The following is a 53,967-nucleotide window of genomic DNA, read 5'->3' on the forward strand; positions in this document are numbered from 1 at the left end:
CCGTGGGCGAGCCTAAAGCTTCTCTCTACTCGGCGTTCCTCTGGGTGAAGGCGTGGTAAGCGAAAGCGGAGAGGAAACAAGCGACGTCGCGAGGCGGGGCCTCCGGGGCACCCAATCCCCTTCTTTCCCCGCCCCTTCCCCGCCCCCTCAACTGATTTCGACCAACGGAACGCCGCGAAGGGCGGTACCTGTCACGGCTGGCGTTCTGGGTGAGATTTTGCCCCCACCTTTTTTCCCCTCCCTCCCTTCTTCTTTTTTTTTAATCCCCTTTCTCTTTTTTTGTGAATGAAAAAAGGAGGTCGCGAGCGGTCCCTGGGACTGCAGCGCTAGGCGTCTTGGTGGCCGCGCCTTCGGAGCGGGCCTAGGCGCGTAGCACCGGCGGCCTCGCCCCTCTCGCCCACTCCTGCTCGCCGCCTCCGGCCTCCGCAGCCAGAGAGGACCGTTGGGCGGCGGCGCGGCCCAGCCGCGGAGGTCTGAGCGGCCTCCCGCTGCCCGGCTCCGGCGCGCCTCCGTGACATTGGGCGCCGGGAGATGCTGATCCGGAAGAGGCAGTGGCCGCAGTGCCGCGCTCGCGGCCGCTCCCGGCCCGCCGTCCGGCCTGGGCTGCTCTGTCAGAGTTTCTGATGTAACGCGACCCGGGCCCGGAGCCTGAGCGGCGGCAGCGGCAGCAGCAGCAGCAGCGCGGCGGCACCGGTATCGTCCTAACTTGCACCCGCGGAGTGACCCCAGCCATTTCACTAAAATGAGCGTGCTTAGCAGGAAGAGATGTGTTCCTTACACTAGAAATCACCCCGTCACATGTAGCGGTGTAAGTAAATGATTAATTTCTATTATGGCCGGGTTGCGAGCAGCCTCTGGAAACGCGCCTCTTCCCGGTTCTGCGTCCTCCCGGGGGCCGTGTCTGCGCCCGTCCTGATTTCCCTCGGGCGTCCTCTCGTCCCTGGACTAGAGCTTCGGCTGCTGGGGTCTTAGCGGGCGGGGGACTAACCTTTTCTGGGTTTATCTAGGGAAAGGAAAAGGAAAAGAACTTGATTGCCGTGGCGTGCAGTGGCCTTCCCCTTCCCCCATTTAAATAAAAAAATTTATTTTGTATGTGTGTGCAGAACAGCATGTCAAGAGAAAAGGTCCAGAGTAGTGGAAATATTTCCGTTAAAAATATTTAATGGAATGTGGGGTTTTTGTTTGTTTCTGCCATTCTGGATATGTTGCTTTCAACCCGTTCCATTGCAGTCTGTGCATCTGAGTTCTGGCAAACTAAGGGGAGAAATCCTTAAGGTTGGTTGTTGATGTTTGAAGAGGCTTATTCTGTGTTTAGGCTTGCATTTTTGTTTAACATGACTATTCAGCATCTTTTTGGGCCTTGATGCCCATCGGATCTGTGGAGGGATTCATCTCTCTGCTCCCCCCCAACCCCAGTGTTACAGTGTCAGCGACCCAGTGGGAGCCTCCTTTAATTGGAAGGGTCTTCTCTTCCTCATCCTGCCAATCCTGCTTGATCTTTACCTTCATTTTCAAGACATTCTTCCCTTTTGTATTTTGTAAGATGCAGGATGTGGGATATTGGTTGCTAGGAGACAAAGCAGGCTCCCAGGGAGATTCTGTTGTTTCCTTGACAACCAGACTAGGGCAGCTACAGATGAGCAAGCCTCCTATCGGCTGTGGGAGGGAAATGGGGGGCTTTTCTGGGCTTTGCAAAGAGTGTGTGTAGGGGTATGGAGGTGGGTCTGGGAGCCTATAAGGGTTGTAGCTAATTTGAGCATACGCCTTTTGTTCTGACCTGGCCTGAGTACAAAGACCTGGGACGCTGGTGGGCAGGAGGCTGTCTTTAGAGAAGGGGACAGGGATTGCGGGATGGAGTGTGAAGGGAGCATCTCGGTGACTCTGGAATCATTGAGGAAGAGGAGTGGCCTGGGGGTCTTGATAGCCAGTGCAAGGTGGCAAGGAAACCATAGTGTATGGAAGTTAATCAGGAGGCTCAGAAGGAATGGGGATGAGGCAACTGTGTGGAAAAGTCTAGAGTCATTGAAGGTGAGAGTGCCAGAAGGAAAGGGGAAGTTGAGAGGCTTATTGAGGGGGTTGTGCCATTGTATACCAGCACCATTACTGTGAAGTAGCAATATTCTAGAGCAAAAATTACATTACTGTTGACAATGGCATCATATCTCCAGGACAGGATCCTTCTAAAAACAGGCCTGATTAGACTAAGAGTTCTGCTTGCTTAATTGGGCCAGTGTGTATCTTAAAAGAGAGGTATAATTACACATAGAGATATGTAATCTGGCATTATATAATACCATGTTACATAAGAAGGCAAATACCTCCTTTTGGCCCAGGCTGTCTTGGCACAGATTCATCAAGATTCAAGATTTGCTTCTGATGCCCTCATACCCATTTTCCAGAAGGGTAGACCATGGCACAGAGAAATGAAGTGATTTGCCTTTTCCCAGGTTAGACGGTGAATGAAGTTTGCCAGTCAGGCAGTTGGGATGGGGGTGGAGTGGGTGAGAATGATCAAAATTGGGAGGAAGTCAAAGGACAAGTAAGAGAAGACTGTAGGGGAGCTGGGGAAATGGATGGGGAGGGGCCGCTCAGCCAGAGGAACACCCAACAGGTCTGCTGTCCAAACTCCCAGCGGAGTGTCACTCTTCTGCTTGTTGGTTGGCTGTCCCCTGCTTAAACCTAGAGGTGCATAGGGTGTGCACTGAGTGTTTGAATTGTAGACTCAGCAATCTTGGACCAGCACTGAACCACTCTGCTGGTGTTCTGACATCCTCCTCACCATCCAGCTGCTCCTGGGAGTGAGAGCTGACGTGTCGCCTCAATTTCTCATCCCCTCTTCTGTCTACACAGCTCCATGGTGCTAGGACCTCAATTTAAGAAAGAAGCTCTGTTGGCTAGTAGGTTTCTTTCTTTCTCCTACATCTGTGTATATTTGTACTGGGGATTCTATCTGTTTTGTTCCTTAACTAATAAAACAGAAATCACAACTCAGATGCCTCCCAGTGCCAACACATCCTTCCCGCTGTCTGCCTTGAGACGAGGAACTGTCAGAGTGGGGCTCCCGCTCTTCATCAGGAGAGTGAACTTGGGGGAGGCAAGATGGTGGGCAGAATAATGGTTGCTTGCTGGAGAGGGTGAGAAGGGGCAGAGGAAGGAGAAGGAATGAGGCAGACGATTGCACTGGAAACTAGGGAGGGACCCGCACAGAGACCCCTGGTTGTTTAGATCCTGTAAAATTCCAAGAAAGAGGAGGCGGGTGTCTCATTGGAAAGTCCTTGCTGTACTTTTTGCCAAGGTGGCTGAGATGCAGATGCATCCACTTGAGCAAAATCCCAGTTGCCATCGTTGGATATTTCAGGTCTGCATTCCTGCATGCTGGCATCTAGTTACAGCCCTGCAGGAGCTGAGCTCCTCTGTTGCTGCTGGTGGCCAGGCTCTTGGGCTGGATGGCTCAGCAGTGAGAGCTCCTGGGAAGCCTCCAGGACTCCTCTGGGCTCAGCCTTCCTTGGCCTAGGAAGGAGTCCTTCAAATTGCTCCAACCCCCAGCTGACTTCAGGCACTCAGGGAATGTGAGCAGGGGCAGGTCAGTGACCCTGGTGAAACCAAGCTTGCTAATAATGCCTGCACTACCCCTACCTTCTCTCTTCAACCCTTCCAGAGGGGAGTGGATGCCAACTGTGAGGCTGTCAGCAAAAACCCCGAAAAGCCCAGGGCCCCCTCCTGGAGATAGCTTTTTAAACACTGACATGACATTTTGACTACAGAAGGACCTTCTGTTTGTTTGTTTGAGCCATCCCTCTCTGTGGGTGGATGAGCCGCTTCTCTACCTAACACAGAAGGAAACTGAGGCAAACATTTGTTCAGAAATTCAGGCCCGAGTTTCTGACTCTCTGCTTTCCCATTACCAGTGCAGCCAGTTTAATGAGCATCCTTCCAGGAGTGCTGGTGTCTGGGGGCTTCCAGCTTGAGACTCCTCCTCCCTAGGAAGGAGAAATGTGGAAGGGAGTGTATCTCATTTTCCCTGAAACTGGATGCAGGATACTTGGAGGGCAGGCCTGCGTAGGGGATGGGAAGGCTCACTAGCCATGGGATGTATTGTCCCAGATTTCCCATGTGGCTCAGTGGTAAAAAATCCACCTGTCAGTGCAGGAGACGTGAGTTGGATCCCTGGGTCAGGAAGATCCCCTGCAACCCACTCCAGTATTCTTGCCTGGAGATGGACTACAGTCCATGGGGTCGCAAAGAATTGGACACGACTGAGTGACTGAGTGTGTGCACACACACGTATTGTCCCAGGCCACTGCTTACCCCCACTACCACCATCTCAATACTGAGTGAGCCCCTTAGGCAATGGGACGATCCCACAAGAGGAGAGGAGAGGCCTGTGGACTGCTCAGGTGCACCCAGAAGCTGCCTCAGCTTGGAGAATCTGGGACAAAAAACTTCAGCATCTCTGTAATGGGGCTGGGGTTGAAGGATAGCCACAGGCAGGCTGGAGTTTGGAAACTGACAGCCAGAGAAGCAGAGAGGCAAAGGTGGCGGCCAGGAGGGCCACTGCCCAGTCTGACAAGTCCATTAAATCTTAATTTAATTTTTTCATTTAAATTTTAAGTTTTAATTTAATTTCATCTTAATTTTCTCAGCGGCCCTGCCCTCAGGCATGCTGGGAAGAAGGGGTGGGGACCTGGCGCTGACTCCCTCCTCTCACTGTTTGTTCTGCTCTCACAGCCCTGCGGGCTGGAGGAGGAGAGCAGATGATAAATGAGCTTCCTAGGCAGACACCTCTCTTCCCAGGAGAGTGGGGACCAGCCCCCGAGCAGACTCCGCCTTGGGATCTCTCTCTGGCATTCCCCAACCAGAAGCCCTGCTGCTGGAGGATGGAGACAACAGGAGGAAGACCAGAGATTCACCCAGTGGAGCTGTGCCTCTCAGCCTGAAGGGACTCCTGTCTCCTCGGGCCCCTGTGGAGCCTGTGCCCGGAAAGCTACCCACTCCCTTGTCCTTCTCTGCTCAGATGCTCAGAGAGGCCACAGCCCCGGCAGAGAAGAGCTGCTGGCCCTGGCCCTCAGGGGCTGGTGTGCGAAGTTGTCTTGACTGCTTCTCTTTTCTCCCTCAGGTCCCAATTAATGGATTCTGACATGGATTATGAAAGACCAAACGTAGAGACCATCAAGTGCGTGGTGGTGGGGGACAACGCTGTGGGCAAGACCAGGCTTATCTGTGCCCGGGCCTGCAATGCCACCCTCACCCAGTACCAGTTGCTTGCCACCCACGTGCCCACGGTTTGGGCCATTGACCAGTATCGGGTATGCCAAGAGGTAAGGTTGCAAATCTATGGCCTCACGTATCTGGGCTTCTTCCCCAGGGATCTCTCCAGAGGGGGCCTATGCTGAGCTCACGGAAGCCCTTTAAAGGTTGAGTAGGGGCAGCTGAAGAGCACAGATCCCTGTGAGAGGCCTGAGGGGAGCCCACCCCAGGGGAGGGGTCCCCAGCCCTTTTTGTTTGTCTGAGCAGAAGCCTGGGGCATCTTGTGTAACATAGCCCCCAGTAATGGGAAGCTCTGGAGCTGGGAAAGGGGTGGTGCTTTGGAGAGATGAGAGCTGCTGGGAGAAAAGGAATTGCTAGCTAATGATACCAGAAGACCCAAGGCTGGGAAACATCTGATTGGCAGGTACAGCTGGGAACAAGGACGGGCTCCTTGGGAGATCGCATCACTCCCATGACTATCTGCTCTCTGGAGTCTCTTCTGTCCTGGCCAGCTCTTGTTAGGGGACTCAGGTGTTCTAGGACACACAGAGGGAGACACTAGTTGTCCCTCCAGCCCCAATGCTGTGGCACCCAGGAGTGAGCTGACCCCACCCCGAGCTGGCATGCAGGGCCCCCAGGAACCATTGTCTTTGCTTTCCTCCTCTCTCCCTGTCCCACCCCGTCTCCTCCCCACCCCCTGCCAGGTGCTAGAACGTTCCCGAGACGTGGTAGATGATGTGAGCGTTTCTCTCCGCCTGTGGGACACCTTCGGAGACCACCACAAAGACCGTCGCTTTGCTTATGGGAGGTAGGGAAGGCCCCTGCTGCCTGCAGGGAGCCAAGTGGATGGGGTTTTTCCCTGAGGTATGAGGACATTCTGTGAAACTGAGTAGAAGGAGTTTCACTCTGTGAAACTGGGAGGAAGGAATGGAGAAAACTGCCCTGGGAGACCCTTGATGGGAAGGAAGCCCGGGCTGGGCAGGGAGCCGGCTTTGCAGTTGGGAGGCCTAATTTCAGTTCTCCCCTGTTAACCAGTAACGCTGGGACTTTGAGCAATTAGGAAGGCCATTCTGAGATGAGTTTTTTTCAGATGAGATGGTAAAAGTGGTCATGTCTAAATCACAAGAGAGCTGTGAGGTCAACCCAAGAGTCTTCGAAAGCTCTCAAGTGCTAACTTGGGGGTACAGAAATAGGAGGTGCTATGATTAAATGTTTTGGGTAAGATCATGTGAGCCGATATGACAGTCGTGGGACTGCAGTGTAGGGGTGCCGTTGGGTATGTGTCCTCCCTTGTTCCAGCAGCAGGGAACATCACTAGCTTTTACTGCCTATAACCTCACTCTCTCCCAACCCCAGATCTGATGTGGTGGTTCTGTGCTTCTCCATTGCCAACCCCAACTCCCTCCACCATGTCAAGACCATGTGGTACCCAGAAATCAAGCACTTCTGCCCCCGAGCACCTGTCATCTTGGTGGGCTGCCAGCTGGACCTGCGTTACGCCGACCTGGATGCTGTCAATAGGGCCAGGAGACCCTTGGCTAGGTAGGGAGTCCTGGTGCCTAGGGAAGGGAAGGTGGCAGATGGGGAAGGGGAAGAAGGGGTGGGGGGAAGTTGTGTCTCTCAACTCCCTGCTCAGCCCTGAGAGAATGCACAGAGCCTCACTTCTTTCCCTCCATTTGAACCAGACTCACATAGGGGGCCAGTAAGAATAGTCATTCTTTTATCCATCCATCCAGCCATACATTACACACTGAGTGGGCAATACTGGGCTAAGCATCATGAGGAGAGAAGGAGAAGGAGAGGTCATCTTTGTATGAAAGGAGCTTATAATCTTGCTGGGAGATGAACTGGATAGGTGAATATGTTAAAAACCAGCATGCTAATTGCCAGAGAGGTAGTCGGCCCTCCCACTGCTTTGAGCCGGGGAGATCACCCAGGCCTACCATAGATAATGGAGGGCTTCCTGGAAGAAGAAGGGATTAGATGTGAGCCTTGAAAGAATGGTAGGATCTGGCCAGACAGAGGAGAAAGGGAGTGGAAATGAGCAGGGCAGGAACGGGGCTTAGCCCCAGATCCTCAGCGGGGACTCCCCCAGTCAGGTGAAAAACACACAGGATCGGGGGAATGCATCTCCCTGCCCCCCGCCCTTCCACCACTGACATGAATTTGGCTTCCCTTCTTGAACGTGCCAGGCCCATCAAGCCCAATGAGATCCTTCCCCCGGAGAAGGGCCGAGAGGTGGCCAAGGAGCTGGGTATCCCCTACTACGAGACGAGCGTGGTGGCGCAGTTCGGTATTAAGGATGTCTTCGACAACGCCATCCGGGCAGCGCTCATCTCCCGCCGGCACCTGCAGTTCTGGAAGTCCCACCTCCGCAATGTGCAGCGGCCCCTACTGCAGGCGCCTTTCCTGCCCCCCAAGCCGCCGCCCCCGCTCATTGTGGTGCCCGACCCCCCCTCCAGCAACGAGGAGTGCCCTGCCCACCTCCTGGAGGACCCGCTGTGTGCAGACGTCATCCTTGTGCTTCAGGAGCGGGTGCGCATCTTCGCCCACAAGATCTACCTCTCCACGTCCTCCTCCAAGTTCTACGACCTGTTCCTCATGGACCTGAGTGAGGGGGAGCTGGGGGGACCCTCGGGGTCAGGGGGCCCCCGCTCAGAGGACCACCGGGGTCACCCTGATCAACACCACCACCATCACCACCACCACCACCACCACGGCCGGGACTTCCTGCTCCGGGCAGCCAGCTTTGACGTGTGTGAGAGCGTGGAGGAGGGTGGGGGCTCTGGGCCTGTTGGGCTCCGGGCATCCACCAGCGATGGGATCTTACGAGGCAATGGGACAGGGTACTTGCCTGGGCGGGGTCGAGTGCTGTCTTCCTGGAGCCGAGCTTTTGTGAGCATCCAGGAAGAGATGACAGAAGACCCACTGACTTACAAATCCCGGCTGATGGTGGTGGTGAAAATGGACAACTCCATCCAGCCAGGGCCCTTCCGGGCTGTTCTCAAGTACCTGTACACAGGGGAGCTGGACGAGAATGAGCGAGACCTCATGCACATCGCCCACATCGCTGAGCTGCTTGAGGTCTTTGATCTGCGCATGATGGTGGCCAACATTCTCAACAACGAGGCCTTCATGAACCAGGAGATCACCAAGGCCTTCCATGTCCGCCGGACCAATCGGGTTAAGGAGTGCTTGGCCAAAGGCACCTTCTCAGGTATGAAACAGGCTTAGGAGCTGGTGTCCCAAAGGCAGGGGAGTTCCCTCCAGGAGCCTTCTGCAGAATCTGGGTCGGTCTGAGAAGCATTCTGAGTCATCTCAGCCACCGATGTCCTGGAGATACTGTGGCTCTGCTCCTAAAACCTAGAGCCCCCAGCCTGAGATTGTGGTCATGTGGTGCTCACAGACTGTGGCTTCAGGAGGAAGCAGTCATCTGGGAGCAGTGTCGACCCGTGGGTTGGTTGTCCCATATTCTTTCACCCCATCCTCACGTGATGCATCTTCTCTCACCCAACAGATGTGACCTTCATTCTGGATGATGGCACCATCAGTGCCCACAAGCCCCTGTTGATTTCTAGCTGTGACTGGATGGCTGCCATGTTTGGGGGGCCATTTGTGGAGAGTTCCACCAGGGAGGTAAGGCCAGGATGGAAACGGCTGGGAGGGAGAAAGGTTTACTCCCTTTCCATCCGAGGCATCTGTCTCTTCACGGTACTTCCTTCAGCCTTGACTCTGTCCAAACCACCAAGTGATGGGCCCAAGAGACATTTATGAGATGGCTCCTATAGCCAAGGACTTTGCAATATACCAAGATGGGGAATTATGGTCACGTCCTAGCTCTATAGTTTAGAAAAAACTTTTTCCTTAAAGCAGTAAGAACAGATTTTTATTCAGAAACTATTGCAATAGGGGAAAAGAGATCTCAGTATAGAACTGGTTTTAATTCTTAATTGAGCATGATCAAGTGGGGTTTATAGTCAAGGTGTAGGGTGGGAGTCAGTGGGTAGAAAATTACTAAGAGTAAACATCAGGAGTCAGTGGGAGTTCTAGCCAAATCAAGACTGGAGTTCAAGTCTGACCACCTTTCTACCCTTCTCTGAACTGTGACACTGACTGTCCATCCCTCAGCCTTGTAGTTCACAGTGTTCTCCTTTGTGAATCTGCTTAAAGTTCCAAGGGTCCACACCAAGTTTCTCTAGCTGATCTGAGGTTTCCCTTGAGTATGGGGATGAGGTCTTTTATTTCTGCTGAGTACCCTTCTCAGCTCTGGGCCCTTAGTCAGTGCTCAGCAAACACTTGAATGAAAAGCTGAACAAAGAATGTTAGAGCATAGCATCCTCTAACCCAGAGAAGGGATTTCCTAAGATTTCTGGGTCAGGAAGATCCTTTGGAGGAGAGAAGGGCACCCTTTTCCAGTATTCTTCCCTGGAGAATCCCATGGACAGAGGAGCCTGGCTGGCTACAGTCCGTAGGGTCGCACAGAGTCGGACACGACTTAAGCGACTTAGCACACACTGGAAAGGGAGTCCTTCTGGGAGGTGAAGAGGAGAGTTTGAGATTTGAGTTGCCTCTGCTCCCTGAAGCATGAGTGGGTTGAGATGTGCAGAGTGTGAGATGGGAACTCCCCAGAGCCACAGAAGCAGCTGTAAAGTTCCAGCCAATTCCCAGTGCAGCCTAGAGAGGCTGGCGGCTGATGAGAAAGCAGTTTTTGTGTTGGTCTTGCTCTGGAGAGATCCCAGAGGCCCAAAGCTGTAGCTTCGAGCAGCCCAGAGAGACCAGCTGGTGTTTGCTCCGTTCATCCACATCCCACTTGGCACTGCTCCCTGAAGGATAGAGTGGGGCCGGGTGCAGGTGACCGGAAGGACTCCTTCATGCTTCCTCCAAACCAGAAGGATGCTAATGCGAGTCCAGGTCCTTGTAAAAGCTGTTGGAGCCCTGCTCACAGGTGCTCAGCGGATGGGTTCATTGCAGGCTGTTGGTGTGGGAGATTAGCCTTTGGGGAAGGAGGGGTTCTGAGCAGGTCCAGGGACTGCAGAGGGGTGGCGGCCTGTCTATGGGAGACCAACTGTCCAGGCCAGAGCCTTCTGAGTTCTTCAGAACTGCTGCTCTTTCCCGAAAGCTGGACCTTGCTGCAGCCTGCTCCATTCCTTCCCACCCGCAGGTGGTATTTCCTTACACGAGCAAGAGCTGCATGCGGGCCGTGCTGGAGTACCTGTACACTGGCATGTTCACCTCCAGCCCCGACCTGGACGACATGAAACTCATCATCCTGGCCAACCGCCTCTGCCTGCCGCACTTGGTCGCCCTCACAGGTAGCTAAGCCCAGGGGAGGGTCCTCCAGGGAGGAGGAGGAGTCAGGGGACCCCCTGGGAGACGTGATTTCTTCTCTCACCTGTCTCCTCCTAGGGGACAGGCCGCCAGCACCAAGGGGATACGTTTACATAGCGTGAGATACGTCGGTGCGTATTGGGGTTGCGGTGAGGACGTGGATGTAAAGAAATGTGTGAGAGGGATGCTTGGTGGGGTCACCTTATAGGTCTCTCTAGAGGTTATTGCGGCGCAGCAAGTGGGCACCAGTAGATGCCAGGGCTCGAGGTTCTCAGCTTGGCCACACTCAGGCAAGCTGAAGAAGTCAGAAAGAACAGAACACCGTTCCTCCTTCCTGCCCTAGCATCCCCCCCTTCCTCTCCTTTTCCCCTTTCTCATTTCCTTCTTCTCTTCCACCTTCGCTTTCTCTTTCTTCTTCTAGAAACACAGTAAACATTGACTTAATTGTTGGTCACTCCTAATTCTTTGATTCCTGGAAGATCCTACGAGCTAGAGGTCAGGTTTCAGGATGGACCAACCCCAGAGGCTTGGGTGGAGCAGGAACTGGGGCAGGAGGGAGACCAAGGAGCAGCGCTTGGGGTCCCAGGGCAGGAGGAGAGATGGTGTAGTGCAGATGAGAAGTCGTCTGGAGCCCGTCGTGCCCGCCGACAGGTGGCGCTCCTGAGCTGGAGTCAGCATGTGCGTTCCGTTGATGTTGGTGTTGGTGTTGGTACCTGTACTGGCATTGATGTCCAGATTAATGTCCTTGGGTGGGTTGGCGGCAGAGAGCAAGGCCTCAGATACTGAGTTGAGGTTCAGGAAAGGACCTGGTGTTAGAGATGCTGTGGCCCTCGGCAGATGATCAAGATTGGGACTTGCTATGAGGGAAGCAGTGATCCTATGATGAGAAATGAGTTGAAAGGTGGCGCTTGGTCCCTGGAAGAGGTGGAAATGATTGACCAGAATCAAATGTTAAGAGCTGAGCGTGCAGAGGCAGGCCAGGGGACACTGAGGGCTTTAGGGCAGAGAGTAAGAGGCTTCTAAAGATTTCAACTGCAGAATTCCCTGGTGGTCTGGTGGTTAAGTCTGTGCTTCCACTGCAGGGGCCAGGGTTCAATCCCTGGTCAGGGAACTAAGATCGCTGAGAGGTGGGACCAGTAAATAAATAAATGATAAATAAGACCACAGCTGCAACAATTTGAAAAGTGGTGCAGCATTCCCAGAACACAGAAAACAGTCCAAACTCTTAGACTAAATAACTTTTGAAAGACTTGCTACAAAGAAATGGCCCAAATGAAAAAAAAAATGTATTCAGGTGTTTCTCTAAGTTTGTTTCATGATAGCAAGCAATCAGAAACAAGTCAAACAGGCACCCTGGTTAAGCACGGGTGGATGGGTTTTGCAAGGTAGCCATTAAAAATGTTACCTCTCACTGCTGCATAGAAAGGCTTATAGAATATAACACTGAATGGCCTTTCCTGTGAAATGCTTCATAATTGCTAAAAAACACATTTAAAAAATATGTTTCTATGTACCTTGTTAAGGAGCAGTGGAAAATGCCAAGTGTTGTATAATAAGTGACATGTTTTGTGATATAAGCTTACTATGAAGTTATTAATTTAAGCTTAATTTTAAAAATGTTAAATATTGCACAAAAACATGTAATATGTGTTCTTCTTAATAAATTATTGCAAACCAAAGTGGCCCTTGCTCGCCACACCAGAGCCCCTAGTCTGTCCCTCTCAACAAAAGGCTCTCCCGACCCCAAAAGTAACCATTCTGCCTATTGCTCTAAGATTTTATGATCGCTCTTCCTTACTCTTCCTCATAGTTTTATCATCCAAGTGTTCATCCTGAAACACTATAGCATGATTTTATTTTTTATAAATCTTTTAAGGTTTTTGTAATCTGTAAGTACCTTGTCTGTTAAAAACAAAAACAAAACTTTCCCTTGTGATATGTTGGAACAACCCTCTGATCTAGGGAACCTAGATTTTTCTACTGATTGCCTTTCTGTAGTATAACATATTTTCTTCCTATCAACTGTCCTTCAGGTCTAGAGGCGAGATTAGATCCAGTCTTCTTTTGGTGAGACTACATTTTGTAGGTTGTTTCTGCTTTTCATCAAGAAGCATAGATCATCTGCTTTTCTCTCTTTTTGTGGTGTTAGCAGCCATTGAGTTTTATTGCCATTCATTTATTAAGTGTTGTGAAATGGTAATATTCCAGTTCGGTCTATTTTTTTTTTTTAATCTGTTGGAATACTTTCAAAAGGAGAGAAACTTTCCCTCACCTATGGTTTGTTTTCCCAGTGGAATAGTTCATGTAGGAAAGGCAGGTGAATATGTGGTATTTTAATTTACCAGTTGTTTTCCTTTCTCGTATATTTAGGTACTTATTTGGCTGCAGTGGAGTCTTAGTGGTGGCATGAAGGCTCTTTTGTTGCAGCATGTGGGATCTAGCTCCCTTCCCAGGGGTTGGTCCTGGGTCCCCTGCATTGGAAGTGTAGAGTTTTAGCCACTGGACCACCAGGGAAGTCCCAATTTACCAGGTTTCAAGATACACATTTGTTTCCTATCATCCTTTGAGAGTGACCAGTTGATTTTTTGTTATTAATATTACATGTGATTATGAATTTTTGGACTTGAACATACTCTATTGGTTTTTAGTTCAGTTCAGTTGCTCAGTCGTGTTCGACTCTTTGCGACCCCATGGACTGCAGCATGCCAGGCATCCCTGTCCATCACCAACTCCTAGAGCTTACTCAAACTCATGTCCATCGCGTCAGTGATGCCATCCACCCACCTCAACCTCTGTTGTCCCCTTCTCCTCCTGCCTTCAATCTTTCCCAGCATCAGGATCTTTTCAAATGAGTTGGCTCTTCACATCAAGGGGCCAAAGTATTGGAGTCTCAGGTTCAGCATCCATCCTTCCAAAGAATATTCAGAACTTATTTCCTTTAAGATTGACTGGTTTGATCTCCTTGCAGTCCAAGGGACTCTCAAGAGTCTTCAACACCATAGTTCAAAAGCGTCAATTCTTTAGCACTCAGCCTTCTTTATAGTTCAACTCTCACATCCATACATGACTACTGGAAAAACCATAGCTTTGACTAGATGGACCTTTGTTGGTAACGTAATGTCTCTGCTTTTTAATATGCTGTCTAGGTTGGTCATAGCTTTTCTTCCAAGGAGCAAGCATCTTTTAATTTCACAGCATCAGTCACCATCTGCAGTGATTTTGGAGCCCCCCAAAATAAAGTCTCTCAGTATTTCCATTGTTTCCCCATCTGTTTGCCATGAAGTGATGGGACCAGATGCCACGATCTTAGTTTTCGGAATGTTGAGTTTTAAGCCAACTTGTTCACTCTCCTCTTTCACTTTCATCAAGAGGTTCTTTAGTTCTTCTTCACTTTCTGCCATAATGGTGGTGCCATCTGCATATCTGAGGTTATTGATGTTTCTCCCGGCAATCTTGATTCCAGCTATCGGTTTTAAATGATTGCAATTAGCTTTATGGAAACTCAGATACTCTACTGTTCCTTTAACCTGTAGAAGTCTCTTCAAGTTGGCTGCGGAGTCTCTAGAGGAGCTTTCTGATGCTCTGGAATGACAAGATGTGCCCGGTTCATCATGTACACTTCTTGCCCCATACCTGGAATCAGCCATTTCTCTGAGAAGTCTTGGCTTCCTGTAGATGGAAATGGGATTTCAAGGCCACAGTATTTGCATTAGCAATGCTTTTGCTATTGGGATGGCTGTTGTTTCTAGGTCTTTTTCCATGAACTCAGCTGAGACATATTACTTTTAGAGATAAAATACTTTATCAGTTTATACTGATACAGTTAAAATTCAGAACTAAAAGTATTTACTTCTTCCCTAGAAAGGTCTTAACATGAAATGCAAAGTTAGTACACAATTTGTTACAAAATTTAAGTTAATATGAACGACTTGATTTAATCCTTAGTTCTAATCCATAGTTCTCAGCAAATTTGAGATTTAATACCCTCTCCCATCAGTATCAATGGCTGATTCTCAGGGGTGGGGACTTTCACCCCACCTGTGTAACTCCTTGCTGCAACATATGTAGCTTAAAAAACTTCATAGGTTATTCTAGTCTCCTCCTTCCTGGTTTCCTCACTGGTGGGAGCAGACTTAAATCTCCTGTGGCCTTTCCTGGTCTGTTGGGACTTGCCCCGGAGCTCTCTTTGCCCTGCTGTGGGCCCCTGCTGGGGTCAGGGAGGGGATGAACAAGAGCCTGTCCACTCCTGTGGTTCTTCAGCCCATTCCTGGCTGTGTGTGTCACAGAGCAGTACACAGTGACTGGGCTGATGGAAGCAACTCAGATGATGGTGGACATCGATGGGGACGTCCTTGTGTTCCTGGAACTGGCTCAGGTAGGATGACAGGGAAGGAGTCTCTCCAACATTCTCAGCTCTGGGCTCTGCCTGTTGGCAGCAAATGGGGAGGGTTCGGGAGGTGGTGGGTAGGAAGGAAACCCACTGACAGACTTGGTTCCCCCAGTGGGCAGACCCATCTTATCCTCCAGGCCAGAGGATTCACCTCAACATGCCAAGAGGAGAGGCTGGCTGTGGCAGGAAGGGGCGGAGACTTCAGGCCACCGTTGGGCAGGGGAGGGAAGCCCAGAGCCCTGTACAGACGTGGTTCCTGCCTGCTGAGGTCATTTAAGGCACACTGGGGACTCTCCATCTAAGATGAACTTCCTACCTGCATTTTCCCAAGTGATAGTGTTAGTTGCTCAGTCATGTCTGGCTCTGAGTGACTCCATGCACTTTAGCCTGCCAGGCTCCTCTGTCTATGGGATTCTCCAGGCAAGAATACTGAAGTGGGTTGCCATTTCCTCCTCAAGGGGATCCTGCTGACCCAGGGATCAAACCCAGGTGTCCTGCATTGCGGGCAGATTCTTTACTGTCTGAGCCACCCAAAACAGGCAAGCAAAATCTCCCCTACCAGCCCTCAGGGTGCCAGAAATTCTAAAGATTAGTTTATGAAGTTAAAATATGCCTGGGAGGTCAGCTCTCTAAGCCCGCTTGTCAGCAGCTTAGTGCAGGCTGCTCAGGTCCAGCATGGAGGATGAGGGGTCATTCTGAGGAGGGCAGACCCAGTAAGAGGCTACCTCATAGGATTGTGGGTTTCTGGGGCTGTTGGGGGCAGGTCACAGGTGAGGTGGGGATGGTGCCAAGGAGCAAATGCACGTCATTCCGTCATGGTTTTGTGTGGCCTTGCCTCTCGAGGTGGGTTCTTTGTGACTCAGGGCCTTTGCCCAGCTGCAGCAAAGCTCTGGCTCTGAAGGCAAAAGTAGACATCTGTGTGCAGACCTTGGCCCAGGGGTCCCAGCACAGACATGCTCCTGTCTGTTCCCAGTTCCACTGTGCGTACCAGTTGGCTGACTGGTGTCTTCACCACATCTGCACCAACTACAACAATGTGTGTCGCAAGTTCCCCCGAGACATGAAGGCCATGTCCCCAGGTGAGCATCCCCAGCGGCATTTGTCGCCTCCCTCTCCTTGGGTCCAAGCCTCTGACCTGACCCCAGGGCGCCCAGAGGCTGCCAAAGACCCCTGTGGGTGGGGAGTAGCCTGCAAACATGCACCCAGCCCAGCGGAGGGGGTCCTGGAAAAGGCGCTGGTGTGGAGGGCGGCCCCCCCACCCCGGCCCGCCAGAGAGCAAGGGCAATTCATTCTGCCCCTCTGAGATTCTGCTTTTCACAGGTACAGACTAGAGGTGGTATTTTTTTAGATGTTTGTGGACCAAACTCCACAATAAGAAATACATTTTTGTTTGTTAATTTTTATAGTGTTGGTTGGTTTCTGACAAACAACAATACAAATCAGCCATAATTATACATATATCCCCTCCCTCTTGAGCCTCCCTCCCATCCCATCCATCTAGGTTATCAAGAATTACATTTTATCTTGTGACCTAGTCCACATATTGAAAAAGTTATCAATTGTTTTTAATACTGTTCATGACTCATGACATTAAGTTCATAACCTAGGAACGGGCACAAGTCACAGCTTGGACAACACAGATCTGGGTATCCTCTGGGGTCCCTGCCGCTTGGTCTCTGCTTAATTGATGTCTCAGGTCCGGGGGCCTGACAGGAGTCCAGGGATCCGGGACCCATGGGATCCAGGGAGAGGTGTGGCTGGCCTCCCCCGCGTGGCCTTCACGGGGCACCGTCTGCGTTGCTGTGACCCTCCTCCCGCCAGTGCTCCACCAGTTCTCCCACTCCTGCTCTCTCCTCGTCACCCTTCTAGCATTTTCTTTCCAAAGCACAGCTCCAACTGCCTCACTGCCCTGGTCCCAAACTTCCGTGGAGCCCACGCACCTTCTAGAACAAGTCCAAAGCCCTCAGCCTAGCCTTCCCTCCCATCTGACCTCCTGCCAGCCCCACCCCCCGCACCTCCCCTCTCAGAACCTCAGCTCTGCCAGCTGCATCTGCTGTCCCCCCAGCCAGGCCGAGCATCTTCTTGCCCACAGCTCTTCTCGCCATTTCTCCCTCATCCCTTGTTGCAGCCTGCTTTATTCTCCGAGCCTTGATAGTATCTTCCCTCTGACTTGAAGAAAAACGCAAGTGGAAATGCCTTTCCCTAGTGTGGACCGTCGGCTCCACTCCCTGGGCAGCTGACTCTCTTTGGGGGCTCAGTGAAGGCAGGGCTTCCGCTTCTGGTCCCCAGGGGTTGGCATGTGGGCCTAGGAGGACCAGAGGCGTGTTCCAGGGCAGCGGGGCAGGGGTGGGAGTCCCTCTGCCCCTCCTCCTGCATCTTCCTCACCCAGCCCTACTGCCGTTCTGCCCCAGAAAACCAGCAGTATTTCGAGAAACACCGGTGGCCACCCGTCTGGTACCTGAAGGAGGAAGACCACTACCAGAGGGCCCGGAAGGAGCGCGAGAAGGAGGACTATCTGCACCTGAAGCGGCAGCCCAAGCGGCGCTGGCTGTTCTGGAATAGTCCGTCCTCGGCGTCCTCTTCGGCCGCCTCCTCGGCGTCCCCATCCTCCTCCTCGGCTGTGGTCTGAGATGCTGCCACCCTCTTCTGACCCTGCTGCTGTTGTCCCCACTTGTCTTTGCCCCTCTGCTCCTCCGCATCGCCCCCTCCACCTCCCAGGGACAGAGGACTCGCATAACCAGGACCCTTTGGGTGGAGCTGCTCTCACCAGCCAACATAGGTCGGCACAGAGAGGAGGGAGCCTGGCCTCATGGACCAGAGCAGTGGCCCTGTGCAGAGGTCCTGATTCCACGGCCGGCCGGGAGACAACTCCTGGGAGGCGGGCATCGGGGAGAGAGCTGAGGACCGTGACATCTTGTCTGTGGGTCGGAGAACCCTAACATCAAAGGGGAAACTCTCCTGCTGGGAAGATGTGTGTCCTGGTCTGCGCAAGCAGCCCCCTCCCAGGGAGCAGCAGTGGGCAGGGAGGGTCCTACCTCTGTTGGCCCCACGTCTCCATCTATGGACTTGAAGGGTTACAGAGGCTTTGTGGGCCTTTCCACGTGGAGCCTACTCAAATCCTCACTGGAAAAGTCAGGGTAGAAATTAAGCCTTCAGAGCCCAACTCCAGGCTTCCACCCCTGTGGTGCAGCTGCCAGAAGCCGCCTCTGTCAGCATTGCTTCCGGGGCTGTGGGCAACCAGGCCTGAGAAGGCGGCAGAGGTTTTTCAGAGCTGCAGCCCTGGAAGCAGTGCTTCTTGGTGCAATGAGAAACTTCTCTTTCCCCTGATCCTTTACCGCTCAGGTTTGGAGATGGAAACCCAAGGAAACACTGGAACAGGGGGAGAGAGAGTAGAGGGTGATGGGACCAGAGTACAGCAATCCCATGCTCCTTTGGGCTCCTCCCCCCGCTGCTGGCAGCACAGCTTCTTATGGGGAGAGGGTAAATTTTGCAAAAAAATGCAGACAGTAATGAACAAAATCACCACCGACAAAAACATTGTGGCCTCTATCTCCTCAAAGGAAGAAAAGCAGAAAAAGACCCTGGATGGCTCTCATTTTTATAAAGCCAAGCATGGGTCCCATGTGGATGAGGCAATGGTCAAGGTGGTAGAATTGACTCCAATGCTTTTCAGGAAAGCAGTGTCACTGGCTGTGACCGAGGACGTCCTGGCCCCACTGACTGACTCTGGAGGGCACAGTGCACGCCTTCAGCATGCTGGGGATGAGGTTGCAGAGGTGGGGAGGGTGGGCTTGGGAATTACCATGGTGTTGGACCCATCATGAGAATCAGACTGTTCTCAACTTCAGCAGGTAACTCCATAGGATATGACCGTGTTGAAGGGGTGGGATGTGGTAGGGGTCAAAGGTGAGGAAAAGGGGCACTGACATGGAGAATAGGAGTCCTTGTCAAGAAGGATCGTAATGAAGCACGTGACCTTACTCAGTGCTGGTTGGTGATAACGGGGAAGAATGGGGGAATTGAACAGGAGCAAAACCAAGGTCAGTCCAGAGAAGAGGAGGGAGGAGCCTGGAGGATGGTGGAGGATTAAGACAGAATCTTTCAGCCCCGTGGGGGAAAGCTGGGCCACAACTGACCCTCTCCCCTTTTCTAAATCTGATTTGTATCTCACTCCACACACCCTTCTTAGATTCAGAACACAGGGTCCCTCTGATGAAGGTGGAGCCAGAGAGACTGAGCTCCTGTCCTCAGCACTCAGGACTCATCTCATCTAAGAAAGATGCTTTAGGAAGAGGGACTGGGTTTTGGTCCCAGGGCCCGGTGTGGGGGGCTCCACCCCCAATAATCTGGCATAGAGCAAACCCCGCACAAATGGAACCTCTGCATCCATTTTGTGATGCCAAGACCTAGAGATTTGAGGTCAAGGCCTTGTCAAGAGAAGGAGCAGGAGGTGGCAGGTCAAGTGCATCTTGAGTGGCTGTGAGCCATGGTGTCCCAGCCCTAGACTTCAAGGCCATGGCTGCCTCCCTTCCAAGTCCTCCAATGGCAGGCTTGGAAACCGGACATGTGCTGCCCTCTACTGGCTGGTCAGCTCACTTCTGCTGAGCTCAGGGTGAGGTTGAGGTGAAGGGGAGCCTCCGAGGTGGGGTGTGCTGCTCTGCACCAGCACCTTCACTCTGGGAAGGGCATAGGAGGGGCCATGGGGGCCTCCCAAGTATTCTAGGGGGATGGGAGAGCCAGGACGTGAAATCCAAAGGCAGGGGAATTAGGTCTCCATGAGGTTGCAGGCCTGAGTCATCTGGCCCATTGATGAGGATGCAGAAAGGCCAGCAGCGACAGAAAAGGAGGGTGGCTCAGAGGTGGCAGGAGGCTCACATTTGAGAGGCCACAGAAGGATCCCAGCAAGCAGGGTCTCACCACCCCTTCCCAATAGCTCTGTCAGAGAGCCAGTCCATACCTCCAGGGAGCCCAGCAAGCCCAGGTGGGTCTTAGATATCACCTGGGGAGGCTGTGGGGGACCTGGGCCAGCCCAGTCAGGGAGGAGAGGGATGGAGGAGGGGCTGAATTCCAGTCCCCCAGGAACCTGGTGCCCAGAAATTGAGTCAGAGCAGGAGACACATTCACGCAGGGCAAGCTTGAGCCTGAGGCATAAAAGCGAGAAGGAAGGAGTGGGTCACACAGCAAGAACACACACTCCTGCACCCGTGTCACTCAGAACTACTCTAGAAGAGAATGGGAGGATGGGGGAGAAAAACACACACATGCCTCTTTTTATATAAAATTGCATATTTAATTTGGTCATGAATTCATAAACACATGAGTATTTTGTACCTAATGGCCTTTCTTGTACTGTTTGATGTTTCCAACTCTTCTAAGGTGAGAACTTCCAATGGAGAGAAGAGTGAAAAGATAAACAACCACTAGTGAAACACTTAATCAAGTGCCTATCGTGGGTCAGGTGCTCTTTGGATTGGACATAAAACAAGGCAACTTCATGCTCTCATCAAGCTTACCTTAAATAAACATGATGAACACTGACAAGGCTAATACTTTAGGTGGGCACTAAGGAAGTCCTCTGAGGGAGGGATAAGTGACCTGACACTTGACTGACAAGAATTCATTTCTTCCTCTGAAGATGAAGGCAGACTGTCCTCCACAAAAGGAACAGCAACAGCAAGAAACACGTGACTTCCGGGGAGCAGAGGGGCAGTAGGGCAGGACCTCTGAAAGGGAAGAGGAGAGGGCTATCGCACAAGGCCACTGAGGTAGGACCCCCACCACACTCCCCTGGAGCACCATACCCTGAAGGTCCCTAAATACTCAGCCAGTTCTAGTTTGGGTCCAGCATTGGGCACACAAAGTTTTGAACTGAAAAAGATACACTGAGGAGTACTGCTTTCATAACATCCTCCTGCCATGACTGGAATACTGCAGAGGCAGGCGTGGTGGATGGAGGGCTGAGGGGCCTACAAAGTATTTCTTAAAGTAAGAAGTGATCTGCCCTCCCTGGACTGAGGGTGCTGCGGTACATCTTCCACACGAAGAGTGGTCAAGCAAGGAAACCTCCCACTAAGAACTGGGAAGGGCAAATGGAGGAGGAGCCAGAGAAGGGGAGGAGACACCAGGAGAGGCTCCCTTGCCTGTCGTCATTCTGAAAACAAGGTCACAATACAGACTGGGCAAGACGGCAGAGCAGAAAGACCCTGAGCCTGGGTCCTCTCTCGGGCAGCCCAAATTACAGCTATCTGCAGAACAAGCACTGATAAAAAAGACAGGACCCCAGCAGCATAGGTCTTCTACAACTACAGACAGAAAGCAGGAACCACGCTGAGATGGCTGGAGTGGGCAGACTCACAGTCTCATCAAGTACCATACTCCTGGGTGGACCACCCACAAAGTAGAGGATTATATTGCAGGGCTTTTCCACAGGAGAGTTCTGACCCCCGAGTTGGGCTTTCCAGCCCAGGGATCCTGCATCAGCAAGATGAACCCCCAGAGCGTTTGGCTTTGAAGGCAAGCAGGGCCCTAATGTTGCATGTCCCACAGGACTGGAGCAAACAGAGGCTTCAGTCTTAAAGAGCACACACGTACACTGGGAGCCAGGGCAAAAGTGGTCACTTGATGGAAACCTGGGTTAGAGGGGCCTGCTGGTCTGAAAGAGCGTCCCAGAGAGGCAGCGGGTGGGTGCGGCTCAGGCTGTGGGTATAGACACTGGTAACAGCTACACTTTTCACACTGTCCATGGGATTCTCACGGCAAGAATACTGGAGTGGGTTGCCATTTCCTTTTCCAGTGAACCATGTTTTGTCAGAACTCTTCACCATGACCCACCCATCTTGGGTGGCACTGCACAGCATAGCTCATAGCTTCATTGAATTATGCGAGCCCCTTTGCCACGACAAGACTGTGATCCGTACCGGGGATTGACAGAGGGGCCTGGCAGGCTACTCTATGGGGTCACAAAGAGCTGGACACAACTTAGCGACTGAACAATAACAGCCATACTTGGAAGCTTCTACTGGTGAACACGGGTGCTGACAGGCACTACTGTGGGATCTGCCCTCTAGTTCATTAGCCCCAGTAGCTAATGAGTTGGGTGGGGTTCATCAGCCCCACCCAACAGCCTGTAGGCACCAGGGCTGGGATGGTGTTGTTATTGTTGTTCAGTCGCCAAGTCATGTCTAATGCTTGGCAGCATTCAAACGGACTGCAGCATGCCAGGCTTCCCTGTCCTTCACTATCTCCCAGAATTTGTTCAAGCGCATGTCCATTGAGTCAGCGATGCCATCCAACCATTTCACTCTTTGTTGGCCCCTTCTCCTTCTGCACTCAATCTTTCTTGCATCAGGGTCTTTCCAGTAAGTCACCTCTTTGCATCAGGTGGCCAAAGTATTGGAGCTTCAGCTTCAGCATCAGCCCTCCAATGAATATTCAGGATTCATTTACTTTAGGGGTAACTGGTTTGATCTTCTTGCTGTCCAAGGGACTCTCAAGAGCCTTCTCCAGCACCACAGTTCAAAAGCATCAGTTCTCAGCCTTTTGGGTCCAACTCTCACATCTGTTCATGACTACTGGAAAAATTATAGCTTTGACTATACAGACCTTTGTCAGAAAGTAATGTCTCTGCTTTTTAACACACTGTCTAGGTTTGTCACAGCTTTTCTTCCAAAAAGCAAGTGTCTTTTAATTTCATGATTGCAATCACTGGCCACAGTGCTGGGATGCTTCAGCCCAAACAACTAACAGCCCCACCCATCATCAGACAGCTGAGTAAAGATGTCCTGAGCCCACGGCCACCTCTAGGCATGCCTCTAGACATGGCACTGCCCACCAGTGGGCCAAGACCCAGCTTTCCCCGCCAGTGGGCAGGTAAGGGCCCTGCACTCCAGGAAACCTTCGCTGGCCTCTGGACAGCCGAACCCACCAGGGGGCAGAATGCAAGAAAACCACAGTCCTGCAATCTGTGGATGCAACCTGTACACAGCAGGTGACACCCTGTCCTAGGACCAACTGGGCCCATCCCTGCCTATTAGCAGGTGAATACAAGCTTCAGGACATACCAGATTCAATCCCCAACTGTGTCAGGAACTACCCCCCTAGCCGACCCTGCACCAGTGATCTGACACCAACTTGGTATACCTGGGCCCTGTGGCCAGACTCCAGGGCATGGCTCTGCCTGCCAGTCATCTGGCACTAACCCCAGGACCTGGCTTCACCCACCAGTGGGTGGGCAACAGCCCTGGAGTTTTCTGGACCCTGGCCATGCCCACCAGTGAGCCAGCACTAGCTCCAGGTCCCATGGGGTTCTACAGTCAGCTTCCTTGTGACCAGGTACCACTAATGAACAGCTGGCAGCCTCCACACAAGGTAGGCCCTAGCAACCAGGCCTATGACACTGCCTACATAGTCCACCCCCAACAATAGAGGGAACACCCCCTAGAGCAGGGGTCCCCAACCTCCAGGATCTAATGCCTGATGATCTGAGGTGGAGCTGATGTAATAATAGCCAAAATAAAATGCATAGAATTGCCAATAAGATATTGAATAGAAGTAGTAAACCAAGGCATCCTGGTCTTATTCTTGATTTTACAGGAAAAGCTTTTTGTCTCACTACTGGATAAACTCTTTGAAAAAGCCTTTTGATTTTGTGTGTGTGTGTGTGATGATTACATTGTCCTTCTAAAACCCAGGAACAATATGAAGCAAAATGAAGAGGCCAAGACTCAGAGAAACGTGGCTCAGTATTTTAAGAAGTATGAAGATACATTTGGTCCCTCAGAGGATTTACAGAACAAAGAATTTTGACCACAGCTTAGTTTGCCACTTCAAGCAGAGCTGTATTGGAGAAGCCTAGAAGTTTTAAAAGCAGATAAGTTTTCTGGACTCTTGGAATATCTTGCCAAAACTTTGAGATCAGCTTCAAGAAGTCTTATAATAAGAAGGAATGACTTGTCAATATTACAACACTTGTTTCCTAGCTTCCCTTTTATTCTGGTGAGAAAACCAATAACCAAGTCAAGATTCCAAAGTAATGGAAAAGTATATTTAGTCACTGGAAACTTCTTTCAGGGGCAATATAAGCATATGTATCATACAAAGCAACCAATTGTCTATTCCTTTCTTGGGAAAGGTAATAATATGAACAGACTTGTTCACGAAGGAAAAATCGATCAAAGTTTTTAAAAGACAGCTGATAGTAATTCCTTGGGGCAGAGTGGAGATGCACAGGAGGGAAAAGCCCAAGAACTTTTGCTTTGGTTAAAGGGAAGAGTTGAAAATAATTCTTTGTGCAAGGATATAGATCAGTGAAAAAAATTACAATACCCATCATACCTGCTTTTTGGGATCAGCTTAGAAGTGGTAGAAGCATAGAAAAAATAATCTTTTTATAATACCTGGGGTTTTCCATTGGAGACCCACAGGCTTTTGACAAGTTATGTGAAAGTCTAATCTTCTCCCTCCAGTTATGTGGACACAATAGCACTTAATGTTTTTTAGACCCAAGATCTAGACTTTAATTGGACAGATTTATACATACAGCCTCTGACTTCTTGGCCCTGTATGTGCAATATATATATTTCTTCTCAAGCATGCTGTGAGTCCCATATGGACTGTGGTGAAAAAGGAAGGAATGAGAGATGTGGAAGCTATCAAATATCTTCCTTGGTTTGGACAACATCACTGAAGGCAAACTAAGGGGGAGTTACGGATGGAATTGAGCTTGCCTGGTGGCTCAGACGGTAAAGAATTGGCCTGCAGGGCAGGGGACCTGGGTTTGATCCCTGGGTCAGGAAGATCCCCTGGAGGAGGAAATGGCAACCCATTCCAGTATTCATGACTGGGAAATCCCATGGACAGAGGAGCCTGGTGGGCTACAGTCCATGGGGTCACAAAGAGTTCGACATGAATTAGTGACTTAAACGACAAGTCTTCATATCCAGACACCTTGACAAGCCCACATTGTACATGAAAAGGCAAGGCACAAGAATCCTTCCTGTGAAGTGAATGGAAATTAAAACCACAATACTGTGGTGCCCCATTTTTACTTCTTAGACTAGCATAGAATTTAAGTTCAATGTGGCGAGGGTATAGAGAAACAAGGAAACTTGTTTACTCTTCAGTCCAGTTCAGTTGCTCACTCGTGTCCAACTCTTTGCGACCCCAGGAACTGCAGCACCCCAGGCTTCTCTGTCCATCACCAACTCCCAGAGTTCACTCAAACTCATGTTCATTGAGTCAGTGATGCCATCCAACCATCTCATCCTCTGTCATCCTTTCTCCTCCTGCCCTCAATCTTTCCCAGCATCAGGGTCTTTTCAAATGAGTCAGCTCTTTGCATCAGGTGGCCGAAGTACTGGAGCTTCAGCGTCAGTCCTTCCAATGAACACTCAGGACTGATCTCCTTTAGGATGAACTGGTTAGATCTCCTTGCAGTCCAAGGGACTCTCAAGAATCTTCACCGACAGCACAGTTTAAAACATCAAATCTTCAGTGCTCAGCTTTCTTTATAGTCCAACTTTCACATCCAAACATGACTACTGGAAAACCATAGCCTTAACTTGATGGACCTTTGTGGACAAAGCAATGTCTATGCTTTTTAATATGCTGTCTAGTTTGGTCATAACTTTCCTTCCAAAGAGTAAGTGTGTTTTAATTTTCATGGCTGCATCACCATCTGCAGTGATTTTGGAGTCCAAAAAAATTAAATCTTTCACTGTTTCCCCATCTATTTGCCGTGAAGTGATGGGACCAGATGCCATGATCTTAGTTTTCTGAATGTTTACTCTTAGCATGAGTTAAAATGGTCCAGCCTTTTTTTTGAGGGCTCTGTCATTATCTGAGCAAAAGTATAAAATTCTCTAACCCACTGACACAACAATTTCACTTCTAAGGATTTACCCAATAGACAATACACACACATGTATGACTCATACAAGTATATGCTACCCACTCCAGTATTCTTGCCTAGGGAATCTCATGGACAGAGCAGCTTGGTGGGCTACAGTCCATGGGGTCACAAAGAGTTGGACATGACTGAGCAACTAACACACACACATACACACACACACAACATACACACACACAACCGCTATTCTCTCCCCTACTCACTTGACGAAAGCATGTATTGTTGTTGCTGTTGTTTAGTTGCTCAGCCGTGGGCAACTCTTTGTGACCCCATGTCCTGCAGCACACCAGGCTTCTCTGTCCTTCACTATCTCCTGGAGTTTCCTCAGACTCTTGCCCATTGTGTCGATGATGTCATCCAACCGTGTATTACCTTCTATTTTATTTTCGTTTTGTAGACTGCTTGTATTCTGACCAGACAATCCTGTTAATATAATAGCTTTCTTATTCTCCCTTCCCATTTTTTACTTCAGACGTCTTTTTCTTTTCCATACCGTGTCTTACATATGTTGTCTAACACAGAGTTTGTTCGGTGGTCATGGATCTTGATTTTATGGAAACATTTTTCATTTCCTGGGTCTATTTAAGCTTCCCATATGGCTACTATTGGGCTTCCCGGGCTGAGTCAGCTGGGGGCCGTGTCTGCCCTGCAGAGAGGACAGTAAACTGGAGCAGGTGTGCTGTGTCTGCAGGGAAGCGGGTGTGCGTTTCCCAGGCTGGGTAACTTGAGATGTCTGCCTTTACTCTTTTGAGGTATCAGCTGGGGTCGTGTTCCACTGTAAATCCACCCCGTCCCCCTTGTGCCCAGATTGGACTCAGCCCAGAATAACAGGGCTTGTCACACTCTTAGGCCAGCACCTGCTTGAGAGAGGGGCGCCCCCCACGACCAGAGTGTCATCCCTGCTTCCTGCAGCGCTCTGCCTGGTGCTGACTGTCTAATAACAAATAGAGTCTCATCAGTGTAGGACCAAGGCCAATCTAGGGGAGAAAGCTGTTTTGATCAGAAAGTTGGGAGAATCGCTAAGCTTTCACTCTGGCCATATTTTTGGAACAGTTCTCTCCGACTTAGTGGTGAAGAGTCACGCTGGGGGATCCTTTGGGCATGCTGCTGACTCTGTGTTCCCTTGTTGATGTTTTCTGGGTGAGACCCCTGAAGCTGCAGATGGGTGGTCTCAGCCACAGGTTTTTGGAGGCCACGGTGCTCTGGATCGGCTGTTAACTGTGAGCTGTGGACTGCTCGGTCAGCACGTGGCCTTGAGAGGTCACCAGACCCACTTCCCTGACTGGGGGGTGATGAGGCGGTGGCGGGCCCCACTGCACACCTCGGGGGCTGGATGTGTGGCAGGTATTGACACTGACCGTGCCGTGTGCCTCAAGCATGCCATCTGTGTTCCAGTTTGTGCCCTGATTCCTGGGTCGCGTGCTTTGCAGTGTCCCCCCTGAAGAGGGTGATCACTGCCAGCAGTCTTCCTGGAAGTGGGCTTAGGAGTCGTTGGCAGGCTGCTGGCTCTGTGGTTCTGGCTGGGGGCTGGCCTCCTGTTTCTTCAAGCCCAGGCACCTCAGAAGGCCCCCTATGGCTGGGGTTCTTGGGAGACTTCCGGGGAGCCTGGTGTGGAGAGGGTTCAGAAACACCCGACTGGGGGGCCCTGGTGTTGCGATGCCCCCTGGAGTTACCTCCCTCTGGGCCGGCTTCCACATTGAGTGATCTTGTTTGCATCACCCACACTAATCAGAAGTGCAGGCTGCCTCAGGGTCAGGGCGGCGGGGGGGCGCCCAATGTGGCAATGCTGGTGGGTGTCTGATGCTTCACTTTTGCCCCTGTTCCATCAGCTGTCGGCCACAAGTATCAGTCAAAGCTCTCCAAGCACTGCTTGCAGGTTGACTCTGTCTGGGGGTTTGGAGGCAAGTTTGCTGTCCAGGGGGACAGAGTGGGCCAGGAGAGTGAAGTGTTGTGAGCACACAAGAATTGGGGTAGTGGTTTCTCCTTAAGGGTGAGGAAGGGGGCTCCTGGGCGCTGGCCACATGCAAGGGCTTCATTACCAAATAGGTGTCATGTGTGCCTGTCTCTGGCATGTGTGTGAAGCTCCCATGAGATGGTTTTAAGACATCAGGAGAGGGCAGTGCTGGAACACACCCCTGCTTCAAGCTACCTTGGCATTTTCGCCAACCACATAATCCCACCATGGAATTATCCATGACATGGCTTCTGTCTACATGGCGTAGCCTGTGTTGAGCTTGCCACCAAACCCTATAGGATGGATGTCAGGCAGCTTCTGGGGTCTTCTCCGTCAGAGGTCCGTAGAAGAGCCTTGGTCAGAGACCTGCTTCTCAGGGACAACACCAGTCTCAAAAACCCAGACTCACTCTTTATCAAGCAAAGAGTTGGCATACATTTTAAGTAGGGTATCCAGTAAACTGAGAGGTCTATTCAGATGCTTATATCTTTCCTTTTCTCCTTTGCTTTTAGCTTCTCTTCTTTTCACAGCTATTTGTAAGGCCTCCCAGACAGCCATTTTGCTTTTTTGTATTTTTTTTCCATGGCGTGGTCTTGATCCCTGTCTCCTGTACAATGTCACAAACCTCATTCCATACTTCATCAGGCACTCTATCTATCAGATCTAGGCCCTTAAATCTATTTCTCACTTCCACTATATAATCATAAGGGATTTGATTTAGGTCATCCTGAATGGTCTAGCGATTTTCCCTACTTTCTTCCATTTAAGTCGGAATTTGGTAATAAGGAGTTCATGATCTGAGCCACAGTCAGCTCCTGGTCTTGTTTTTGTTGACTGTATAGAGCTTCTCCATCTTTGCCTGCAAAGAATATAATCAATCTGATTTTGGTGTTGACCATCTGGTGATGTCCATGTGTAGAGTCTTCTCTTGTGTTGTTGGAAGAGGGTGTTTGCTATGACCAGTGCATTTTCTTGGCAAAACTCTATTAGTCTTTGCCTTGCTTCATTCCGCATTCCAAGGCCAAATTTGCCTGTTACTCCAGGTGTTTCTTGACTTCCTACTTTTGCATTCCAGTCCCCTATAATGAAAAGGACATCTTTTTTGGGTGTTAGTTCTAAAAGGTCTTGTAGGTCTTCATAGAACTGTTCAACTTCAGCTTCTTCAGCATTACTGGTTGGGGCATAGACTTGGATAACTGTGATATTGAATGGTTTGCCTTGGAGATGAACAGAGATCATTCTGTGGTTTTTGAGATTGCATCCAAGTACTGCATTTCGGACTCTTTTGTTGACCATGATGGCTACTCCATTTCTTCTGAGGGATTCCTGCCCGCAGTAGTAGATATAATGGTCATCTGAGTTCAATTCACCCATTCCAGTCCATTTTAGTTCGCTGATTCCTGGAATGTCAACGTTCACCCTTGCCATCTCTTGTTTGACCACTTCCAATTTGCCTTGATTCATGGACCTGACATTCCAGGTTCCTATGCAATATTGCTCTTTACAGCATCGGATCTTGCTTCTATCACCAGTCACATCTGCAACTGGGTATTGTTTTTGCTTTCTTTCTGGAGTTATTTCTCCACTGATCTCCAGTAGCATATTGGGCACCTAATGACCTGGGGAGTTCCTCTTTTGGTATCCTATCATTTTGCCTTTTCCTACTGTTCATGGGGTTCTCAAGGCAAGCATACTGAAGTGGCTTGCCATTCCCTTCTCCAGTGGACCACATTCTGTCAGACCTCTCCACCATGACCCACCCGTCTTGGGTTGCCCCGCAGGCATGGCTTGGTTTCATTGATACCAAGGGAACATTTCATGCAAAGATGGGCTCGATAAAGGACAGAAATGGTATGGACCTAACAGAGGCAGAAGCTATCATGAAGAGGTGGCAAGAATACACAGAAGAACTGTAGAAAAAAAGATCTTCACGACCCAGATAATCATGATGATGTGATCACTAATCTAGAGCCAGACATCTTGGAATGTGAGGTCAAGCGGGCCTTAGAAAACATCACTATGAACAAAGCTAGTGGAGGTGATGGAATTCCAGTGGAGCTATTTCAAATCCTGAAAGATGATGCTGTGAAAGTGCTGCACTCAATATGCCAGCAAATTTGGAAAACTCAGCAGTGGCCACAGGACTGGAAAAGGTCAGTTTTCATTCCAATTCCAAAGAAAGGCAATGCCAAAGAATGCTCAAACTACCACACAATTGCACTCATCTCACATGCTAGTAAAGTAATGCTCAAAATTCTCCAAGCCAGACTTCAGCAATACGTGAACCGTGAACTCCCTGATGTTCAAGCTGGTTTTAGAAAAGGCAGAGGAACCAGAGATCAAATTGCCAACATCCACTAGATCATGGAAAAAGGCAAGAGAGTTCCAGAAAAACATCTATTTCTGCTTTATTGACTATGCCAAAGCCTTTGACTGTGTGGATCACAATAAACTGTGGAAAATTCTGAAAGAGATGGAAATACCAGACCACCTAACCTGCCTCTTGAGAAATCTATATGCAGGTCAGGAAGCAACAGTTAGAACTGGACATGGAACAACAGACTGGTTCCAAATAGGAAAAGGAGTACATCAAGGCTGTGTATTGTCATCCTCCTTATTTAACTTCTATGCAGAGTACATCATGAGAAACATTGGACTGGAAGAAACACAAGCTGGAATCAAGATTGCCCGGAGAAATATCAATAACCTCAGATATGCAGATGACACCACCCTTATGGCAGAAAGTGAAGAGAAGCTAAAAAGCCTCTTGATGAAAGTGAAAGAGGAGAGCGAAGAAGTTGGCTTAAAGCTCAACATTTAGAAAACAAAGATCATGGCATCCAGTCCCATCACTTCATGGGAAATAGAAGGGGAAACAATAGAAACAGTGTCAGACTTTCTTTTTGGGGCTCCAAAATCACTGCAGATGGTGACTGCAGCCATGAAATTAAAAGACGCTTACTCCTTGGAAGAAAAGTTATGACCAACCTGGATAGAATATTCAAAAGCAGAGACCTTACTTTGCCGACTAAGATCTGTCTAGTCAAGGCAATGGTTTTTCCAGTGGTCATGTATGGATGTGAGAGTTGGACTTTGAATAAGGCTGAGCGCCGAAGAATCAATGCTTTTGAACTGTGGTGTTGCAGAAGACTCGAGAGTCCCTTGGACTGCAAGGAGATGCAACCAGTCCATTCTGAAGGAGATCAGCCCTGGGATTTCTTGGAAGGAATGATACTAAAGCCTGAAGCTCCAGTACATTGGCCACCTCATGCTAAGAGTTGACTCATTGGAAAAGACTCTGATGCTGGGAGGGATTGGGGGCAGGAGGAGAAGGGGACGACCCAGGATGAGATGGCTGGATGGCATCACGGACTCGATGGCCGTGAGTCTGAGTGAACTCCGGGAGATGGTGATGGACAGGGAGGCCTGGTGTGCTGCGATTCATGGGGTCGCAAAGAGTCAGGACACGACTGAGCGACTGAACTGAACCTGATCTGAAGAGGTCTATGCTTGTGGTGTCTTAGAGTGGAGAAAACTGTGCCAGAACTTTGAGTCCATGAAAGAGAACAAGTTGACATGGATGAACTCACCACCCAGAGCCACCATAAGAAGTATATTAGTTAGCTTGCTGCTGTGTAACAAACAACCTCAGAGCCTAGTGGCTTAAAATAATGTGTATTTATTATTTCAGGTTCTTTAGGTGGGGTCAGAAATTCAGAAATGGCTTAGCTGTGCGATTCTGGCTTGGGAGTCCCTCATGAGGTTATGGTCAAGATGTCATGTAGGGCTGCAGGTATCTGAAGGTTGTTCTGGGGCTGGAAGATCAGCCTGCAAGATGGCACACTCACAGGGCTGTTGGTGGAGCCTCAGCTCCTCACCACATGGAACCTCTCCTCAGGCTGCTTGAGCTGTCCTCACAACATGGCTGGCTGGCTTCACCCAGGGCAGGAAGTCCAGGAGAGAGTGAGGAAGAGTCTGAAATGCCTCTGATGGCCCTCTTTTCAGTAGTTACATGCTGTCATTTCTACCTTATGCTATTCATTAGAAGCGAGTCACTAAGCTCGGTCCATACTTAAGGGGAGGGAGATTGGGTTCCCTTCTGAGCAGAGAAATACCCCCAAACTTGAGGACATAATTTAAAACCACCACAGCGAAACCCCAGGGACAGCAGTATTCTGGGAGCTTCTTTCAGCTTAGACTTTGTGACCAACTATGGGATGGTACCAACTGTCGCTAGCCCCCCTCCCACCTCCCCAGTCAGAAAGTGGCCTCAGCTGGCTGTGTCTATGGGGCCTAAGACCTCTGGGTGTCGGCCACCGTGTCCTCACTCTGGAGATCACACTCATTCTCCTCTAAGCATCGCACACCCGGAACCCAGCATCCTGGGCAACCCAGGGACCACACCCCATCCTCTCCCACAAGTTGACCCCAGCACCAGTTCTTGAATACTTATTTATTTGGCCATGCTGGGTCTGAGCTGCATCGTGCTGGATCTTCTAGTCACAGCACGTGGGATCTTTAGTCGTGGCTGTGCGGGATCTAATTCCCTGAGCACGGGGTCAAACCCAGGCCCTCTGCCTTGGGCGCATGGGGTCTTAGCCACTGGAGCATCAGGGAAATCCCAGTAGCAGCATTTTTTGAAGCAATAAGACAAAATGAGCCTTCGATTTTATAAAGTCTCAGCCAATTCTGATCAAGAGTGCCTGGTCACATTTGTTGAGTTTTTGGCAACTCGGCAGCATGTCCAAAAATTGGGCCCAATCACACATACAGGCTCATTGTATGATTTCCAGGACACAACAGTAAACATCAGTTCATGTTCAACAGGCCAAAAGAGAACAGCCATTGTGTGATTATCTACTGTTGCACAGTGGACCACTCCAGAACTTAGTGGCTGCAAACAGCCACCCATTATCTCTCATCAGGCTGTGGGTCAGGGAGCTGATTGGGGCCAGATGTGTGGCCGATCTCCAGTGGGGACACTCCTGCATCTACAGTCAGCTGGTGGGTCAGCTGAGCTTGGCTGCTCAAGGGTAGGCCATGGTTCATGATGGACAAGCTGGCTGTTGGCAGGGGTGACGATGGGAGTCTTGTCCTCCAGCAGGCTGGCCTGGGCTTGTTCACAGGGAAGTGGCCAGAGAGCAATGCTCTCAAGGCCCTGTGAGGCTTGTCACTTTGCCTCTTTCTGTTGGCCTACCCAAGTCACAAGGCCCAGCCCCAAGTCACAAGGCCAGCCCAGAAGCTGCAGAAATGCGCTATGCCTCGTAACGGGAAACGTTGCAAAGTAGTGTGGCAAAGGGGGCAGTTACAGGCCAGGGCAGGAGAGTCAGGGCCTCCTACAGTCTACTCCCTGTGTGGTCTTCCTGACTTGATGCTGAGGAAGAGATTCCATAGACCTCAGCACCTTCCCGCTGTTACTGTTGTTCTGTTGCTAAGTCATGTCTTAGTCTTTGCAACCTCATGAACTGCATCACCCCAGGCTTCCCTGTCCTTCACTATCTCCTGAAGTTTGCTCAAACTCATGTCCACTGAGTCTGTGATGCCAGCTGACCATCTCATCCTCTGTCACCCACTTCATTGGATAGAACTGAACATCTTCCCACTAAAAACTCTTTAAAAACAGCTATAGAAACATCTATTTCCAGCCAAGGGCCAAAATCACACTGAATCATGATGTGTTCCAAGTGGTCTCATTAAAGTCAGGGACAAAACAAGGATGCTGTGATCACCTCTATTAATTATCCATGCTCTGAAAGTTCTAGCATGTGCTATCAGACAAGAAAATTCCATAATAACTGTGGTTGCTGAAAGAGGGAAATAAAATAGCCACTGATTAAGGATGATACGATGGCCTACCTGAAACACCCAAGAGTGTCAGCTGAAACACGGTGATAATAGAACAGCTCTGCCAGGGGCTCAGATGCTGACACTCCCCAGCGTCACTGTTGGCAAGAGAATCACGTAACTGCTGGAAAGTGCAGTGGGGAAAGGATGCAATCCCAAAGAGCAAGGTGGTGGCGGAACAGAGATACCCTATGATTAAACTTAAGAGGAATAAAATACCAATCTGCACAAAAATGTAAAGTTCTACTGAGGAATGAAGGATGGAAGGAAGGGATCGGGGGGGAGGGGGAGGGATGGAAGGATAGTTTGTATAGATGGATGGGATGGGATGGATGGGATGGATAAGATGGAGTGGATGGATGGATGGATGAGATGGGATGGATAGATGGAGTGGATGGGATGGGATAAGGATGGATGGATGATGGAGTGGATGGGTGGGTGGATGGATGAATTAGTGAGTGGACGGATGCATGAACAGATGGCTGGCTGGCTGGCTGGCTGGCTGGATGGGAGGATGAACAGAGGATGGAATGAATAAAGCAGATGTTTCCACTCCAATTCTAGAAACATAGTCTATGAAATTGAATAGGAGCTGGGCAATGATTGTGTTCTCCAGGACAGTGGCAAGTGTTTGGAAACGGCCTAAGTGCTCATCAGTGAGGGGTGAGGTACAATCTGTGGACACCCCACAAGGAACAGCCCTCCCCCTCTTTCCTGCCACCTTCCCCATCCCCAGGAGCTCATCAGGGGTTCTGCCCAGTCCCCTCCCACAACACCATCCTCACGGCAGGGGCTGGAGTGGGGGATGCTGCTTGAGTTCACCACCCGTTAAGCTCAATTCATAAAACGCTCCCTTTACTGAGATACTTTAAGAAAACCTCCGGGGAACCCTCAGCACCTTCATTTCTAAAAAGGTGGCTCTAGTGAACCCTCTGGGGCACAGAGAGCAGAGCAGATAATGCTGAGAACAAGTGCATCAGTAAGGGGTGAGCTGACCACCCTCACACTCACACTTAGAAACAAGGAAGACAAACGGACAAGAAAGCCTTCACGCTTTTTGTGTAAAATAACCATGAGCCTGAGTCAGGCTCCACCTGCTCCTCAGGGCAGGTACATCGGGGAGGTCACGTCTGCTCACCAGGGTTCCTCTCCAGAGTGGACACACCAAGCGTGGGGACTGAGCTGTATCCTGAATCTGCACTCGAGAAATGAGGAGCTGGCCTGCCCTGATCTCCTGGCAACAATCCACATTTCCACCAGATGCGTTTTAATTTTTCCAACTGGGAGGACCCTCTTACAGGACTTTCAAGGTCTTTCCACGTGGAGGAAACTTGGATGACCACGATACGACTTGGTGTGACCTGGCAGATGTATGGACTCTTAAAACCCTGAGAGCCCAGGGTCTACAGCTCCCGAAAAGAAACTGCCCAAGAGGACAGGCCCGACAAGGCAAATAAGGGAAAAGCAATGCAGCCTGGGGGCTACGCCTTTTCTCTTTCACTTTCTTGACATTTATATTTACATTTCTTTTAATACATTTTCAAAAACTTCCTTTTTTTATAATTTTCACATTTTCCAAAGTCCCTTTTTATGTTTTCAAAAACTCCCTATTCTCTATTAACAATGCCACTGCAGCCCAGCTGTTACAAAAATAACCTGTCTGAAGTATTCACTCACCTATCTTGTAACAACACTACTGCCGCTAATGAAAAGCTGTCACGGCTTTGAATGCTAGAACTTTAAGCTGGAACAGTGGATGTCTGTATAGAGAACCCCGGAAGTGACACAAACTGGGCGCGAACCCTCCCTAGGGAAGGAGGGAGGCGTACCCTGCTGGACGGGCGGAGCGGCCGGTCAGGGACATGCTCCTGGACCGCAGCTTCAGCGGCGCAGTGGGTTGCTGATGCCAGTCTCATGCTGGATCTCCGTATCCGACAGGGCGAACATGATGGCGCCGCTCTTCACGTTGGCTTGGCAAGCAGCCACCTACCAGGCTGGGATCCCTGACCCAGAGCTGGGGACAGGAGACAGGAGGCAGGAGGTTATGCGTGGCTGTGGAGGGACTGACACACCCAGCCCAGGACTGGGGTGCGGGTGGGGGTGGGGGTGGGGCGCATACACACCTCCAGCCAGACCACAACAGTTGGCCCGTCCCACTGCGCCAAGGCATGCCTTGTCTCCCAGGCTTCCTCCAGCAATTCATGCCTACAAGTAACGAAACATTCAAAATTCAAGAATCACTACTACACACGGGTATAAAACAAGTTAACCTTAGTATTTATTCTCTTTATAAATTTGAAAAGTGAAATAGTATGTATCTCACCATTTTCCTTAAATCTTCTAAACCATCTGCTTAATGAGAGTTCAGACATATTGCAAAGAACACCTGAGTCATGAAATGCTGAATGAGTCCCTGCAATTCCTTATAGAATCACTTCCTTCCCGATGAAAGAGTTATGGCCAACCTTAAAGGATTCAGAAGTCTGTACATCCAAGGGAGGAGGGTAGTCAAGGAAAAACATCCACTCTTCCCTTTCTAAACAGTGAGGACAGATAACGTAGAAGAGGAAACTACACCGAGATCTGAGCAGAAGAATCTGTCCCTGAGAGAGCTTCAGGAATGCACACCATCTCACAGCAGACACCCAAAGAGCAACAGAGACTTTCAACACAGAACACTACAACACAGCAAGCAAGGAGAGGGCTGGATGGGGGCTGTTTCTATCCTATACTGCTGCTCAGCTAACTAGCTATGTGCTAAATTAAGGTACTGGTTATTCTTTTTTGACTAGGCCACTATGTGGCTTGCAGGACCCTCGTTCTCCAACCAGGAATCAAACCCCAGGCCTCCTGCAGTGGAAGTGCAGAGTTCTAGCTACTGGACTGCTAGGGAATTCCCTAAAGATACACAGTGGCTTTTCAATACACTCAAATAGCATCAGACTTTACTTAAGACTGTGAAGTCTATGCATGGTTAAAGCTCGAAATGCTTCATATCAAATTTCAAGTAACTGTTCCTTTAAGTCAACCTTAGGTTTCCTAGAATAGGAAATATTCTATTTTCTAGGAATAATTATACCAGAAAACACAACATGTATCTTAATAGCTCAAAAAGTGAAAGTGAAAGTGAATTCACTCAGTCATGGCCAACTTTTTGCGACCCCATGGACTGTAGCCTAGCAGGCTCCTCCGTCCATGGAAGTTTCCAGGCAGGAGTACTAGAGTGGGTTACCATTTCTATCTCCAGGGAATCTTGGATCTCCCAGGGATCAAACCCAGATTTCCCACATTGCAGGCAGATGCTTTACCGTCTGAGCTACCAAAGAAAGCCCCTTAATAGCTCAAGGAGAGTTTAAAAAAAGGCAGATTTTTAAAATTCCCGTATCCCAGGGGAACGAGGCATCTATCACGTGCCTGGAGTTTGCATCTTAACCACAGCCACCATCCAGAAGCAAATGGAAGACTCGCCTGGCTTCTGCTGGGGTTTATTTCCTTCCTCAGCTATAAGATACCGCATCACTCTGCTGTCAGCGGCTCACTCTCCGCTGAAACCTCTCTTTACAGAGACAGCTTCAGAGACGAGCCTGGGGGGCTGCCTGCTCTGCTGCGACGACCCTGCTCGGCCCGCCCTGTGGGGCTACTTAGCTAGGACCGTCTCTGCCCCTTCAAGGATCAAATTTGAGTCCCCAAGTGCAATTCGTTAAAACACTTGCTTAGCAGTAAACTGACGTGGCATGCTTCCTCGCCTTAAAATCAGATCACAGGAGAAAGATATTTGGAAATCCAGTGAATTCTATGGGGAACAGACACACCCAAGAGAAAGCCACACCATCTGTGGATGACAATGGGCACTTTGAAGCAGGACATGAGCACCCCGGTCAAGCTGTCTTTCCTAACAAGATGGCTGTGTGAGCTTCTTCCCATCAAATGCTACACATGTGGCACCACCCAGACAACAGGTGTGGCCTTGTCTTCTGAGACTGACCGTCCGCACAGCCCAGCACCTCCTACGAGGGTTCACTGGGCTCCCCTTCACCAACACCGTGCCCCACTCCTGCAGCGCTGCTCAGCTCAGAGCCTGGAGCTGGGGACAAGCCCCACGGGGAGGCTTCAGGACACACACAGCTCAGCAAACCTGCTGACTCGGCTTCCCCTGCAAGCTGGCGCATGACAGTGTCCACCAAGGGGAAGAGGAAAGACAGCATTTAGAGCAGGAGGCACATGATGCCCGAGGGGAGTCCCCGCACGCCAGGGACACTGCGATGACCAACAGGGATGCCGAGGGTCCCGGTGGCCTCAGCCTCCACTCCTCATGGAGCACGTTCAGCACCTGGTGAGCCCGCAGTGCTCTCCCTGGGAGTTTCCACAGAACGTGAAAATCTGAGATTCACCAACCCTCAAAAATTCTCTGAAAGTGGGTGCATTGGCTGCGTAAATTTAGCAATTAAAAGAATACCTTTGAGACAAATTGGGGCTTAATAGAAAGAAAATAGTTTTGAGAAACAAGCTGATTGTCTCATCTATAATACCATAAATGTTAAACTATATTCAACTGAAATTATTTCTGGAATACTAAAATAGCATTTCCCTGTAGTCAATGTTGTTTCTGGTTGACTGACAGAACTGAGATTACCCACTGCGGTCAGAAAATCCTTGTACTTTGAATTGTTCTCTAGGAAGCCACCAGAACATCCTAGAGTTTGCCACGCATAGCAACAGAGCAAAGAAAAACCCACTTCTGCACGTGCGCACACGAACACACACACACAGAGTTAGATGTCCACCTTAACACCAGATCCAGAGAAACCTGCCTACCAGAAAACACAAGCACACACGCGCACACACACACACACACGCATCTGCAAACACAGGTACCAAATCCACTAGGATTCCTTTAAAATTATCATTCCATCACTTTCAAGACAAGAGGCACAGGGCTCCTGAAACTGATGACGATGTGCGCAGGCTCCTTACTTGCGGGCGTCCCTCATGTCCTCGTGGCTGGCCATGCACAGCACCCCATCTACAGCTGGTCCAGCCGAAGGGACCGCAGAGAGGTGGGGGTCGAGGTTTCACATTTGATGGTGGTCTTGTCATCTCGTACCTCTTCGCATAAAGCTGGCAGCTGAGGGAATGAGGTAAGTGTAAAACTGGTAACAATAGGCTGTGTCGAATATGTGAATCTGGAGCTCTGTGAAGAGCTGAGTAGCTGTGGAGTCGCTGTCCCCATGTCGGCGTTTCTGTCATCGAATGTGCCGTTGATGCTCTAGTGTGACTGCCCCTCCCCACCCACTGGGTGGCAGGGACCCCCACGTGGCAGCCCCCAGGCTCGCTCTCTCCAGCTCATCCACCCTCTGGAAGTTTCCCCAGACCCTCAGTAGGAGTGGGCGCTGCAGGTGTGTGTGTGTCCTCGTGCCCCGTGTGACGTTGCACGACTAACCGCAGTCTGTGTTTGCACACTTCCTCCTGCACTCGTGGGACCAGGCAGCATGGTGGGAACGCAGAGGCTGGATTCTGTTACAGTCAGGACTTACTCCTGCTGAGCTTAGGGGTGAGTACAGGCCGGCCTGGTCCCGCGGGGGCACGGAGGCCACTCCCTAGGAGTGAAGGGTCAGCAGGTCTCCGAAGGTCGTGCCAGGGAGAGCCCTCAGCAGCAGAGAACGTGACCTTGGCGCCCGGCTGCCGCCTGAGTGGTCAGAGCACGGCCCGAGTCTCCCTCGCGTCCGTGCACACAGGTGTCCCTCCCACAGCAGCAGTGCTGCTGGCCATGCCCTGCGTGCACGTTCTCGGAGGGAACAGGGCCCAGAGCATCAGGGGTCACAAGGCTGCCCTGCCCGGGGCCTCTCCATCCGGAGGCCAGTGTTTAACACAGAAGTGCACCGGTATCTGGGGGTCGGCCGCCGCTGAGGGGCCACCCTCCCTTGCAGGTGCTGCTCTGGGTGGTCCTCTGGTGGGTCCAAGCCGGGAGCCCAGCCCTGCTTCGATGCCGCTCTGAGAGCAGGAGGCTGTCTGCTCTGTCCTGTTCATGTCTCAGCTAGAAAGCTGGATTGGGTTTTAAGTTTTTTTACCAGCAGCTTTTAGCTATATGTCAGAATAAAGTCAGCCACAGAGTTCTCTCCTTGATCTACTTGGTCCTTCACGTTTCTCTGAATTCTCAAAGCAGCGGAAGCCCAGAATGGGGTGGGGGTAGGGTTTCTGGAGGGGAGGGGCTCGGGCACCAGCCGCCGTCCCAGCACTGACTCGTCTGTGTGTTTGTTTCCAGTTTACCCGCACTACTTCTGCAGGTGATTATGCAGCATCCAGAATATGATAAAGACTACATTTTGAACTTAATGCAATCTTTAATCTGTTAATGCTTTTTATATGGACCTAAGATATTTTATTACAGAGTTTTTAGTGAAAAATTCATGAATACCTAGAGGAAATATTTTAAAATTTAATGTTTCTTATATTTATGTAAACTTATGACTTCATTTTGGAGAAGGAAATGGCAACCCACTCCAGTGTTCTTGCCTGGAGAATCCCACGGACGGGGGAGCCAGGTGGGCTGCCATCTATGGGGTCGCACAGGGTCGGACACGACTGAAGTGACTAGAAGTAGCAGCAGCATGACTTTATTTATATACTTACTTTTTCTTGTATATCCAGGCTATGAATATCCTTTCAGATCAGTTCATGTTCTGATACCTGATTTTAGTCTTCAAATGATTGTACTGTAATACTTGTCTGTATAAATCCTATGAACAAATAAAGGGCTTTTGCAAATGATGCATTGATTGTAATTATTCTTGTGTAATTTTTAAATGTTAAACCATAAGAGAAGGGGTTTTACTGCGATTGTAAAATCATCATGACACGGTGTGCATTATCCTTCCAGAATGTAATCAAGCTCTCCAACAGTCACTCTGAAATGAGCGAACTAATTTCAACCAATTGTTGTAATTTAACGATGACCTAAACTGTACTTTTTTTCTAGGAGGAAATGCTTTTTGTCTAAAGCATGAAGTGATTTAAAAGCACTGGGTGTTAAATGTGAGCTTCTGATGAAATTTGGGCTGAAAGGATAACTAGAAGACGACTATGAAAATCTCTTCTGTAACCTAGTCTCTGGACCCAGATCCCTCCTCTCCGGTGAGACTCTTCGAGGACCAATCCTGATGCCCTGCACCCGCTGCGGAGCCATTGAGTTGGACAGTGAGGGCGCCACACCCGGGAGAGACAGACAGACAGACAGAATAGTGCAGCTCTGACAAAGGCCTTATTTTTCTGATGTAAATCATCTTTTTACATCTGTTTGTAAACGTGTTTAAAGAATGGACCTAGGCATACATTTTTAGATTTTGATGACATAGCCATTTTGGATAGTATAAGTAGCAAATGTAACTTTTACTTTTTCAGTAGCACATTAAAAAAGCCAGCAAGAGATGCGTTCAAATCATGGTGCCTTATTATGCAGCTGATATCTTGGTAGACAGAGACGGCATGTCTCTTTACATGTGCGTTCTGCCTTTAATTTCCTTGTACAATTCATTGTTACCATTCTGTGTTTCTATTAATCTGTTGTGAACTTCCCGAATATGTGACAAAGTATGTACAGTCTACTTTTGAACTGTTTTTATCACAGTATTATTTACTTCTTTCTTTCAAAAAAGTACTGAAGCCAAATTTCCACTGCCAATAAAGAGTGCAGAGGGTAAGCTGTACTCTCAATGAGAACAGACCAGAGCTGGTAATGGGAGCCCGTGTCATCACACGGACATTCTGTTAAGAGAAACGGATGGATACAATGCAAAGGCTAGAAGGCGGAAGTATAGGGGTCCCCAAAGGACGACCGACCTGGTATTCATGTCCTTGGCTCCGGAGAGGACAGGGCCCCTCTGCTGCTGAGGCGTGGGCAGCGGGCCGAGGGTGGGCACTAAGTGCAGGTGTCGAGGCTCACCGTGGATCCCAGGGCGGGGTGGCCCAGGGCAACCCTGACGCGGACCCCAATGATGTACTACGGAGTGTGCGTGTGCACGCTTGTGTGTGGGAGCTTTTTATATTACTTTAGTCAACAGTCTTTATTATTCATATATCCATAGAAACAAGAATGTAGCAGGGGGAGGCGGGAGGGAGATTCAAGAGGGAGGGGACACGCGTACACCTATGGCTAATCCATGCTGATGTATGGCGGAAATCAAACCGATATTGCACAGCAATTATACTTCAGAAAAAAGGAACATAGCAAGGTGGTCAGGAAAGTATGAAAAAAAGATTCCTCATATTTATAATCACAACTCTGTGTACATCTGGGAGCAGGCTGCCCACCATCATCAGACCTCCCCGCCAGCATCAGACGTTTAACCCCCAGCATCAGGCCCTAGTCGAGCATCAGGACCTCCCCCAGCATCAGACCCTAGTCCAGCATCAGATGTTCCCACCCCAGCATCAGGGCCCTCCCGCAGCATCAGGCCCTCCCCTAGCATCGGCCATCCTCCAGCATCAGACCCTCCCCCAGCATCAGGACCTCCTCCAGCATCACATCCTCCCCAGCATCAGGCCTTAGTCCAGCATCAGGCCCTCCCCCAGCATCAAAGCCTCTCCCAGCATCAGGCCCCAGTCTAGCATCAGGCCCTCCTCCAGCATCAAGCCCTAGCCCAGCATCATACATTCCTGCCCCAGGATCAGGGCCCTCCTCCAGCATCAGGCCCTCCTCCAGCATCAGGCCTCTCCCAGCATCATACATTCCTGCCCCAGGATGAGGGCCCTCCTCCAGCATCAGACCCTCCCCCAGCATCAGGCCTTAGTCCAGCATCAGGCCCTCTTCCAGCATCAGGCTCTCCTCCAGCATCAGGCCCTAGTCCAGCATCAGACATTCACACCCCAGCATCAGGGCCCTCCTGCAGCATCAGGCCCTCCCCCAGCATCAGGCCCTCCTCCAGCATTAGGCCCTCATCCAGCATCAGGCCCTCCCCCAGCATCACACCCTCCCCCAGATCAGGCCCTAGTCCAGCATCAGACCTTCCACCAGCATCAGGCCCTTATCCAGCATCAGGCCCTCCCCCAACATCAGGCCCTCCCCTAGCATCAGGCCCTCCTCCAGCATTAGGCCTTCGTTCAGCATCAGGCCCTCCCCCAGCATCACACCCTCCCCCAGCATCAGGCTCTAGTACAGCATCAGGGCCTCCTCCAGCATCAGGCCTCTCCCAGCATCATACATTCCTGCCCCAGGATCAGGGCCCTCCTCCAGCATCAGGCCCTCCCTCAGCATCAGGCCTTAGTCCAGCATCAGGCCCTCCCTCAGCATCAGGCCTTAGTCCAGCATTAGGCCCTCATCCAGCATCAGGCCCTAGTCCAGCATCAGGCCCTCCCCCAGCATCAGGCCCTAGTCCAGCATCAGACCTTCCACCAGCATCAGGCCCTAGTCCAGCATCAGACCCTCTCCCAGCATCAGGCCCTTATCCAGCATCAGGCACTCGTCCGGCATCAGGTCCTCGTGCAGCATCAGAAATTCCTGCCCCAGCATCAGGGCCCTCCCCCAGCATCAGGCCCTCCTCCAGCATCAGGCCCTAGTCCAGCATCAGGCCCACCTCCAGCATCAGACTCTCCCCCAGCAAAGGGCCTTAGTCCAGAACAAGACCTTCCCCAACCATCAGACCTAGTTCGCCATCAGGCCCTCCTCCAGCATCAGGCTCTCCTCCAGCATTAGGCCCTCGTCTAGCATCAGACCCTCGTCCAACATCAGACATTCCCGCCCCAGCATCACGGCCCTCCCCGAGCATCAGGCCGTCCTCCAGCATCAGACCCTCCCCCAGCAAAGGGCCTTAGTCCAGAACCAGACCTTCCACCCCATCAGACCCTAGTTCACCATCAGGCCCTAGCCCAGCATCAGGCCCTCCCCCAGCATCAGGCGTGGCAGCCCCTCTTGTCTGACACTCCTGAGCACACTTAGGCAGCCTCAGAGCAGCAGGACAATAGCTCTTGCAGGATGTGCATCTTTAGCAATCACCTGCAGATCACCAGCAGCTGGGGTCTATTTCAGGTCAAGAAGAAGCAAAGAATAGGCTTTTGTGCCAGAGGCAGCGGTGGGTGTGGGCACGTTCCCCAGCTCTGCTTCCTCCCCGATGGGGCTTTGCTCTCCTGCTCTTCTCACATGGTCAGTCAGGACCCCAGAGCTGTGTCCTCCCAGATTCACGGTCTCCTTGATATCTCAAGCCCAAGTCTGGAGTTGCGTCCCAGTCTGGCGTGGCAGAGGGCTGGGAACACCCAAGCTCAAGGGCTGAAAGGATCCCAGGGGAACAGCTGGGCCCCAGCAGGTGGCAGATCAGGGGATGAGGGTGGCCGCCCACAGAGGGCCCCGCAGCCGCACTGGAAGGAGAGCAGGGATGCCTTAGCTCACTCGGGGACGTTGCCCGGCCTCAGCACTCAGACGTCACCCCCAGCAGCTCTGGGGACGCAGGAAGCTAGTGAGTGACACCCCGCCACTCGGGCCGTGTGGGTGGGCACTGCTGACCACGGCCTCGGTTTCATTCCGGTTCCATCTGTCCCTCCGAGGGCTGACGGGCTCCTCTTCCGAATGGCACAGATATTCTCTTTGTGGGGGAACACATCCTGGCTTGTTTCTGTTGGCCCTGTTGTCGCTCATCCTGTGTTTTCCTCTTTTCAACCTGTGCTTGCTGCTCTTCCGGTTTAACTTAGGAGCAGCCCTTATTTTCTGCATTTCCTAGTTGTCAGCGTTCCCTGGGGCTCTCCAGGTGGCGCTAGCGGTAAAGATCCTGCCTGCCACTGCAAGAGATAATGAGAGATGTGGGTTCGATCTCTGGGTTGAGAAGATGCCCTGGAGAAGGGCATGGCAACCCACTCTAGCATTCTTGCCTGGAGAATCCCATGGACAGAGGAGCTAGTGGCCTGCAGTCCCTCGGGTCACAAAGACTCAGACACGACTGAAGCAGTTTAGCACACACTCAGGTTTTAGTTCAGTCACTCAGTTGTGTCCGACTCTTTGCCACTCCATGGACTGCAGCACTCCAGGCTTTCCTGTAATTCACCATCTCCTGGAGTTTGCTCAAACTCATGTCCATGGAATCAGTGACGCCATAGAACCATCTCATTCCTGTTGCATCCACCAGAGAGGTGGCTGGGGCTCGGCAAAGTGCATGGTCCCACTACGTGGGTGTGAACCTGCCCTCACCACTCCCTAACCGCGTGACCATCACTGTCTCCTCCTCTGTAAATCAGGAGGCGGCAGCACCTGCTTGGTAAGGGGCACACACAGCATCTGGTATATAATCAATGCACCATCCAGCTCAGTGTTGTATTTATTACTAATAGGAATAGCATTTAATAATCTGCTCCTTTTTCTCTCTTCTCACTTCACTGTGCTCCAGACCACATCTGTTTTACTTACCCTGTAAATTCCACACCCAGCGAAAAGAAGACACTCAACAAATATCTGGCGGAAGAGGCAGGAACATACCCTGTCCTTAAGGAGATGAAGCCGAGCGAGATGGGGGCCTGATGATAACACTGTGTGATGAGGAGACCCCAGGAGGACCTGGGTGGCTGTGGGCTGGGGTGGGGGGCATGGGCAGAACCTTTGATGAGCTCCTGGGGATGGGGAAAGTGGCAGGAAGGAGGGGGTGCTGTTCCTTGTGGGGTGTCCACAGATTGTACTTCACCCCCACTGATGAGCACTTAGACCATTTCCAAATACCTGTCATTGTTATAGAGGAAACAATCATTGCCCGGCTCCTACTCAGTCAATTTCATAGACTATGTTTCCAGCAGTGGAGTACAAAATTCTGCTTTATTCATTCCACGCTCCGTTCATCCACCCATCCAGCCAGCCATCTGTTCATGCATCCATCCACTCACCAGTCCATCCATCCATCCACTCTTAATTCACCCATCCATCCACCCAGCCACTCATCAACTGATCTAATCATCTCAGACCCTAAAGAAGACAGACGCCTCCTCCCCTCCTCCCAGGAGGACACCCAGTGTGAGTGACAGGAGCCTCGTGGGGACAGGGGGACACACAGAAGGGACATGCAGGCAGACCCTCCTCCCTCTGAACGGTGAAGCACCCACCTGGTCCTAAGGCCTCCTTGCCGCTGTGTCCAGGCCGGCCCTTTTCCTTTTTGCCAAGCAAACGACCGATGGAGGACTTGATGCCCTTCTTCTTTGGGGCTTTCTGCAGCGAGTCCTGGCCGCTACTGCTGTTGCTGAGCTTGCCCCCGGGGCCATCCTGAGAGGCTGTCGAGCTTCGGGGAGAGAAAACGACCTTTAACCGGCACCCTCGTGCAAACACACACCCCTCCACAAGACCTACGGATAGAACCGGCCACCCAGCAACACCCGCGCCTCATCCTCGCAGCAGACAGTGGAGTCTCCTTCACCAACCACACTCCACACGAGCAATGCAGACTTCCGCCCATAAACAACGGCCCTGGGAAGCTGAGATTCTCTGACTGGAGCTCTTCCCCAAGGAGGGCTTCACTCCAGACGAGCTGGTGCAGAGGGCACGCCGACTCTCCCTAGGGTTGCTGCTCCAGAGGTGACGACGCTCCCAGGGAAGGGGAGCTCCTCAGTTCTGGGCAGTTCCCCTCGCCTCCTGCAGGGTGACCGTCCTCGGCTGTGGCAGGAGAGCGACGGTCCCTGTGCAGGGCTGCTGGTCAGGTGACCATATGTGCCCTCCATCGAGTGCTGCCTGGCTCACGACAGGAGCTCAGCAGGTGGGGGTCTGAATGAGGACAATGTCAGTCACAGGAAGGGACAGACAGTCTCCTGAGAGGAGACCCCTGAGGAAAAGGGAGGGACCCTCAAGAGCAAATCCGAGAGGCACGGAGCCGTAACCATCAGGAATGTGCCCCAGGCTGGGCAGACCTCTAGCAAGAGCAGGAAGAAATCTCCCACAGGAGTCAATATGTAGAGACAGATGCTTTCTAAAATCACTGAGGTCACTGAGCTCTTCTACCGCAGCAACTCAAGTTCACCACTAAACACAGGCACCGAATCCAGTGGGATTCCTTTACAATCATCCTTGCAACTCTTTCAAGACAAGAGGCGAGCAGGCCCCTTACTTGCGGGCGTCCCTGATGTCCTTGTCGCTGGCTGTGCGCAGTGATGCCATGAGCCGGTCCAGCCGAAGAGACCGCAGCAAGGCGGAGGTCGAGGTTTCACCTTTGATGGTGCTCTTCTCATCTTCTACCTCTTCCTGTACAGCTGGCAGCTGAGGGAGTGAGGTAAGTGTAAAGTTGGCTAACAATAGACTGTGTCGAAAAAGGCAATCACACGGGCTTTACATTATAACCAGAAACTTATTTGAAAATATATTAGCTATGCTATCCGCCAAGTAACAGGAAAAAAAAATGCCTTGTTCTAGCTTAATGCCATCTTAAAGGACTGTTTGTTCAAGAGAAGCGGGGCCATGGAGCAGCGAGGGCACCCCACTGAGTGCAGAGACCCCGGCCGGGAGCCTCCCTGCAGCCGGGCTCCGCACTCCCTGGAATCTCTAATACTTCACAAAGAAACAAAGGCATGCTAAATTACTAAATAGTTTACCTTTCAACAATGCTTCCTTAAATCACTAGGCTGATAGATGCATGCAAAGAAATGAAGAGAAACCGGATTTATTGAGACTTTGAAGCTAAAAATTCAAGAATCAGTATAGACAAATACAGCATAGCAAAAATGATGGCAAACATATAAGTGAGATGAAGATTTAGAGAACATGTAACTGGAAACAGAACATTTTTTTTGACCACAGAAATTAAATAAGCTGTTTAAGATTTACTAGAGAAACAGTATAAATTATTACTCAGGAAGATACAATTCTATTACAACATCATGATTTATTAAAGCACAGCATTCTGTACAAAAAAGGCCCTTAACAGTTGTCTAGTCTCAGCCAAACTTCTCTATAAGTTAGTTTCTCTTCATAAAACACATGTTATACTTTAAAATAGTAACTTAACTGATGAGGAAGTTACCATAATACCTATTTGAACACTGAACAAATCGAACCACCTATTGGACATTAACATAAAATGCTTACTTAGAATTTGATTTAAAACTTCTCAAAATAAATTGATGAAAGCAGGTTCCCTGTGAAAATATGTAAGAATGAAAGCTAGCATAATAGCAGGGGCAGTCTTTACATTTTATTAACCATAGAAGATGCTTATTTAAAGAGTCTAGTAGAGACATTAACTGTGCAAAAGCTGATGAGATTTATAGTCTTCAATACAAGCACCAACACAGAAAGGATATTGTGTCAAAAGTCCCTGAATTCTACGCTTAAGATCATTTCTTTATGCAAGTATAATCTCATTTATGAATTACACACGATGTGTGGTTTAGGATCCATCTACATTATGCTTGTATCTGCATAGTGATATGCTAATTCAAAGTTACTGCTGTGGGGGAAAAACACCATGTGATGAGACATGAAGACAAAGCACAAACCCGACTAAGGGCACACCTGCTGTGGACCACAGCACTGCTATGACCAGAGCAGGTGGGAGGACGGGGAAGGGGAGACGGATGGGTCAACTGCAGTCTTGGGGCGAGGCGGGGCAGTGGTGGGAAGCTGGGGTCTGGACTGACAACCACTAAGCAGACAACAGGAAGAGCCAGGAAATCGAAACCAGTGATGAGAGCAGACACACTGTCAGAGATCTCCAACAGCAGGACAGAATATACAGAACTGCTCTTTCACAAATACTCAGAAAGAAAGCAATCATGAAACTACAGAGAAATCGTCAAAGATTTTTAAATATCAACTAGTTAGCCAATGATGCAAATTATAAAAACAGTGTCTCAAAAGACCACAAAATGGACTAGTTACCACTTCACATGCCGATAAATGGTTCACAGTTAATTTAATTCTATGCCGACTAACAATGCAGCTAACATGAAACGGTCGTAACCAAAAGAAAGTGATAAGACAAGTGCAGTTACAAAGCAGAGTGCTGTAAACATGATTTCATGGGGTAAACGGCAATGCACTCACAAAACCTAAGCTAAACATGGAAGAAAGCTGGAACATGTGCTTTAGAGCCGCACACTCTGTCACCAAAAGCCCTAGGTCGTCGTCATCTCCTTTTCAGACTCGGAAGACTGAGGAAGCCCGACTTCCTCACTGGGGCTCTGGGGCACCGGGCTTTTAACCTGGTTTCACACGCAGAGCTGGCCTGAGCGTGCGGCCAGGCCCATCAGCGAGCAGACCAGTTTAGATTCCTAAGCCAGGGGTCCAGATATCAAGACTAATTTGTCGCTGTGCGATTATGGAATGATTTCGCTCAGTCGTGTCCGACTCTTTGCGACCCCATGGACAGTGGCCTACCAGGCTCGGCGGTCCATGGGATTTTCCAGGCAAGAATACCGGAGTGGGCTGCCATTTCCTTCTCCAGGGGATCTTCCCAACCCAGGGATCGAACCCGGGTCTCCTGCATTGCAGACAGACGCTTTACCGTCTAAGGCACTAGGGACGCCCGATTCAAGACTAGGCAGTTTTAAAAATCTTAGACCTCTGAGCGTAGCAAATGTACCTGATTTTCTTCTGGGTTAAAAGAGAAAAAACAAACAAAAGAAAACCTATGTGCTCGGGGAGGGACTCGGCAAGAAGGAGGCCTACACATACCACAGACATGAAGCCCAGCTTGCTTACTTCCTGCGCAGGGCTGTGCCGCCTCCTTCGGGGCTTGGAGCGCCCTCTGCTGGGCGTACAGGAGCCAACATGCGAGGAGGCGGGATTCAGGTTGAGGGAGTTCCAGGATTGAGAACGACGAAGGTGGCTGGAGCTCCCCCTGCCCACCCTGCTCTCAATCCCCTCGGCCCGCTGATCCGTGTTCTCCCTCTTTTCTTGGATAAACCTAAAATAGAATAAAATCATCACCTGCCTTTGTCAGCAGAGGAACGTGTCTGGACAACAAATTTGGGCTTGCGTTCTGTGTCACGATTAGCAAATTCCAGGAACAGTTGCTCAATTAACATCTCAGCAAAAAGGTTCAGCTTTCCCTCTTTTGAATAGTCTCAAACTCAGAATAACTTATCATGGAGTCTTACAAAGTGGCCCCTGGTCCTTCACGTTTGATTTGACTTATTTACTCTAACATTCTGATGGGGCCTGGGGGTGACTCTCTCCCTGTGAGGAGATGCCTGAAGTTGACAAGCTTTACCTGCCCTGCTCTCAGGGCAGAGATGCATGTCAGTGCCTCAGATCTGTTCCGCTGGGAATCGGGAACTCCGCAGAACCAAAACAGCCATTCACGCGCAAGCTGGGGTTTCTAAACACAGCTCTCCAGACCAGATGAGTGCTGAGCTGAACTTCTCATTTCTTTTTAAGCTTGTATATGTACAAACGCATCACTTGATGAAGTTCTCCACGAGCTCTGTGTGAGTTTCTGGATTCATGTCAATGAGCTGCATTAACCTAGAAGTCACAGTTGCTGCTCTTCTCCCCTACTGTGTCATGGATGATTCCATATACAGATTACATACATGATTATGCAAATAAAATGATTTTCAAATTAAAAGACAAGATCCTTAGAGGTAGTAAACTCTCCAGTTTCACTTCTACATATACATCTTGAAAGTTGTTCACTGTTGACAAGTTGATGGACAGAATTTACCATTTACATCAAGTCAACTTGTTGCATAAGGAAAAATCACTTTTACCTGACAACGTGCTGTACAAATAAAAATATTAATATATAACTGTTCTAAATTTCCTACGGGGATGAGAAAAGACAATCTTTCTGAGCTTGTTTGTGCTCAAACACGGCCCACAAAGCAGTCTGTCTCAGCATCAAAAGTGCAGGCGTCATCATTTGTGTTTGCTGGTGGTGCCATTCACCCCAGCCTTTTCCCCGAGCCCCCCGCACTCGACCAGCAGGAACGGGCACCTCGGCCAGGGGTGACAGGATGAGAACAATCTGAGCAGCAGCTCTGCGAGGTCCTGTGCAGGGTCACCGGCCTGCGGCCACTCTGAACATGGACTCGGGACAGGAGGCACAGCTGTGCGGGTATGGCACCAGGCAGGCCTCAGGGCCCCCAGCACCCCGGCTGCACCCAGACCCAGGGCCTCCTGCTCACCAAGAGGTGGGCCTTTGGGTTCTATCCTGTTTTGTAAACTGTGATAACTGCCAAGACTGGGTCTAAAGAAAACATTTTAAATATACTGATGAGATGAGAAAAACTCAAACACATTTCCTTGGATCACTGTCTTACAACAAGACAATCTTCACAATGTATTAAGTTAAAAAGGAAAATGCAGATCTGAGTGGGAATTTGCCAACCCCAGAACCCCAGCTTTTCTGTTCCAGGTGGCTTTTCACCAGAACCTGGAAGGCTCCGAGGGACACACGAAGGCGAACCCTCAGTGCTGGAGGGTGCATGGGCCACAGGGGACACTGCCTCGGCACCTCACCCACCTTGGGGCCCAGAGCTGAGGGGGGGACACCCCACAACGGCCCCCCACGGAGTGCTGACACCACACTGTGGACAGAATGTCCTGGCTGACTGAGCTCTATAATCAAGGGCAATCTCAGAACTGAAAATTCTCCGAAGCAGACCTGAAGTCAGTTTTCTCACTATGGAACACTCAGACTTCTCTAAGCAGAAGACAGCTCCTCAGAGAAACCGAGTTTCCAGGGAGTTCGGCTCTGGCACACCCACCGGATCTGTTCGTTGATTTTGTCCAGCTGCTCCTGAATCCTCATGGCCAGAGTCTTGGCATCGGCCTGCCCGCTGGGCGACAGCAGAGTGGGCGCGCTGAAGAGGGTAACCCCGTCGCCCTCGCTGTCAGACACGCCCTCCTCACACTCCAACACCTGGGCCACGTTGGCCAGCACGCTGGCTTGCTGCCCACGCTCCTGGTCCTGATCTTTCAGGGGCTGCACCTGGGCACGAGAGGACCACGTCTCGTCAGCAACATTCCGGACAGCTCAAGTCTGTCAGGAACTGAACACAGTTTTACATGGAAGCCCTGACTTTGAACAAGTGGGCCCTGCTTATGAGACACTACCATCTCTTAAGCGAGCAGTACTGAAGAAATGGGCAGGAGGAGAATCCAGTTCCTAGATGGCCTGGTGACATTCAGGTCTTAGCGTGGACGGAAGGCAATCCTATGAGGTTATTCACAAGGGTGGGCTGATGGAGTCAGACACAAAAACCGAAAGTTACAAAAAATACATCCTTGCTTCCATCAGCGTGGCTGAAGGAAAATTTGAAAAAAAAAAATCCTTCAGGTCCACAGCCGCTGGGTCCACCCCACTGGTCACTGGTACTAGTTCGCCGAGGAGTGCCGTCCTCGCCGGTTCCCAGCCCTCCGTTTTCCAGGCTGGTCTGAACACACACAGACAGGAGTGAGCAGGGGCAGCCAGGGGACGGGAGGGCCAGCCTCCCGTGGCTCTCCTCTCAGGACACAGGCCCTCGGGCTGTTCTGGGGATGGCCCCTCACACCGCAAGGGCGACTCTGTCATCTGAGACGCACGGGAGAGTGCCTGCTGGGCCCCGTGCCGCCCTCCCGCTCTCACACCTCACACCCTTCTCTCCATAAATCTCCCCCCTGCCCCACTCTCACCCAGGTCCTGCCTTGTTTGCCCAGACATGACCTCAAAGCAATAGTGGGGCAGCCTCGAGGTGCTGGCTTGCCGGCTCCCTGTCCCCCATGGCCAGTACCCTCACTTTCTGTCTTCATCACGACCCCACCCCAGGGATGGGCCACCCCTTTTCCTGGCTCCAGGACCACCTGCCATCATGCCTGCTCCACTCCAGTGAACTAGCTGCCTATGGGTTCACCCCCATCAGCCCGATCAGCACATCCTCTCCATTCTCTCGCCTTAAAATCACACATTTTTGAACAGCTTAATTCTGAGAAACTGTACTCTAAGTGTTCCATAGCAAAGATAAACACTCAGAACAATACTAACCCTTATAAACCATAATGAAGAAGAAGTTACATCTCAGGTGTAGAAAAGCTTCTGGAGGAAACATGGCAAGCCATTGACAACAATGAAGTCTGTAGAGAGAAGCTGGACTTGGAGTCGGGGTTCGGGTGGTAGGGGACAGGACTCACTCTATTGCCCTCGCTCCTCTCATTGCTTTAAACTGTCTCCCCCTCACATTCATTCCTGGGCATTCCTCACATTCATTCCTCTACACCCCACTTCACTTCCTCACGGGCTTAAACAGTCAAACGGGCCCGAGTTTCCGAGTCACTCGACTCAACCTGGCAGCTCTGTGCTGTCGGCCACGGCAGTCACTCGCCTTGTGCAGCCACTGACGATGTGACGCAGGCCGGTGCAGAGCTCCATGTGGAAATCACACAGATTTCAAGACTCGCAGTGAAAAAAGCATGTAAAGCAGCCCGTTCCTTTTTAGGAAATTTTAGATTGTGTATGTGGCTCGTATTATCTTTCTGACAGAGAGCACTGTCCACATGAAAGGCTCATGCTTTGTCTCAGCTTTCGTGTGAACCCAGAAAGGACTACTCACAATTCTGAACCACACACAACAGCCACACATCTAAATCCACCTATAATGCCAAATCACACTCAATGTTCAAAACCAGAAATGCTATACACGTTACAGCAGCGGACTAGCCATAAGGAAAATGTAACTCCACTTCGCTAAGCATCTGCAGTAACTGTAACAAGGAACCCAGCTCAGTTCAGCTCTTAACGCATTTCTAAAGGATTTAGAGATTTAAGGACCTTGTCCTTTTGCATTTCTTCTAAATGCTTTTTTGCATTTTCAACTTCCCATAGGAGAGAATTCTGAAGAAGAGACACACAGTGCTTTAGAGTCAATTCTTAACAGACGTTGTGTGGACTGCGGGATGGCTACTCTCCTGAGTGAAAGCATAAAGCACCTCGGATGAGGGCGGACCTCGCGCCCAGAGTGAAGTGTCGGCACGAAGCCGGATGACAACTGTTAACACTAACTTGTACACAGAAAAACTCCTCCTTTCCCGACTGATCTTCTAGATCCAAGGAGGCCAGGTCCCTGGGGTAAGTGAAACTGCTTATACTTGCTTTCAGCTTTTGCAGTTCAGTGCTCACTCAGGAAACTGGCTCAGGTTTCACATGCAAAATTCAAACCTGAAACAAAACTATGCCCACCTCAGGGCCAGCCCACAGGTCAGGGTGAAGTGAGGTCTCTAGTGAGGTGTGGGTGTCATCTTGGGTTTGTGGGGGAAAAATGTGCCACAGAACTTGTAGTGACCATGGGTCTCTCTCAGACAAGCGTGGCCCAAGCGCTGCTGACCGCCTCCGAGGAGGCTCTGGGCCTCGTCTTTAGGGCACTGGTGCAGCT

General features: G+C 50.4%; 1 protein-coding gene across 2 annotated transcripts; it reads left to right on the plus strand.

Annotated features, from left to right (window-relative positions):
- Nucleotides 213-20,300, plus strand: RHOBTB2 (Rho related BTB domain containing 2). Of its 2 annotated transcripts, XM_018052323.1 has the most exons (10): nucleotides 216-808; nucleotides 5,117-5,318; nucleotides 5,952-6,055; nucleotides 6,604-6,789; nucleotides 7,440-8,464; nucleotides 8,765-8,883; nucleotides 10,409-10,559; nucleotides 14,862-14,950; nucleotides 15,939-16,044; nucleotides 17,377-20,300. In XM_018052323.1, the coding sequence occupies exons 2-10, from the start codon at nucleotides 5,127-5,129 to the stop codon at nucleotides 17,592-17,594; spliced, it is 2,190 nt and encodes a 729-aa protein (XP_017907812.1). In that variant the 5' UTR covers nucleotides 216-808; nucleotides 5,117-5,126; the 3' UTR covers nucleotides 17,595-20,300. The 2 variants fall into 2 exon arrangements, with proteins under 2 accessions (XP_017907813.1, XP_017907812.1); XM_018052324.1 differs by lacking the exons at nucleotides 15,939-16,044; nucleotides 17,377-20,300 and adding an exon at nucleotides 10,654-10,706 and having other exon boundaries at nucleotides 213-808; nucleotides 14,862-14,945.

This window comes from Capra hircus, chromosome 8, assembly GCF_001704415.2.
Source record: "Capra hircus breed San Clemente chromosome 8, ASM170441v1, whole genome shotgun sequence".
Classification (NCBI taxonomy): domain Eukaryota; kingdom Metazoa; phylum Chordata; class Mammalia; order Artiodactyla; family Bovidae; genus Capra; species Capra hircus.

Excerpts from the sequence above, each read along its gene's own strand:
- RHOBTB2 (XM_018052323.1), top strand. The coding sequence starts at position 5,127 with ATGGATTCTGACATGGATTATGAAAGACCAAACGTAGAGACCATCAAG. Across the intron at positions 8,465-8,764 it reads GGCCAAAGGCACCTTCTCAG|ATGTGACCTTCATTCTGGAT; the intron begins GTATGAAACAGG and ends CTCACCCAACAG. Across the intron at positions 10,560-14,861 it reads GCACTTGGTCGCCCTCACAG|AGCAGTACACAGTGACTGGG; the intron begins GTAGCTAAGCCC and ends TGTGTGTCACAG.